The 63,166-nt window shown below is 44.9% G+C and overlaps 1 protein-coding gene across 3 annotated transcripts; it reads left to right on the forward strand.

Annotated features, from left to right (window-relative positions):
* Positions 1 to 20,714: 20,714 nt before the first annotated feature.
* LOC141108721 (protein Shroom4-like) lies at positions 20,715 to 60,392 on the forward strand (the record flags this gene model as incomplete). 3 transcript variants are annotated; one of them, XM_073600606.1, is given in 5 exon segments in its annotated part: positions 20,715 to 21,148; positions 45,084 to 45,215; positions 46,589 to 49,481; positions 51,548 to 51,612; positions 59,772 to 60,392. In XM_073600606.1, coding segments are annotated over 5 exon segments (3,920 nt in total), but the record flags the coding sequence as incomplete, so codon positions are not given.
* Between the last annotated feature and the right edge of the window lie 2,774 nt (positions 60,393 to 63,166).

Raw genomic sequence — 63,166 nt, forward strand, 5'->3', positions numbered from 1 at the left:
TACAAACCCAACCGCTAACATTTTAATTTGGACATGGAATTTTGAAACCAACGGTCAATATTTCTAAACCTCCATTCAAAGACTATCTGGTGATCCTGCCATTAAGGCACTTCCTGTTTTAGCGTGACAACGTTCTGTGCCTATTTCCCTATTGTGCTTCCTGGGTTGTCACCAGGTTGTCACATGAGCTTTCATGGAGACCTACAAACTGGTCATTTACACAGGCATGGTCCACTGCTGTCACCATCAGGAAGCCCACCCCGGGAAATATACAGTGCCTTGAAAAAGTATTCATACCCCTTTTACAGTTTTCCACTTTTTGTCATGTTACAACCAAAAACGTACATACAACACAAAGTGGCACATAATTGTGAAGTGGAAGGAAAATGATAAATGTTTTTCAAAAATGTTTACCACTAAATGTGAAAAGTGTGGCGTGCATTTGTATTCAGCCCCCTATACTCTGATAGCCCTAACTAAAATCTAGTGGGACCTATTGCCTTCAGAAGTCACCTAATTAGTAAATAGACTCCACCTGTGTGTCATTTAATCTCTGTATAAATACAGCTGTTCTGTGAAGCCCTCAGTGGTTTGTTAGACAACCTTAGTGAAGAAACAGCATCATGAAGGAACACACCAGACAGGTCAGGGATAAAGTTGTGGAGAAGTATAAAGCAGGGTTAGGTTATAAAAAAAAATATATCCCAAGCTTTGAACATCTCACAGAGCACTTTTCAATCCATCATCGGAAAATGGAAAGAGTATAGCACAACTGCAAACCTACCAAGACATGGCCGTCCACCTAAACTGACAGGCTGGGCAAGGAGAGCATTCATCAGAGAAGAAGCCAAGAGGTCCATGGTAACTCTGGAGGAGCTGCAGAGATCCACAGCACAGGTGGGAGAATCTGTTTCACAGGACAACTATTAGTCGTGCTCTCCACAAATCTGCCCTTTATGGAACAATGGCAAAAAGAAAACCATAAGAAGTCCCCTTTGCAGTTTGTGAGAAGCCATGTGGAGGACACAGCAAACATGTGGAAGAAGGTGCTCTGGTCAGATGAGACCAAAATTGAACTTTTTGGCCATAAAAGCAAAACGCTATGTGTGGCGGAAAACTAACACTGCACATCACCCTGAACACACATCCCCACTGTGAATCATGGTGGTGGCAGCATCATGTGGTGGGGATCCTTTTCTTCAGCAGGGACAGGGAAGCTGGTCAGAGTTGATGGGAAGATGGGTGGAGCCAAATACAGGACAATCTTAGAAGAAAACCTGTTGAGGTCTGCAAAAGACTTGAGACTGGGGCGGAGGTTCACCTTCCAGCAGGACAACGACCTAAACATACAGCCAGAGCTACAATGGAATGGTTTAGATAAGTGGTTCTCAACCTGGGGGTCGAATGATGAGTTGCCAGGGGTCACCGAATCCTGGGCTGTTCCTAAAGCCTGCACAGCTCTCCCAGCCTTTTTGCAGCCGCCCAGTGGGGCTGTTGCTGCCTAGCTGGGCTGTTCCTGGAGCCCACAGCCGCCCTCTCAGGCTCTTCGCAGTCGCCCATTCATGGGTGGGGGGCAGAGACTAGAGGTCAGCTGACTGGTGAGGAATATGAAGTGGGAGGGGCTGGAGGGACCCTATCTCCGGATTTTGGCATAGGTGTCACTGCTGCAAGACACCACAGATCTGGAGACACAGTGAAGCCAGAGACACAGTGAGTAACACTACCGGTGATTATAGTTGCCATTAAAAGTCCCCACTACAGTTCTCAGATCAGCAGATGACCTTCATCAAGAGCACCTAAGTTGGCCGATCCCAACTCCCCGCCAGCACTGCCGCCGATCCCAACTCCCCCGCCAGCACTGCCGCCGATCCCAACTCCCCCGCCAAGGAGTAAGAGGAGGAATAAAAATAGAGAATACGTGGAAGGGAGAGGAAAGGGGGGGGGGGGGACAAAGAAAAAGAGAGAAAATAAGAGAACAAGAAAGATGGCTAGAGAGAGGGAGGGGGGGAAAAACTAATTAGGATAGAGAGAGTAAAAGGGAAAGAAAGGAGAACAAAGAGAGAGAGTGATACATCCTAAAATGTACCATAAGGGGTTTTAATACTGTACGTGTGGAAGGGACTCGGGGAGCGCTAAATGTCCATGGGTTAAGGACGCAAATTACTTGTTTTGCCTTGGGTGCCGACAACCCACGCTACGAGAATAATTTTACTGTTAGGGGGTCCCCACAACCTTGGGAAATTTTATCCAGGGTCACGGCACTAGAAGGATTGAGAACCACTGTTATGGATCAAAGCATATTCATGTGTTAGAATGGCCCAGTCAAAGTCCAGACCTAAATCCCATTGAGAATCTGTGGCAAGACTTGAAAATTGCTGTTCACAGACGCTCTCCATCCAATCTGACAGAGCTTGAGATATTTTGCAAAGAAGAAGAATGGGCAGAAATGTCACTAAAACGCGCTGAGTTGCTGCTCCCCCCCCACCCCCACCCCACTCTTTGCTCATTGGATCACTGGCTGTGACTGACAGCAGTGGGAGCCAATAGCTCCATGTTGCTGTCTCAGCCAGTGAGGAGAGGGAGACCTGGCCAGCTGAGGCTCTTGTGCACATCGCTGGATCGAGAGGGGGGATCAGGTGAGTATTTGGGGGGGGGGGGGGAGAGCTGCACACAGAAGGTGTTTTATTTATTTATTTTTTACCTTTTATGCATAGAATGTAAAAAAAAAAAAACCTTCAGCCTTTACAACCACTTTAAATCTGACCTCCGGCCTCCCCTTCAGTCTTGCACAGTTGTATCAGCTCCTCTCCTGGACTGAAACGGCCTCCTCTGATTCACCGCACACCGTGAGCCTCTCACAATGTGCATTAAAAGCTGCAGCAAGTCAGATGGAGCCTGTCTCATTTTTTTTTTTTTAGACTGGAAGACATCCAGCATCAGCTAGCTCTTCCTCCCCAACATGACTATCCCTGGTCCATTCCTCATTCATTGGATCTCAGTTCTATAATTTTTATATAATATAAATATAAATATATATATATATATATATATATATATATATATATATATATATATATATATATATATTAAGCTCCGCATCCAATGTAAGCGTTATCCAGGGTGGTCTGCATGCAAATTGAGCCCACTCTTCCAGAAGGACTCCCTCCCATCACAGCATTTTAGGTCTTTGCATAACTCCTCCTTCGTTGCCCTGCATACATATCTATGTAAATGCCTTTTTTTTTTTTTTTTTTTGTATGTGGTCACATGACCACAAAGCCCCTCTGTGTAAAGGTGCAGTGGCTGCTGGGAGAGAACTCTTCCCCTGCCAGCAGTGAAGCCTGTTGATTACATCAAAGCTCTGTGTAATTCAGCCCCACTGCATAATTAAATGAACTGTCACGTTTATTAAAGTTTAACAAAAAAAAAGCGAGAAACCATGGAAGACATTGTGCAGTCCCTGTACAGCAGAGCTCAGCCTGTGAGGCATAAGAAGTAGCACAATCAGTTGTGCTGCAGTGCTCATGTGCTATGAAAGTGACATGCTGATAGGAGGAGAGAGCAGAGTGACAGATGACCTCATTAGCCTGCCGTTTCTCCTGTTTACTGTCCAATCACAGGCTGAGGGAGGGGAAAGACCTGTAAGCACTCAGCAGGCCATAGAGTAGAAAAACAAACAATCTCTCAAAACAAAAATTAAAGTTAACCTCATGTGTGACAGTCCCATCATTTTTTTTTTTTTTTTTTTTTTTTGGAATTTGTGCAGCGAAATTACAGTTTTTCTGATCCTTTTCAACACTGACTTTTTATTTATTTTTTTTTCTCTTGATCAATTTCTTTAGCTCATGCACATTGTATTTAATTTTATTTTTATTTTTTTATTTTTTTTAGTTATATTAATTTCATTATAATATTTTATTTTACATTTTATTATAATTTTATTAGATCTTTATATTATGTTTATTATAATTACATTTTTTTTAGTTATTATTATTTATTAGATTTTTATATTTATTATAATTACAATTTTTTTTCTTTTGAGTTTATTATAATTTCATTTTAATGTTTATTTTATTTGTTAGATTTTTATATTTAGTTTATTATAAATTTAATATTTAATTTTATTTATTAGATTTTTATATTTATTATAATTAAATTTTTTTGTTTTATTTTACATTTCATTATAATTGTATTTTATTTATTAGATTTTTATATTTAGTTTATTATAATTACATTTTTTTTAGTTTATTATTATTGTTATTTATTAGATTTTTATATTATAATTACAATTTTTTTCTTTTGAGTTTATTATAATTTCATTTTAATGTTTAATTTTATTTGTTAGATTTTTATATTTAGTTTGTTATAAATGTTTAATATTTAATTTTATTTATTAGATTTTTATATTTATTATAATTTACATTTTTTTTTTTTTTTTTTTTTTTATTTAATTTTTTTTTATTTTACATTTTATTATAATTGTATTTTCTTTATTAGATTTTTATATTTATTTTATTATAATTACATTTTAATTTTATTTATTTTTTTCCCTGGAAAAAGTCCCCTATTAGCAATCAGAAAATCCTTCGTTCTGGGGAAAAAAAAAAAAAAGAATTTGTTCAATCAGTTTTCATGACGGCACAAAAGCCGCCTGTCGCAAGGGCCAGACTAATTATGTGAAAAATTGAACGATCGCCTGAATTTTCTCTCACTCTTCTATGGCTTGCTTTACTTTTACTGAAGCTGATCTAATCAGTTTTCCTTCCCTGCCAGGCTGGGCAGTGCACTGTAGCAGAGCTGTTTGAATCCCAGGACTGGATAAACTGATGTAAACCGTTTTGGACCCCCCCCGTATTACGGATTCGGTCGCTGTGTCCGGGGCTTGGCGTTAATCTCTCACATACCCTTCAGCCTGCACTGTAAACACTCTCCTCCGTCTCCCTGGCTCTCATCCTGAACTCTTAGCCGGGTACACAAAAGATTTCTTGTCCCCTCCACGCATTTTGACGCTCGATGTGGGAGCCGTCCCCTCCCTTCTCTCCGGACACCCTCTCCAGTCTGCCACTTGGATGACTGTACAGGACAGGCAATTCTTTATTTTTTCTGGACGCAGTTTATTGAAGTAGAAGGTATCTCCTGAAGGTAAACGAGGGGCTTTAATATGATTGGGGGGAGGGGGTTTCGCAATCAGGCGACCTTCTTCTTCTTCTTTTTTTTTTTTTTTTTTTTTTTCCCATTTATTGGGTTTTTAAACTTCTGTATGGTGGGTGTGTGAATGGAGGGATTCATGGGGTGCGAGGCTAGAAGATCTGCTTTATTTATTTATTTTTTTGCAACAATGTTAAAAATGATAAATGTAACAACGTAACACTTTTACAAAAAAAGAAAAAAAACTGTTACGTTGTTACATTTATCGTTTTTAACATTGTTGCAAAAAAAAAAAAAAAAAAGTAGATACCAGATTGGGATACTTTCTGAAAACTGCAGATCTATAGAGTCGGCTGTAAAATCAGTTTTGGGAATGACATCAGGAACTTCAAGGAAAAGGGGCAAATGGTGCTGGAACCTCCCCGAGGGTTGGTTGTTTTATTGTTACCCAGCAGTATAATGATGGGGCATCCCATTGGGTCACACTGCTTGTGACGCCATTGTCGTGCGATTTTTCCAGTCTGACTTGCTCGCGATTTTAGCGTTTATGGGATTCTTAAGTCGTATTGAAGTTGCATTAAAGTAATGCAGGAACCTTATTAGAAGTCCCTGCGACCCTCGAAGTAAGAGGGTGCCTATGCTCGAAGCAAGAGGGTGCCTATGCTCGAAGCAAGAGGGTGCCTATGCTCGAAGCAAGAGGGTGCCTATGCTCGAAGCAAGAGGGTGCCTATGCTCGACGTAAGAGGGTGCCTATGCTCGACGTAAGAGGGTGCCTATGCTCGACGTAAGAGGGTGCCTATGCCCGACGCAAGAGGGTGCCTATGCCCGACGCAAGAGGGTGCCTATGCCCGACGCAAGAGGGTGCCTATGCCCGACGCAAGAGGGTGCCTATGCCCGACGCAAGAGGGTGCCTATGCCCGACGCAAGAGGGTGCCTATGCCCGACGCAAGGGGGTGCCTATGCCCGACGCAAGGGGGTGCCTATGCCCGACGCAAGGGGGTGCCTATGCCCGACGCAAGGGGGTGCCTATGCCCGACGTAAGGGGGTGCCTATGCCCGACGTAAGGGGGTGCCTATGCCCGACGTAAGGGGGTGCCTATGCCCTGAAGTAAGGGGGCGCCTATGCCTTGAAGTAAGGGGGCGCCTATGCCTTGAAGTAAGGGGGCGCCTATGCCTTGAAGTAAGGGGGCGCCTATGCCTTGAAGTAAGGGGGCGCCTATGCCTTGAAGTAAGGGGGCGCCTATGCCTTGAAGTAAGGGGGCGCCTATGCCTTGAAGTAAGGGGGCGCCTATGCCTTGAAGTAAGGGGGCGCCTATGCCTTGAAGTAAGGGGGCGCCTATGCCTTGAAGTAAGGGGGCGCCTATGCCTTGAAGTAAGGGGGCGCCTATGCCTCGAAGTAAGGGGGCGCCTATGCCTCGAAGTAAGGGGGCGCCTATGCCTCGAAGTAAGGGGGCGCCTATGCCTCGAAGTAAGGGGGCGCCTATGCCTCGAAGTAAGGGGGCGCCTATGCCTCGAAGTAAGGGGGCGCCTATGCCTCGAAGTAAGGGGGCGCCTATGCCTCGAAGTAAGGGGGCGCCTATGCCTCGAAGTAAGGGGGCGCCTATGCCTCGAAGTAAGGGGGCGCCTATGCCTCGAAGTAAGGGGGCGCCTATGCCTCGAAGTAAGGGGGCGCCTATGCCTCGAAGTAAGGGGGCGCCTATGCCTCGAAGTAAGGGGGCGCCTATGCCTCGAAGTAAGGGGGCGCCTATGCCTCGAAGTAAGGGGGCGCCTATGCCTCGAAGTAAGGGGGCGCCTATGCCTCGAAGTAAGGGGGCGCCTATGCCTCGAAGTAAGGGGGCGCCTTGCCTCGACGTAAGTAGGAGGGGCGCCTTGCCTCGACGTAAGTAGGAGGGGCGCCTTGCCTCGACGTAAGTAGGAGGGGCGCCTTGCCTCGACGTAAGTAGGAGGGGCGCCTTGCCTCGACGTAAGTAGGAGGGGCGCCTTGCCTCGACGTAAGTAGGAGGGGCGCCTTGCCTCGACGTAAGTAGGAGGGGCGCCTTGCCTCGACGTAAGTAGGAGGGGCGCCTTGCCTCGACGTAAGTAGGAGGGGCGCCTTGCCTCGACGTAAGTAGGAGGGGCGCCTTGCCTCGACGTAAGTAGGAGGGGCGCCTTGCCTCGACGTAAGTAGGAGGGGCGCCTTGCCTCGACGTAAGTAGGAGGGGCGCCTTGCCTCGACGTAAGTAGGAGGGGCGCCTTGCCTCGACGTAAGTAGGAGGGGCACCTACCCACATGTCGCCAGTAAGGCGGTAAGAATAGGCAGCTGAGCTGAGCCACCCTCGGCTGCCCAGATGATGACCATGTTAAGTCACACTGCTGCAGTCATGGTGTAAAAGATGTACCATAGGTCAATTTTGGTGGGCAGTACCACCGCCAAACACGGCCTATTTAGGTGAATGGAGCCGTGCCGCAACTGTTCTGCAGCCGTGCGTAATGCCTTTCAAGGGTTACAACAAGTAGTGTCGAGATAAGAAACCCAAGCCGCCAACACACCAACCCAGCCCTAAGTGTAGAGTCAACGAACAAACACAGCTCCATCCAGGTCACGCCGTCCGATGTGTTTCGCCATTAAGGACCTCCATGACGAATACCTGTGGTTGGGGCGAAATGCCTCGGTAAGCATGGCCTGGTTGGGGCCAGGCTGAAGCGGTTTTTGTTCGTTGCCGTTGCACTTCGGGCTGGGTTGGTGTGCGGTGGCTTTGGTTTCTCCCCCCCCCCCCAATGTGTGTTTACCGAGCCAGGACGGGCTTTGCATTCACCTGCATCCATATCCTATGTAGAAGTCACCGGAGCTGTGGATGGTGATCTGGAGCGGCACCCCACCTTCCTCCAGTCAGCTTTTCAGGCCTCGGGCACACAGGGCGCTTACCCAGCTCTTTTAAGCGCCCTTTCACCTGGCATTTTTCAAATGCGTTTTAGACATTTGAGATTTCATTCGCCCGAATATAAATTAAAAATATATTAAAAACATATGTATATAGAAATACAAATTTAACAAATAAGAATTATATATTGAGGTAAAAATGCAAAAATGGCCACAAAAAAATGGTAAAAAGAGCACATGGCACCCATCCAATGTTATGGGAGGTCACATGAAACCCCTTTTTTTTAAGGTGATGGCAAGGGGACAGACGTCACAATTATGGACATCCTGTCCGTCCATAACCTTTGGCAGGAGTCACAGCTTCCAAATTTTCCCTTCACGTCTTACAGATTTTCTGTTGCTGTAGGAATGGTTTTTTTTTTTTTTTGGCCAACACTTCTGCTTCGGGAATATTCTTTTGGTTGTCTGGCATGTTTGCGATCTGCTCTCAGATTTTCAATAACATTCAAGACCGGGGACTGCCAAGACCTTTCCAAAACCTTAATCTTCAGGTTCTTGAAGCGGTTAACTGTTTTGAGATTTTTTTTTGGATCCCATCTTGCTTGGAATATTCCTCCCTCTTTTTTGAGGTTCTTCACTTTCCATGGGAATTGAGAATTTAGAATTTGTTGTTTCTTAGTAGAATATATTCCTCCCTCTACCCACACAATATTTCTTCTACCACCGCCGGCCACAAAGGGCCCTAAGCAGAATGAGTCCACCCGCATTCTTGAAGAAGGGGTCCATCAGAAGCTTTACATGTCTGCTTAAAGCCTTGATTTAAAAGCTGGACCTGCCAACTTGGTGAAGAAAAAAGTTGGGTCCTTGTGGCTTTATGTGAACGCCCCTCCACATTAGAGTTCAGCTTTAACAGCACCGTGCAATGGAAAAACATGAACTCCAGGCATAAAGTGAAACACTTGGATCCAGGTTTCTCTGCTAGGGTTCCTCCAGAGGTTGCTATTGGTTTCATGGAACTTTTAGGGTTCCTCCAGAGGTTGCTTTGGGTTTCATTGAACTCTAGGGTTCCTCCAGAGGTTGCTATGGGTTTCATGGAACTCTAGGGTTCCTCCAGAGGTTGCTCTGGGTTTCATGTAACTCTAGGGTTCCTCCAGAGGTGGCTCTGGGTTTCATGGAACTCTAGGGTTCCTCCAGAGGTGGCTCTGGGTTTCATGGAACTCTAGGGTTCCTCCAGAGGTGGCTCTGGGTTTCATGGAACTCTAGGGTTCCTCCAGAGGTGGCTCTGGGTTTCATGGAACTCTAGGGTTCCTCCAGAGGTGGCTCTGGGTTTCATGGAACTCTAGGGTTCCTCCAGAGGTTGCTATGGGTTTCATGGAACTCTAGGGTTCCTCCAGAGGCTGCTAGGGGTTCCTTGAGCAATTAGCAATTTCTGCCTCTCAGGAATTTTCCCATTGACACCATTGATCTGTTTAGCTATCTGTAAGGGGGATGCTTCCCACTGACCATCACACTAATGCATAATGAGTTGTAGATATAGTCCTTTTTAGCAGGGGTTCCCTGAGACTGAAAAGTTATTTCAAGCTTTCCTGTGTTGAAAAGGTTGAAAAAGGCTGAGATGGATGAAAAGTACAGTATATATGGGTGCTGTTTTACCTACAAAAGGATTGGTATTTCTTTTCATCCATTCCTGAGATTTATGTAGCTCTACCACACAGCTCAGCTGTGTCTTGTAAGACAGAATTCATGAGGTTTTTTTTTTTTGCTGAAGTTGCACCTAAGCCTCGGTTCACACCAGAGGCGGCATGACTTGCAGGTCGCCTCACCGAGGCGACCTGCACACGACTGCCCGGGCGACTTGCAAAACGACTTCTGTATAGAAGTCTATGCAAGTCGCCCCAAGTCGCCCCCAAAGTCGTACAGGAACCTTTTTCTAAGTCGGAGCGACTTGCGTCGCTCCCCTTAGAACGGTTCCATAGCACAGAACGGGAGGCGACTTGTCAGGCGACTAGGTCGCCTGACAAGTCGTCCCTGTGTGAACCGAGTGTAAGGGTCTTTTCCCTCCTCTAGCCTGTGACTGGACAGTAAAGGTGAATTGGCAAACTGATGATCTTATCCCTTTGTCACTGAGTGCTCTCCTCCTATCAGCATGTTCCTTATGATCACATAAGCACTGCAGCACCTTGTTCTGTTTCCCCATGTCCAAGTCTAAGCTCTGCTAAAGTCTGATACCAGGTAAAATCACTGCTTGTACTGGAGACCAACTCAGTGCTGTTTGACCAAAAGTGTGAGGACATTCTCCTAAGTTCAGATCATTTCAGTGAGGGGTACTGAGAATACAAAGACATTTTAGACAATTGCACGCTTCCAACCATCTGATGACCATTTAGGAAAGACCAGAATTCAGTTCCAGAATAATTGTACCCCTGTGCACGACATGGTTTGACCAGTTTGGTGCGGAGGAACTCTAGTGGCCTGCACAGAATCCTGACCTCCACTCTACTGAACACGTCTAGGGTGAATTGGAATGCCAGTGGCAAGCCAGGTCTTCTGATCCAACGCCAATACCTGACCTCAAAATTATTGAACACCATTGGGAATTGGGTCTACTCCTTCAACATCAAGACCTGACCTCGACCCCACTGAACCGCTTTGGAATGAGTTGGAACATTGAGTGCAACCCAGGTCTTCTCTTTCAACATAAATACTTGATCTCAACCCTATTTAACACTTTTGAGATAAATGCCAATGGTGAACCCGGACTTCTCATCCAATATCTGGACCGGATCTCACCCCTTCTGAACACCTTTTGGATCAGGTCTTCTCAGACATCAGTACCTGACCTCAACCCTACTGAAAGTGGTAGTAAACCCTCCTATTGTTTTCAGCCAAGAAAGCTGCCATCTTGGCCTATGTTTTAATCTACAACTGCCATGATGCTCCACATGTGATCAGTTATGACACCAGCCATTGGCCGGTTTTACAGTTTGGTTGAGAGCACAACCAATTGGGAGTATTACATTTCTGGCACGTGCCTGTTTTTTGAAACGGTTCAATGGATGGGTTTTCTTCCGCTTGAACACCACCTTTTGGGATCAGGCCTTCTGATCCAACATCTGTACCTGACCTTAACCCTACTGAACACCTTTGGCATCAGGTCTTCTCATTTATCATCAGTACCTGACCTCAACCCTACTGAACACCTTTTAGGATCAGGTCTTCTCATCCAACATCTGTAGCTGACCTCACAAATGGCCACAGATTCCCACGGACAAGCCTCCCCTAAAGGCTGGAGGATGTTAACCAGCAAAATGGGGGCAACTTCATAATAACGTGCATGATTTTAGGAATGGATGTCCACCAAGCTCCTTTTTTTTAGAGGTGATGGTCAGTTGTCCACTATTTTTAGCGTATCTTTCGGTCTGTTGACTTCCATTACTGTTCGGCTTGCTCTTTTGGTATGTTGTGGTGAATTATTACCATTGTGTGTTGTACTACATGTGAGTCAGGCTGTTATTATGGGCTAGGGGCTATGTTTGGTGGTCAGAGAATTGAAAATACTGGCTTATGCCAAACCATGCATCCCAAGTTAATATGCAGTTTGCCTTGGTGTAAATGGTGTGTGACACATGGTATACTAAATAAATTGTGGTTCAGTATTGAAGGATAAATTAGGACTTTATAGAATGATGACCCTCATTATTTATTGTAATATTTAGTGGAACGCCCCTCTGCTAAGTTCTGTCTCTTCTGTGTAGGTGAGTCTTCTAGGATAAAGGACTTTCCTGTGCCTGTCCTGTTCAAAGAGCAGCAGTTGGCTTCTGCAGCTCATAAAGAAACTCATCTTTTTACAATCCATTAAATCGCATCGCACAAATGATGAATATACGGCCTGACTTGTCTCTTCTGCAGCTAACTAACACCGACTGGTCACCTCCCCCACCGCTGGCCTGTGATTCGATGGATATGTAGCCCTGGATTTATGGCTGCTGAAGGGCTCATTTAGACACGCGGCAGCCCTGGCCTGTCCTCTGAAAAGCGATCAGTGATCACTTTTCAGAGGGTGGTTGACAGGTGGCTGGGAGGTGATATGTCGCCTTCGCCTCCTCGCCCCCTGTTTTAACCCTCAAAAAAGCCGAACAACCACATGTAATGCACATGGTTTCAGGGTGGTTTTGGCTTGACTTGAACGTGTTGCGTTTGGAGGGCGCAGTACTTTTTAATTTGACCTGAGTTTAGCTTCTTGCAGTTCTTTTACAGCAGAGCTTGGATTTGGAGCAGGAGAAGCAGCACAGGGCGCCAGTCAGTTGTGCTGCAGTGCTCATATGCTAACTAGAGCTGCTCACTAGTTGGCATATGTTGGTGTGCTCCAGTGCAGCTCCACACACCAACATGCCTTGTGGGGTGCTGCCAGAAAATGGTGCATGCATTCCTTTGCAGCACAACATGAGGCAACACATTAATATGAATTGCAGTGTGGTGTGCTGCCAAAAAATGGTGCATGCATCCCAGTGCAGCTCAGCACGCCGCAATACACAAACGCGCCTTGTAGTGTGGTGGCAAAGATTGGTGCATGTCTTCCAGCGCAACACACTAACATAACATGCATTGCATTGTGGCGTGTTACCAAAAAATGGTGCATGCATTTCAGTACAGCATGACTCTTGGCAATACACTAATATGCTTTGCAGTGTGCTGTGCTGCCAAAAAATGGTGCATGCATTCCTGTCCAGTATAAAGCGCGGAAACTCGCTAACATGCATTGCAGTGTGGTGTGCTGCCAAAAAATGGTGCATGCATTCTTGTGCAGAACAACGCAAGGCAACACTAATGTGCATTACAGTGTGGTGTGCATGCATCCCAGTACAGGGCAGCATGCTGCAATACATGAACGCGCCTTGCAGTGGTGTGCTGACCAAAATCGCGCATGCTTTCCTGGGCATCACAACGTGAGGCAACACACGAACATGCATTGCAGAGTGGTGTGTTGCCAAAAAATGGTGCATGCATTCCAGTCCAGTTCAATGCGAAGTAACTCACTAACCTGCACTGCAGTGTGATGTACTGCCAAAAATCATGCATGCCTTCCTGTGCAGCACAGCATGAGGCAACTCGCTAATATGCATTGCAGTGTGGTGTGCTGCCAAAAAATGATGCATGCAATTCCTGTGCAGCACAACGCGATGCAACACATTAAAGTGGAGTTCCACTCACTTTTACAACTCTTCAGCATCCCTCACTAAACTGTGCACTGTAAACAAATTGGATATTTAAATTTTTTTTCTCAGCACCTACTGTATATCTGCTGTATTCATTTTTCACTTCCTCCTCCCTGGCCGCGGCCCATCGCATCATTTCCTGTTTGCAATGCCTTCTGGGAAGGGGCGGCAGCTTCCTCTGAAACTGCCATTGCTATGGAAACTAGACCTGAAACCTATTACACTGCTTGTGCTGCACTGAGCATGTGCGAGATCTGCAAGGATGAGATCCAGGAAGAAATACAGTCTGGCTTCAGATGCCCACACTTAAGATGGCCACGGCCTGCTGTAAGTTTATAAAATAACAAACTACTGCTATAAACTAACAAAACAGACCTTAGTTTACAGACTAACTTTACTAGAATACATTAAGCTTGTGTATTATAGGGGTATTTTTATTTAAAAAGTATAATTTCGGCCGGAACACCACTTTAATTTGCATTGCAGTGTGGTGTGCTGCCAAAAAAAGGTGCATGCATCCCAGTGCAGTGCAGTGCAGCACGCCGCAATACACGAACACGCCTTGCAGTGTGGCGGCAATAATTGGTGCATGTATTTCAGTGCAACACACTAACATGCATTGCATTGTGGCGTGTTGCCCAAAAATGGTGCATGCATTCCTGTCCAGTATAAAGCGAGGAAACTCACGAACATGCACTGCAGTGTGGTGTGCTACCCAAAAAAAAAAGATGCATGCGTTCCTGTGCAGTATAATGCCAGGTAACTGGCTACTGTGCATTGCATTGTGGTGTGCTGCCAAAAAAATGATGCATGCAATCCAGTACAGCATGACTCGTGGCGATACACCTAACGTGCATTGCGGTGTGGTAGGCTACCAAAAAAATGGCGCATGCATCATTTTTCAGCAGCACACCTCATTGCTTGTTACTGCACCACAACGCACGTTCATCAGAAAGTGCATCGGGGTGCCATTTAGAATTCATGATGCTCCTTCACACCGATGCATTTAATGTGCGCAGTGCTGAAGCACATGCATTGCTACGATCGGTAGCGTGGATGAGCCCTGATCGTAATGTAATAAGTCTTAATTGTTCTTTAAACACGGTGAGCATTAAAAGTAGGACTAATTTTATATTTTCGTTTTTAGCTGTAGATAAAACATTTTGTTGCTGTAGAGTTTCAGGGCTGCAAGTCCCCGGCCGCTGTACTGTAAAAAGGGGTCCCGAAACCATCAGCCTGACATTCCTGCGTTAAGTAATGAGGCAGTGGGTTACTGAGAACAATCAGCCTTCTAATTTGTTTGCCAGAAAAAATAAACATACAATCGGGGCGGGGGAGACGAACTATAGATCGAAGCAGGAAATGCTCTTGGCTTCTGGGGCTTTTTGGGGAAAAAAAAAAAGTATCCTGTCGCACACACAACCCCCTTATGGTGCCTCAGAGATGCAACAGGGGAATTTCGGAATTTTTAGCAAGCAGAATTTCTGACCACACAGAAAATCCTTTTTGGCATACCATTCCTCCAAAAGTGCAAATTCACATTTTGTACAACTTGATTGTTCTTCTCCGAGTTCATGCAGCAGGAACCTTGGCAAATGTCTGTCGTCCGTGTTCAGGCTGTAAATGTTGAGTTACAATTTCAGGCTTAAAAGATCTGGTCTAAAGGATGTAAAAAGATCTATGAAAAGATCTTAATATCTCCTGGCCTACTAACAAAGCAGAATAAGAGGTGGCCGGGATCTCGACACATCTGTACGGGCAATAAACCGACCCCTGATGTTAGGAATGTGCTTGTACAGTATGAACTGTTGTCCTTGTTGAAATTTATCTTTGTGGCCTCAGCGTTTTATGGAGTGCCGTAAAACTATATTTAGAGGACTTCTACTGGGGACATGGAACACCCTAGTTGGTCCATGGGAGATATTTTATAAAACATTCAGGAGGACCATGGGCCATCAGATAGTCTCCATATTTAGAGGAACTCTTCTGGAAGGATGGCACCCCATAGAGAAGGCTTGTCACTTGGGACCTTCCATTACTTGCAATTCACTGCCACTTGGGTCCCACCTGCCACTTGGGTCCCACCTGCCACTTGGGTCCCACCTGCCACTTGGGTCCCACTACTAGGGAGCTGCCACCACTTGGGTCCCACCACTAGGGAGCTGCCACCACTTGGGTCCCACCACCAAGGAGCTGCCACCACTTGGGTCCCACCACCAGGGGGCTGCCACCACTTGGGGGCTGCCACCACTTGGGTCCCACCACCAGGGGGCTGCCACCACTTGGGTCCCACCACCAGGGGGCTGCCACCACTTGGGGGCTGCCACCAGGGGGCTGCCACCACTTGGGGGCTGCCACCACTTGGGTCCCACCACCAGGGGGCTGCCACCACTTGGGTCCCACCACCAGGGGGCTGCCACCACTTGGGTCCCACCACCAGGGGGCTGCCACCACTTGGGTCCCACCACCAGGGGGCTGCCACCACTTGGGTCCCACCACCAGGGGGCTGCCACCACTTGGGTCCCACCACCAGGGGGCTGCCACCACTTGGGTCCCACCATCACTTGTCTCTGAACCTACATGTAGAGCTACTGAGAAAATCATCAAGGCACCAGAGCTTGACAGACTAGTGCAGTGGTTCACAACCTCATTGAGACCAAGAACCAGTAGATCCTTCAAAAAGCTTCCATGCCCCAACAATAAAAAAAAGTTGATACTCGCACATTAAAAATACGGGAATGCTACATATGTATTGAAATGCTGAATGGCTCTGGATGGGGCTGGGTGTCAGAGTGTGTGTGTGTGTGGGGGGGGGGGGGGGGGGGGAGGTTCTTGCGAAATTTGGGGGATGCTGCAGTACATCTGATGGCTTTATAGGGCATGAGGTTTCTGGAGGGCCTAAGGTCTATTCAGGAGGCTGGGAGGTTTACAGGAGCACTGTGTTGCACAATGAACCTCTGAGGGTTTGTGATCGCTCATAAAAAGATCAAATTGAGGCATATTGCCAGCATTAAGAGTATCCTTGGGGAGACTCCTAACTGGGACCTGTCCAGCATTGTGTGGCCTTTACAGGCTCAGCCAAGCTATGTAGGAGGGCAGCCAGCGTTTTGTTATCTGTCGTATTTCCTTTATTTGTTATTTTGTTTCAGTTTAATTATTTAGCATGTTTTGATTTCTAAACAAGAATTACTTTGTTGCACGTCTTTGATTTTTACCGACCAAACGTGCAATTTTAGAATCGCCAGCAGGTGGCGCTGTAATCCAAGTCTTTTCTTCCCATAAATATTGAAAATTCCCGCATTCGTCAACCTTGACGATGGACCGATCTGCAGATTGGTCTAAAAACATTCCATATTCATTTTTGCTGACTATTTAATATGTCAGAATGTCACTTGTAACAATTGGGCTGCCTTAACGCAACCAACGATAATGCATTTCGGAATGCACATTAATGCACTAGTGCAAAATGCAATGCTTAACCCCTTCCCGCCGACCAACTCCTGGCACCTTTAAGCGTTCTAAAAAGCTGGGAGGTGGAGGCGGGCGTTCAGGTCATGTGGCCGCTGTGATAGGCTGTCAAAGCAGTCACATGACCGGAAAGTTTCCGCTCGCAAGTATGCAGGGCTGCTGATAAGGCAGTACAGCCAGCCCTCCTGTACTGGGTCCGGGCCCCATCAGTTCAAAAGGGGGGGGGGGGCAGTACAGCAGGTGCCGGTCTTATTGCAGCCACCGTTCCTCTTCTGCTCCCACAGCAGTGCTGCCAGCTTCTCCTCCTACCTCCTGGCTGCTCTGCAGGGTGGGGGTTGGTCCTAGCACATGTGCCCTTTCCATTTGTTGTCCCAGCCCCCCCGTTTGCCCCTTTTCCCCCCACAGCACTTCCAGCTTCCCCTCTCTCCTCTCCTGCCGGAAGCTACTGCAGGGACAAAGGGAGATGTTCCAGGATAGAGAATGGGGAAAAGGGGCTGGTAAATATGTAATTTACTGGCCCCTTCATTTCCTGAATGAACACAGTGAGCAATCGGTACCGATCACTCATGTGTCCATTCCTCACTGAAGCATAGTAAGCTGTGTTTTTACTATGCTTCAGTTTGTAAATGAGCAGAAAGCCTTAGAGCGCTTTTCTTTTCCATTCATCTGTGCTGCAGAGAAGGGGATTGATAAATCTATGTCCTTAGTCACTTTTGGGCGGGGGGGTCGGTGGCGGTGGGTCACCCTGTCAGGTAGGCTGTACGGGGCCCCCGTGAGTTCTAACAGCAGCCCTGGGTACAACTGTGCAACGCTGACAGAAAGCCTGGAGTTCAGCTTTTAGACTTTCTTGGTGTTTTACCAATAGGCCGGTTTCACGCTGCTGCAATGCTGTTTGGTCACGGTGCGGACAACCCGTGGTTTCACTTAATAAAAAGTCCATGTCCTGCGTTTGTGGCGCGTTTTCTGTAAGCGCACCAAAGATGCAGCATGCAGGACTTTTTTGGTGAACTTTTAGAAAACGCTGCACAAAAGGCACGACCTAATAGGAAGTCTATGGGAAACTGCAGGTTACCCGCGTGAAAACCGCGGGTACACAGCGGCCAATCACAGGGCATCAAATAAAGTCTATTTGTGTCGAAAAAAAAAAAAAATGTCATACAAGTACAGTGTTGCATGACCGCACAATTGTCATTCAAAGTGTGACAGCGCTGAAAGCCGACAATCGTCCAGGGGGGGGGGGGTGTGTTAAAGTGCCCAGTACTGAAGGGGTTAATCCATCATGGCGGGTCAGGGAAGGCGAATATAAGCAGAAATAAATTCAGCTAACGTTTAGAATGTGAATGTTATAGCTGACTGTTTATTCTCTATAAAGGCTCTTCTACGTGAATTTAGTGCATTAAAGGACTATTTTTAACATTTTGTATGTGATGTTGAAACGCGTAAGTGAGGCGGACGGAGAGATGCAGATTATTTGGGTGGCAGAGTTTGCTTCGACTGCTAAATAAAAATAAAATCCTACAAATGGCGGACTGATAGGAAACCACACCGAATAAACGGGACACACTATAAAGAATTTTTTTTTTTTTTTTTTTTTATACTTGGCATTAGTTTATCATACTCAGTCTAGACAAACCAAACAAGTTTATCTGAAGTCTTCTGAAACGATCGTCTTGGTATTGTACTGAATGTTCCATGGACACCATCCAATGGATGTCTCATCTCTTACATTGTAGCTCTCTGCTTGTATTTCACACGGTTGTGTAATAATCTGGCAAATCTCTCTAAGTGGTTAAAGTTTATATAAAGGCAGAAATTTTTTTTTTTTTTTTTTATTTGTTTGTAGTGTGAAAGGGTCGGACCCCCTGTAATCTTTTAATTTCTCAACGCTAGTGGTGCACCGAAATGAAAATTCTGGATGTACTTGGCCAAAAACCCAAAACCAAAATGAACAGTTTACATTTTATTTATTTATTTATTTTTTTGTAATGTAGCTGGCATTTTTGCATTGAAGTCGCTAGGGGTCTTTTTTTTGCATTGGGAAAAATTAAATATATATATATATATATATATATATATATATATATATATATATATATATATATATATATATATATATATATATATATATATATATATATATATATATTATGTAAAATTTATTTTTCCCAATGCAAAAAAAAGATATTATTATATTTTTTAATAAATGTATATATATATTACACAGATAAGGTTTAATTTGATGAGTCACAAGCTCATCCTTATCAGGGCGGAGGGAAAAAATAAATGTACACAGTATCTCACAAAAGTGAGTACACCCCTCACATTTTTGTAAATATTTTCTTCTATCTTTTCATGTGACAACACTGAAGAAATGACACTTTGCTACAATGTAAAGTAGTGAGTGTACAGCTTGTATAACAGTGTAAATTTGCTGTCCCCTCAAAATAACTCAACACACAGCCATTAATGTCTAAACCGCTGGCAACAAAAGTGAGTACACCCCTAAGTGAAAGTGTCCAAATTGGGCCCAAAGTGTCAATATTTTGTGTGGCCGCCATTATTTTCCAGCACTGCCTTAACCCTCTTGGGCATGGAGGTCACCAGAGCTTCACAGGTTGTCACTGGAGTCCTCTTCCCCTCCTCCATGACGACATCACAGAGCTGGTGGATGTTAGAGACCTTGCGCTCCTCCACCTTCCAGGATGCCCCACAGATGCTCAATAGGGTTTAGGTCTGGAGACATGCTTGGCCAGTCCATCACCTTTACCCTCAGCTTCTTTAGCAAGGCAGTGGTGGTCTTGGAGGTGTGTTTAGGGTGGTGGTTATGTTGGAATACTGCCCTGCGGCCCAGTCTCTGAAGGGAGGGGATCATGCTCTGCTTCAGTATATCACAGTACATGTTGGCATTCATGGTTCCCTCAATGGACTGTAGTTCCCCAGTGCCGGCAGCACTCATGCAGCCCCAGACCATGACACTCCCACCACCATGCTTGACTGTAGGTAAGACACACTTGTCTTTGTACTCCTCACCTGGTTCCCCCCACACACGCTTGTCACCATCTGAACCAAATAAGTTTATCTTGGTCTCCATCAGACCACAGAACATGGTTCCGGTAATCCATGTCCTTAGTCTGCTTGTCTTCAGCAAACTGTTTGTGGGTTTTCTTGTGCATCATCTTTAGAAGAGGCTTCCTTCTGGGACGACAGCCATGCAGACCAATTTGATGCAGTATGCAGCGTATGGTCTGAGCACTGACAGGCTGACCCCTCACCCCTTCAACCTCTGCAGCAATGCTGGCAGCACTCATACGTCTATTTCCCAAAGACAACCTCTGGATATGACGCTGAGCACGTGACCTCAACTACTTTGGTGGGCCATGGCGAGGCCTGTTCTGAGTGGAACCTGTCCTGTTAAAATGCTGTATGGTCTTGGCCACCCTGCTGCAGCTCAGTTTCAGGGTCTTGGCAATCTTCTTATAGCCTAGGCCATCTTTATGTAGAGCAACAATTCTTTTTTTCAGATCCTCAGATAGTTCTTTGCCATGAGGGGCCATGTTGAACTTCCAGTGACCAGTATGAGAGAGTGAGAGCGATAACACCAAATTTAACACACCTGCTCCCCATTCACACCTGAGACCTTGTAACACTAATGAGTCACATGACACCGGGGAGGGAAAATGGCTAATTGGGCCCAATTTGGACATTTTCACTTAGGGGTGTACTCGCTTTTGTTGCCATCGGTTTAGACATTAATGGCTGTGTGTTGAGTTATTTTGAGGGGACAGCAAATTGACACTGTTATACAAGCTGTACACTCACTACTTTACATTGTAGCAAAGTGTCATTTCTTCAGTGTTTACAAAAATGTGAGGGGTGTACTCACTTTTGTGAGATATTGTAAATATGTATGTATGTATGAAAATATATGAAAATATATATATATTACACACACACACGCACTCCAAAGACATGCTGGTAGGTTAATTGGATCCTGTCTAAATTGGCCCTAGTATGTATGAATGTGAGTTAGGGACCTTAGATTGTAAGCTCCTTGAGGGTAGGGACTGATGTGAATGTATAATATATATGTAAAGCGTTGCGTAAATTCACGGCGCTATAGAAGTACCTAAAATAAATAAAATAAATTCATTATTATTCAAAAGAACAAAAAAAAGAATATAAAATAATATATTATAAATGATATGTGTCAGCTGTGAAATATTACATAGTGATTAGGGAACAAAAATTATGATTTTAGAATTTGTTTTTCCAAACATTTATTTTATTTTTTTCCATCTCCGGCAGATTGAAGATGGCGGCAAAGCAGCGAAAAGCGAGAAGATGGAAGTGGGGGATGAACTGGTGAATATTAATGGTACTCCCTTATATGGATCGCGTCAAGAAGCTTTAATCTTGATCAAAGGTTCCTACAAGATTCTCAAGATGATTGTCCGGAGGTAACTGATCTTTTCATTTTTGGGTTTTCTGTTCCCCACGCTTATTATTGGGGGGGGGGGGGGGGGGGGTTGAGAAAGTTTGTCACTGTGTGAGTTTTTTTTTCTTTCTGTTAACTGCTATTATGCAGCTGCCTCTGAATTTGGGAGTGGTGTGCAGAAACGTTTTGGCTCATCTGGGAATATCACAAAGGGCGTAATTTAATTAGTTCAGCTCTCACTCCTGTACACCCCCTATGAGCTGCTTAGTCACTGATAAAAAAAAGAAGCAGGGGGAGCTGAGCTGCTGAATCTCTGCTGGGAGGGGGGAGCTGAGCTGCTGAGTCACTGCTAGAAATGGGGAGCAGGGAGAGCTGAGCTGCTGAGTCACTGCTAGAAATGGGGAGCTGAGCTGCTGAGTCACTGCTAGAAATGGGGAGCTGAGCTGCTGAGTCACTGCTAGAAATGGGGAGCAGGGGGAACTGAGCTGCAGAGTTACTGCTGGGAGGAGCAGCAGGGGGTCTAAGCTGCTCGGAGAGAGGGCTTTTTTTTTTTTTTAGCTCATTTTACTCTTTGTTGTAAATACTTGACACCTCTACAGAGAGACTGTGGAGCTTGTCATTCCTGATATCCTGAGACTTAGTCTCCTCTGCTTTTCGCAGTTTTGCTAGTTAGTCAGATCCCCCCCCTGACCTGGAGACCTCTCCAGGTCTTGTTTTTGTCCTCTGCACCCATGGGCTCCTGTAAACAGCTAAGTAAGGAAATTAAATAATTGGCTCGTACAAAGCGGGGACTATAAAAAGATCTCCGGACACTTCCTGCAAGCAATTTCCTCTATCTGGAATGCCATTAACACATGGAATTTAGGGGGGCGTTAAAGTCAAAACAAGGTCCGGAAGACCAAGAGAGCCTCTGATAGAACTGTTCATGGACTGGTTAAGTATGTAAAGCAAAAGCCCAGCAAGACTGTAATGTACCTCTGGGGGGGGGATACAGAAGGTGGAAGAGCTTGGGGGGTGGGGGGGGGGGGGGGATACAGAAGGGGTGGAAGGATACGGAAGGTGTAAGAGCTTTGTGGGGGAGATGCAGAAGTTGGAGGAGCTTGGCGTGGGGGATACAGAAGGTGTAAGAGCTTGTTGGGGAAGATGCAGAAGGTGGAGGAGCTTGGGGTGGGGGATACAGAAGGTGGAGGATCTTGCAAGGATCTTGCAAGTGTGGGCACAGAAGGTGGAAGAGCTTTGGGGGGGGATACAGAAGGTGGAGGAGCTTGGCGGGGTGGATACAGAAGATGGAAGAGCTTGGGGTGGGGGGAGCTGCAGAACATGGAAGATCTTGGCGGTATGGGCACAGAAGATGAAAGCTTTGGTGGGGGGGAGGGGATACAGAAGGTGGAAGAGCTTGGTGGGGTGGATACAGAAGGTGGAAGAGCTTGGAGCGGGGGAAGATACCGAACGTGAAGGATCTTGCCGGTGTGGGCCCAGAAGGTGGAAGAGCTGGGGCCAGGGGGGGGGATACAGAAGGTGGAGGTGCTTGGCGTGGGAGATACAGAAGGTGGAGGAGCTTGGCGTGGGAGATACAGAAGGTGGAGGAGCTTGGCGTGGGAGATACAGAAGGTGGAGGAGCTTGGCGTGGGAGATACAGAAGGTGGAGGAGCTTGGCGTGGGAGATACAGAAGGTGGAGGAGCTTGGCGTGGGAGATACAGAAGGTGGAGGAGCTTGGCGTGGGAGATACAGAAGGTGGAGGAGCTTGGCGTGGGAGATACAGAAGGTGGAGGAGCTTGGCGTGGGAGATACAGAAGGTGGAGGAGCTTGTCGTGGGAGATACAGAAGGTGGAGGAGCTTGTCGTGGGAGATACAGAAGGTGGAGGAGCTTGTCGTGGGAGATACAGAAGGTGGAGGAGCTTGTCGTGGGAGATACAGAAGGTGGAGGAGCTTGGCGTGGGAGATACAGAAGGTGGAGGAGCTTGGCGTGGGAGATACAGAAGGTGGAGGAGCTTGGCGTGGGAGATACAGAAGGTGGAGGAGCTTGGCGTGGGAGATACAGAAGGTGGAAGAGCCTGGCGGGGTGGATACAGAAGGTGGAAGAGCTTGGGGTGAGGGAGATACTGAAGGTGGAGGATCTTGGCGGTGTGGGCACAGAAGGTGGAAGAACCTGGGTGGGGATACAGAAGGTGGAAGAGCTTAGGGCGGTGGGAGATGCTGAAGGTGGAGGAGCTTGGCGTGGGAGATGCAGAAGGTGGAGGAGCTTGGCGTGGGAGATGCAGAAGGTGGAGGAGCTTGGCGTGGGAGATACAGAAGGTGGAGGAGCTTGGCGTGGGAGATACAGAAGGTGGAGGAGCTTGGCGTGGGAGATACAGAAGGTGGAGGAGCTTGGCGTGGGAGATACAGAAGGTGGAGGAGCTTGGCGTGGGAGATACAGAAGGTGGAGGAGCTTGGCGTGGGGGATACAGAAGGTGGAAGAGCTTGGCGGGGTGGATACAGAAGATGGAAGATCTTGGCAGGGTGGGCACAGAAGGTAGAAGAGCTTTGGGGGGGGGGGATACAGAAGGTGGAAGAGCTCGGCGGGGTGGATGCAGAAGGTGGAAGAGCCTGGCGGGGTGGATACAGAAGGTGGAAGAGCTTGGGGTGAGGGAGATACTGAAGGTGGAGGATCTTGGCGGTGTGGGCACAGAAGGTGGAAGAACCTGGGTGGGGATACAGAAGGTGGAAGAGCTTAGGGCGGTGGGAGATGCTGAAGGTGGAGGAGCTTGGCGTGGGAGATACAGAAGGTGGAGGAGCTTGGCGTGGGAGATACAGAAGGTGGAGGAGCTTGGCGTGGGAGATACAGAAGGTGGAGGAGCTTGGCGTGGGAGATACAGAAGGTGGAGGAGCTTGGCGTGGGGGATACAGAAGGTGGAAGAGCTTGGCGGGGTGGATACAGAAGATGGAAGATCTTGGCGGGGTGGGCACAGAAGGTGGAAGAACCTGGGTGGGGATACAGAAGGTGGAAGAGCTTGGGGCGGTGGGAGATGCTGAAGGTGGAGGATCTTGGCAGTGTGGGTACAGAAGGTGGAAGAGCTGGGGGGGGGGGGGGGGAGAGATACAGAAGGTGAATAATCTATACCTAATCTATTGTAATCTGTTATCTACCCTATACACCCTTACGCTGTAATAGGTTGCAAGCTCTTCAGTCTTCTGTATTCTTTCTTTACAACATGATAGATTGAAGCTTTCCACCTTCTGTATACCCTAACCGATTGTAAGCTCTGCTATCTACTGTATCCTCCCTTATACCCTAATCGATTGTAAGCGCTGCTATCTACTGTATTCTACCTTATACCCTGATAGATTGTAAGCATTTCTATCCCATTTACCTTCTCTTATTCCCTAACAGACTGTAAGCTCTTCTACCTTCTGTATACTCCATTACTTCCTAATAGATTGTAAGCTCTGTTATCCACCCTTACACTCCTAATAAATTGCAAGCTCTTCAGTCTTCTGTATTCTTTACTTACAACCTTATAGATTGAAGCTCTCCCACTTTCTGTGTACCCCATCAGGTTGTAAGGTAAGCAGACTGAAGAGCTTGCAATCTATTAGGGCATAAGGGTGGAAAGACTGTAAGCTCTGCTGTTTAGTGTATCGGGGTATACGGGAGTATGCAGAAGAAGGTAGAGCTTCAATCTATCAGGTTGTAAGGATAAGATACAGAAGACTGAAGAACTTAGGGCATAAGGGTGGAAACCCCAAATAATGGCGCTTACAGTCTGTTGGGGGTATGAGGGAGAACGCACAAGGTAGAAGAGCTTACAATCTATCATGGTATAAGGTTAGCTGCATTAGATAGCAGAGCTTGCCGTCTCTTTAGGGTATACAGAAGGAGAGAGAGGTTACAATCTATCAAGGTGTGAGGAAAAGGATACAGAAGGCTAAAGAGCTTACACTTTATTAGGGCATAAGGATGGATAATGGAGCCTGGAATCTATTGGGGTATAAAGAAAGATACTGAAGGTGGAAGAGCTTACAATCTATTAACCTCTTGGCACTGGCACCTCCCAGCTCTTTACGAGGTTTATGACACTGGGGGGGCGGGGCTTAGGACCACATGACCACTGTGATTGGCGGTCACGTGGTTCAAAAACTTTCTGTTAGGCGATAGTAACTGTGCCGTGAGCATAAGGAAGATACTGGTATAAGGGGGATACAATCTCCTGGAGTTATCAGGGAGAGATACAAGAGGCAGAAGAGCTCACAATCTATAAGGACTTTTTATATCGACCAATTTATAGATGGTGGACAAATAGAATATGGAGAAAACCTAGTTTGAGTTCTTTTGTCATACTAATACTCTGTAATACTAATGAAGAAATCTTATGGCAGTTGAAAGCTGCCACACCTTTTAAAATGTCCTTCTTGTTATAAAAAAAACACATGAAGAACAAAGCATGGTATGTATACATGATGGAATAAATGGCTCTTTATGTTCTGTAGAACAAATTCCAAAAGGAACTACCCGAGACCTGACTTAATAAAGGGTACCCACAGAACAACGTGAACCTGTAGACCTCCCAAATGGTCTTCACGGGTGACTTCATGGAGCAGCGACTTCAACCCTACCCAAGACCTAACCTAATAAAGGGTACCCACAGAACACGGTGAACCTGTAGACCTCCCAAATGGTCTTCACAGGTGACTTCATGGAGCAGGGAATGTACCCTACCCAAGACCTAACCTAATAAAGGGTACCCACAGAACACGGTGAACCTGTAGACCTCCCAAATGGTCTTCACAGGTGACTTCATGGAGCAGGGAATCTACCCTACCCAAGACCTAACCTAGTAAAGGGTACCCACAGAACACTGTGAATCTGTAGACCTCCTGGTCGGACATCTTCACAGCTGACTTTATAGAGCAGGACATGTATTCTACCCAAGGCTTGACCTGGTAATGCGTGTCCACAAATAGTAGCCACCACAGATGAGGTAATTTTGTGTTTCACCAATATGTGGAGATCCACAACACATGGACTGTCTTGGGACAGGTTTAGGAAGGACGTTCTAATCTGCTTTTGGGTTTAGAGATGCTTAGATGTGTACTGCTTTAGTTTTTGGTATATCACCCTGGAGCTGGCATTGAGCACACGTGAGTGGGTGGAAGAGTCCCAGGTGGACCTGGTTTCTCATAACTGGGCATGTAGGTATACCTTCATGATGCTACATACATGTGAGGAGTTGTTGCGTTTTTATTACCTTGGTAAAGGAGACCAGAGTGTCTTTGAGTCTTTGGATCTTATGGGATTACAGTAAAAATATCCTAAGTTTGCACATAGGTGTGCCCGCTTTTTTAAAATGTGGCGCCCTGTCACAAATCCCATGTTTGGCCAAGCTCCCTGTCCTTTATTTTGGTGGCACTGATTGTTGGTTTAACGATATAGGAACCACTGACCTTGTCTAATATATGAATACGGTAACCAACAATCAACTTTGTAATTGATTGCACGTTGTACATGGTACAGCAATTTATGGTATTCTGGGTGCTCTTACAATGGCAGTAAGTGGAAAGTGAGGCATTCAGTTGGCACAGTCAGAGCTGAAGTGCCCTCGTACCGTGGCAGTCGGTGAAGAAGTGTGCTGATGCAGTAAAGGGTAATGGACCCTGGTATCGGGGGTGGACCATATAGTGCCTTTGGTTTCAATGTTGATGAGTGTAGTGCCTCTGGTGTTATTGGTGATCACTGTAGTTTCACTGGTGTCTGTGTAGCGTCCCTGGTGTCGGCGGGGGTCTGTGTAGCGTCCCTGGTGTCGGCGGGGGTCTGTGTAGCGTCCCTGGTGTCGGCGGGGGTCTGTGTAGCGTCCCTGGTGTCGGCGGGGGTCTGTGTAGCGTCCCTGGTGTCTGCGGGGGGGGTCTGTGTAGCATCCCTGGTGTCGGCGTGGGGCAGTGTAGCGTCCCTGGTGTCGGTGTGGGGCAGTGTAGCGTCCCTGGGGGGGGGTCTGTGTAGCGTCCCTGGTGTCGGTGGGGCGAGGGGGGAGTGTAGCGTCCCTGGTGTCGGTAGGGCGAGGGGGGAGTGTAGCGTCCCTGGTGTCGGTGGGGCGAGGGGGGAGCGTAGCGTCCCTGGTGTCAGTGGGGCGAGGGGGGAGTGTAGCGTCCCTGGTGTCAGTGGGGCGAGGGGGGAGTGTAGCGTCCCAGGTGTCAGTGGGGCGAGGGGGGAGTGTAGCGTCCCTGGTGTCGGTGGGGCGAGGGGGGAGTGTAGCGTCCCTGGTGTCAGTGGGGCGGGGGGGGGGGTGTAGTGTCCCTGGTGTCGGTGGGGGGGGCAGTGTATTGTCCCTATTTAAGCAAATGAATAACAGGCCACCAGGTTGGCTGTGCTTTGTGGCAGAGCTGTGAAAATTTGAAGACTGGCTGGACAGAACTATAAATCCTTGACAGGCAAAACCACTTCCCATTTATATTTCATTGGGTGTTTACTGTAGGTGTTAGCCTGACTTTTTCAGATCTTGTTGCTTCTCTTTAACTTACACCCCAACCCCCCTATTAGTGACATAACATAGTATACATTTTTCCCAAAAAAATGTCCCGAGTCCTGTAGGTGTCAGAGTCCGGTGTATTGTTCCCTGGGTTCTTCTCCTGAGAGCTCGTCCTGTATAAATAAACATTGTATTGTTTGTAGCACCGTCACACTTCCTGCCAGCCGGGATAATTGGCCAAAGATTTCCTAGGCCGGGGCAGAGGAGGAGGGGGGGGGGGGGGGCGGAGGAATGCGCCCCTCATAATAATATACATAGAGAGGGGAAATAAACAGAATTAATGGCTCACGTTGGCGGCCCGTCACGAAAATCCCCCAGGAGGGGAATGTTTGGGATTGTTGATTGCAGAGATGGGGTTAGCTTGGAACAGTGAGACCTGACATGTTGGGGGGACGGATGTCACCGGAGGCTTTGAAGGTAAGTAGGAGGTAGGTGAGCAGATTTTACTGAAGATCCTTCCCAAAGGTCTCCCTGGAAAGGCCAGGGGGTTCTACATCTGGAAATTGGGAGCCGAGATCAGATTTGGGTCATTTTAAGCAGAATTTCTGGCTCTTCAGGGTGGTTGCAGTGAAATCGATGTCCGCTCGCCGCCTGATTGTCATGGCTGTTTGACAATTTAATTTAGGATTTGACTTTTATACTTTTTACTTTACATATATAGTTGTGTATTTTTATAATTATTATTACTATATTATTTATATTTTAATTATTTGTATTAATACATATGTAAACATAGATTTTACTTAATAATTATTATTTCCATTAGCAATTTTTTAATTAATTTGAAATGCTTTCTTTACTTTAAAATGTTTATTAATAATAAACACATATACAGTGTGTTTTTTATTATTCTATTATTCAATGATATATTTTTATTTTATAATAGATCGACACACACCACAGCGTGTCTCTCTCTCTCTCTCTCTATATCTATATCTATATATATCTATATCTATCTATCTATCTATCTATCTATCTATCTATCTATCTATCTATCTATATATATTGTGTTCTTCTTCTTTTTTTTTTTTTTTTTTTTTTTTGTGCAATTAGGCTTTCCCACAGCCATATACTGTATATACAATAAATGGTCCAGGATTGCTGCACTTAAAATTTATTTGTTATTTCCCCCCAAAAAAGGAAGTGCAGCAATCCTGGATGGAAAATATATATATATATATATATATATATATATATATATATATATATATATATATATATATATATATATATATTCATTCATCTGTCATAATATTTTTTATTTTGTGTATTTTATTTTTACTTAATTTTATGTATTCTCTGATTGTAAGCTCTCATTCACAGGGCCTTTTTAACCCTCTTGTATTGTATTGTACTGGCTCCCTTTTATTTTGTAAACTGTTGCCATTACATAAATCCTGTATAATAATAATTATATAGTAGACAGTTATAGATTAGCCACTAGAGGGCGCTATTGGTAACTGTGCTGTATGATCAAAGTAGAAGGGGGGGTGGAGACTGAGGAAATGCTTCTCCTGCCTGCAGCCGACTGGTGACATCTCATCCTAGGTCGAGTCTGATGTCTATAAAGTTGCAATCTGATCCTTGGAGAAGAGGGGACTGGTGCGTGCGTTTACTGATGTGTGGTGATTCCATTAACCACTTAAGGCCCAGGCCTTTTTTTCAAACTTTGTGGTTAAAATTTATTTTTTTTAGCTATGAAATTACTTAGAACCCCTAAATATAAATATATATATATTTTTTTTCAGACACCCTAGAGAATAAAATGGCGGTCGTTGCAATACTTTGTCACACCGTATTTGCGCAGCGGTCTTACAAACGCAATTTTTTTGGGAAAAAATACACTTTTTTCATGGAATGGTGACAAACTTTTGACACGTAAAAAAAAAAATCTCCATAGGCGACGTTTAATAAATTCTACAGGTTACCAGTTTTGAGGGAGGTGGGGGGGGGGGTCAGCAGGGGATTGAAGGGTAGGAGGGAAAGAGGGGGTTCAACTTCAGCTGTAAGTTACCATCATTAGGCATTGTGTGTGGTTCTACCTATCAATGATCTGTACTACCTTATTCCAAGTCCTATCCCACAGGCAACCGTCGTTCATGGACCCAGGCCCGCCCATAGCTTGTCCAACTTTTTTTGGGCAATTACGTCCCATGTATGTCAGTTTATACAGTGACAGTGCCAGATCAATCAGGGATTGCCACCGTTGGACCGTGGGGGGGGGGGGGCCTATTCCATTGTATCAGGATCGTCTTCCTAGCATAAAAAGCCGCATAAAATACAAATAGCTTTTTAGATTGAGGAGCCTCTAATGTGTCGCAGATACCCAGCAGTAAGGGTATTGGGTCACAGGGGGACCCTTAGTTTACCTATGGAGTTTATCACCTCCACTACCCCGTCCAGAAGGGCCTCAGCTGCGGGCACGACCACACTACATGAAAGAAGGATCCAACCTCTGCACTGCATCTATGGCAGGCCGGTTGTCTATCTGGGTATATTCTAGCCAGTCTTTCCGGGGAGTAGTAGACCCGATGGATGAACTTCAGTTGTGTGAGGCGGTCCCTGGCCGAGATCATTAATGGGATGTACTGCTGGATACCTTCCTCCCAGTCATCGTCAGCCAGCGCGGGGATATCCGATTGCCATGCCGAAAACAGCTGGGAGACCTTTGAAGTATCAAGTCCCGCTAGAATGGAGTATATGGCGGACAAAGTCCCGCCCGTCTCCGAGGCCTTCAGCAAGGCCTCTACAGTGTTTGCCTCTAACCTAATGGATTGCAGAAATTGGGCATGAAAGTTGTAGGTAGCTAAACAACATGCGGCTGGGGAGGTTCCGGGCCCTTTTGAGGTCATCAAAGCTAAGCAGTCTACCATTGGTCATTATGTCTCCCAGTGTCTTGATTTCAAACCTTGCTCATAGCACTGGATCAGGTATGGGTTTCAAAAGTGAGGCAATCGAGGGTTACCCCAAAGTGGGGTGCGTGGGGACCAAGTGTCCACTTCCTCCACCTTAGACCAGACAGTATCCCATACCTTCAACGTAGTTTTCATTGAGGTGGTGATTCTGGTATTGGACCGGGGTCCTTGGTGGATCAGATTTCTCAGTTCAGCCTAGGAGCCCAGCAGATCCGCTTCAAGAGAGGCAGCTGGGTTGACCGGTTCACCCGAGAACCACCAACGAACCGTAACCGTATTTAATAAAACGGGGTAGGGCCAGGACCCCTAGGTAAGTCGGGGGTTGTAACGTCGCTTTCGCTATCCTGGGCGTACCCCCAAGCCAGAGAAATTAGGTGATTATGCTATCTATTTTTCTAAAAGGGATTTCGGTATGGGGATCGGGGTCTTCCTAAAGAGGTACAAGTATTTTAGGGAGAATTGACATCTTAATTAGATTGACCCTGCCAGTGCCAACTAGGGTAAGGGGCAGTGTTTTCCAAATGGCGCATCTCCCAGACAGAGAAGAGACCACCGCGTCCTCCGTGAGTGTGATCGCGGGGTCCCGCGGACCCGATGTCCACGGGGATACCCGCGATTGTCTCATGGAGAGGAAGAACGTGGAAATGCTTGTGTAAACAAGCATTTCCCCGTTCTGCCTAGTAACAGGACACTGATCACCGCTCCCTGTAATCGGGAGCGGTGATCAGTGTCGTGTCACATATAGCCACGCCCCCCCCCACAGTTAGAATCACTCCCTAGGACACACTTAACCCCGTTACTGCCCCCTAGTGGTTAACCCCTTCACTGCCAGTGACATTTACACAGTAAACAATGCATTTTTAATTGCACTGATCGCTGTATAAATGTGGTCCCAAAATCGCGCCAAAAGTGTCCAATCTGTCTGCCATAATGTCGCAGTCATGATAAAAATCGCTGATCGCTGCCATTACTAGTAAAAAAAAAAAAAAAAAATATTTATTAAAAATGCCTTAAAACCAACCCCTATTTTGTAGACGCTATAACTTTTGCGCAAACCAATCAACCGCTTATTGCGATTTTTTTTATTTTTTTTTTTATTTTATTTTTTTTTTATCAAAAATATGTAGAAGAATACGTATCGGCCTAAAAAGAGGGAAAAAAATTTTTTTTTTGTATAATTTTTTTGGGGATATTGTAGTAAAAAATAATGCGTTTTTTAAAAAATTGTTGCTATTTTTTTTATTTATAGCGCAAATAATAAAAACCGCAGAGGTGATCAAATACCACCAAAAGAAAGCTCTGTTTGTGGGGAAAAAAGGACCTCAATTTTGTTTGGGATCCACGTCGCACGACCGCGCAATTGTCAGTTAAAGCAATGCAGTGCCGAATCGCAAAAAGTGCTCTGGTCTTTGGGCAGCCAAATGGTCCGGGGCTTAAGTGGTTAATGTGAGGTCTGGGGTCGAAAAGACCTCAGATCTCACATTTACACTTAAATGCAATAACAATAAAAAAAGTCCTTTTTTTTTTTTTTTTTTTTTTTTAATAAAAAAAATGTCTAAGGCCGCTGGGCGGAAGTAACGTTTGACATCGCTCCCATCATCCTACGTCATTGAGTTGAGTTGGGGGCCATCGTTCCCTCACTCGACTTAGTGCCTCTGAGGGGAAAGGATCGGATCGTCTCCGCCGCTACCGACGGCTCCGGTAAGCGGCGGAGACCACTGTAACGCAGCGGGGGTGTGGGGGGGGGGCGGTGGCCACCTCTCCCGCCGCCGATTAAAAGTGATCTTGCAGCGAATCCGCCACTGAGACCACTTTTAGCTTAAAGCGGACCGCCCGCCATTGTAGAAAATACCGGGGTTACGGCAGTTATCTGCTGCCGTGACACCGGTATTCAACATCAAATTACCGACGTAGAACGGCGGAGGGCGGTCCGTAAGTGGTTAACAATTACTTCTGGACCGCCCCATAGCAGATATATCCACATGTGATTCTGCACTTTTCCATGTAGGGGGGGTGGGCGCCGCTTCTGCTGTGTTGTATTTGTATTAATGTATGAAAATTCCAAACAAGGTTATTGTTAATCCATTATTACAAAAAAAACTCACAGCCTCAGCAGGCAGGGAACAGTGTTGACGCGTTTCACGCTACAGGTGCCTGTAGCGCGAAACGCGTCAATGCTTTTCCCTGTCTGCTGAGGCTGTGATGTATTAATGGATTGCCAATAAACCTGTTTGGAGTTTTCGTACATCTGAGTGCGGCTTTTCTGTTTTTTTTTTTTTTTTTTTTAAGCGTCTTGCAGCTGCGAAGCGGACCGGAACCACTTTGTATGGAATGCGCCAAGCCAGTGCGGTGTTTTCACTTTGATTCGGTTGGACGCCGGCACACTTGTATAGTGTGAACCGAGCAAAGAAAGAACAATCGTTGATGTTGCATAAAACGTGTTGATCTGATCGCTGTTGGGTTTTTTATTTTTTGCTAAATAAAACAAAAAGGGACCGACATTTTGAAAAAAAAAACAAAAAAAAACTGTTTCATAGTTTGTTATAAAATAAGCAGGTAATTTTTTCTCCTTCACCGATGTGCGCTGATGAGGCTGCACTGATAAGGCAGCACTAATGGGCAATGGTAGGTGGCACTGATGGGTGGCACTGAAGGGCACTGGGCGGCACTGAGGGGCACTGTTGAGCAGTGATGGGCCGCACTGATGAGCAGTGATGGGCACTAATAAAGCAGCACTGATGGGTGGCTCTGATGAGGCGACACCTGATGGGTGGCTCTGATGAGGCGACACCTGATGGGTGGCTCTGATGAGGCGACACCTGATGGGCGGCTCTGATGAGGCGACACCTGATGGGCGGCTCTGATGAGGCGACACCTGATGGGTGGCACTGATGGGCACTAATAAGGCAGCACTAATGGGCACTGATAGGTGGCATGAAGGGCGGCAGTGATGGGCACTGATAGGTGGCATGAAGGGCGGCAGTGATGGGCACTGATGGGCACTAATAAGGCAGCACTAATGGGCACTGGTAAGTGGCACTGATTGTTGGCACTGATGGGTGGCACTGATTATTAGACAATGATGGGCATTGATTGGCAGCACTGGTGGGCATTGATTGGTGGCAATGTGGGCACTGGTAGGTGGCACTGTGGGCACTGGTAGGTGGCACTTGCAGGTGACATTGGTGGGCACAGCCGCGGCTTTCTGAGTGAGGGACCGATGTCCCTCTGACAGAAGCTGGTGATCAGCGCGAGGGGGAAAAAAATACCGATTACCGAGCTTCTGTTTACATCACGTGATCAGCCGTCATTGGCTGACAGCTGATTATGTGGTAAGGGGCCGGGATCGACCCCTTACTCCAATCTGTGATCAGCTGAGTCTCATAGACTCGGTGATCACAGAGCGGGTCGCGCAGACTGCGCTTGCTCGGGAGGACGTCCTCCCGGCAATTAGGGCCCACGCTGCAGCCGTCTTTCGGCTGTAGTGCGGGTGCCAAGTAGTTAATAATAATAAATAACCCTAAGACCCCTTTCACACTGAGGGCGTTTTGCAGGCGCTATAGCGTTAAAAATAGCGCCTGCAATCCGCCCTCAAACAGCTGCAGCATTGTCTCCAGCGCTGCAATGGCAGGACGGGAAAAAAAGTCCTGCCAGCAGCTTCTTTGGAGCGGTGAAGGAGCGGTGTGTTTACCGCTCCTCCACCGCTGCTCCCCATTGAAATCAATTGGGCAGCACTGGGATACCGCCGGCAAAACGCCACTATTGCGGCGCATTGCGGGCGGTTTTAACCCTTTCTCGGCCGCTAGCGGGGGGTAAAAGCGCCCCGCTAGCGGCTGAAATGCTAATCAGACGGTAAAACGCAGCTAAAAATATCGGCGTTTTACCGCCGACGCTATGGGCGGCCTGGTGTGAAAGGGCTCTTACCCTCAACTCCTAACCTTACCTCTAACCCCTTACCCTAACAAAAAATAATATAATAATAATAATAATAATTTTATTATTATTTTTCATTAGGGTAAGGAGTTAGAGGTAAGGTTAGGATTAGGGGTTAGGCCCCTTTCACATTTGTGCCACTTGTCCTGCGACTTGGAACTGCAAAGTTGCATGACAAGTTGTACCCCATGATTTCCAATTAGTGACGTTCATATCTGTGCGACTTCAAAGTAGTACCTGTGCTACCGTGGTCCGACTTTGATGTGAATTGAGGTCCATAGACCTCAAGCTTACACAGGCATTCCCTGAAATCGTGGCAAAATCACGGCCGCGAAATCACAATAAAATCGCTGCAAAATCGTGTGACTTTGAAGTCGCTGTAGTGTGAAAGGGGCCTTAGGGTTATTTAATTATTATTATTATTTATTATTATTATTATTATTATTATTTAATTATTATTATTATTATATATATATATATATATATATATATATATATATATATATATATATATATATATATACATATATATATATTTTTTTTTTTTTTTTGCTAGGGTGTTAATACTACTACTAATATTATTAATAATGAATAAATACATGTAAAATACACAAGTAAAAAATCATAAAAAAATAAATAAATTCAATAAATTAATACTAAATAAATAATTAACCTCTAACCCTTAAAGGAGTTCTAAAGTCTCAAGGTTTGCATTCTATGCATTAAGGTGAAAAGCCCCCCCCCCCCCACCAGACCACCCTCCCCACCTTTTTTGTTTTTTTCTTACCTGAACCCGATCGTTCCAGCGACGGGAATGAGCCCAACAGCTCCTGCTGCTGTCTCGGATCCTCATTAGATAGTTTGATAGCAGCAGGGGGGGGGGGCCCCCGAGTCCTGCTGTCTGTGTCATTGGAGGCAGCAGCAGGACTCGGGAGAGTGCCCCCATGCAAAGCGGCTCTCCGGGGGGGGCACCCAATGAAGAGGAGGAGCCAGGAGCGACGCCGGGGGGATCCCACAATCACTTTTAGGATGGACTTGTCTTTTTTTCACCCTCACCTACTATGTAACTATATATTATTTATTTATGTATTATTACATAGTAGGTGAGGTTGCAAAAAGACACAAGTCCATCAAGTCCAACCTATGTGTGTAATTATATGTCAGTATTACATTGTATATCCCTGTATGTTGCGGTCATTCGGGTTCTTATCTAATAGTTTCTTGAAACTATCAATGCTCTCCGCTGAGACCACCACCTGTGGAAGGGAATTCCACATCCTTGCCGCTCTTACAGTAAAGAACCCTCTACGTAGTTTAAGGTTAAACCCATTTTCTTCTAATTTTAATGAGTGGCCACGAGTCTTGTTAAACTCCCTTCTGCGAAAAAGTCTTCTCCCTATTGTGGGGTCACCAGTACAGTATTTGTAAATTGAAATCATATCCCCTCTCAAGCGTCTCTTCTCCAGAGAGAATAAGTTCAGTGCTCGCAACCTTTCCTCATAACTAAGATCCTCCAGATCCTTTATTAGCTTTGTTGCCCTTCTCTGGACTCGCTCCATTTCCAGTACATCCTTCCTGAGGACTGGTGCCCAGAACTGGACAGCATACTCCAGGTGCGGCCGGACCAGAGTCTTGTAGAGCGGGAGAATTATCGTTTTATCTCTGGAGTTGATCCCCTTTTTAATGCTAATATTCTGTTTGCTTTGTTAGTAGCAGCTTAGCATTGCATGCCATCGCTGAGCCGATCATCTACTAGGACCCCCAGGTCCTTCTCCATCCTAGATTCCCCCAGAGTTTCTCCCCCAGTCTATAGATTGCATTCATATTTTTGCCACCCAAATGCATTATTTTACATTTGTCTACATTAACCACTTGCTTACTGGGCACTTAAACCCCCCACCTATCCAGACCAATTTTCAGCTTTTAGCGCTGACGCACTTTGAATGACAAGTGCTCGGTCATACAACACTGTACCCAAATGAAATTTTTATCATTTTTTTTCCCCACAAATAGAGCTTTCTTTTGGTGGTATTTGATCACCTCTGCGGTTTTTATTTTTTGTTAAAAAAATGTAAAAAGGCCAAATTTAAAAAATTTTTTTTTTTTTTTTTTTTATATTTTGTTATAAAAATGTAAAAAAAGGTAATTTTTCTCCTTCATTGATGTATGCTGATGAGGCGGCACTGATGGGTGGCAATAATGGGCACTGATCTGGTACACTGATAGGCAACACTGCTAGGTGGCACTGATTGGCACCACTGGTGGGCATTGATAGATGGCACTCATGGGCATTGATAGGTGGCACTGGTGGGCACTGAGAGGTGGCACTGGTAGGGGGTACTGGTGGCATATGACGGCATATGACGGCCTCCCACGAATTCAGGTCTGCGCTGTAGCTGTCATTCGTCTATAGCACGTACATCAACTGGTTAAACCTCATTTGCCATGTAGTTGCCCACCCCATTCATTTGTTCAGATCTTCTTACAAGGCTTCCACATCCTGCGGAGAAGTTATTGCCCTGCTTAGCTTAGTATCGTCCTCAAATACAGAGATTGAACTGTTTATCCCATCCTCCAGGTCGTTTATGAACAAATTAAATAGGATTGGTCCCAGCACAGAACCCTGGGGGACCCCACTACCCACCCCTGACCATTCCGAGTACTCCCTATTTATCACCACCCTCTGAACGCTCCCTTGTAGCCAGTTTTCAATCCATGTACTCACCCTATGGTCCATGCCAACGGACCTTATTCTGTACAGTAAACCTTTATGGGGAACTGTGTCAAATGCTTTTGCAAAATCCAGATCCACCACGTCTACGGGCCTTCCTTTATCTAGATGGCAACCTCCTCATAGAAGGTTAGTAGATTGGTTTGGCAAGAACGATTCTTCATGAATCCATGCTGATTACTGCTAATGATACAGTTCTCATTACTAAAATCTTGTATATAGTCCCTTATCATCCCCTCCAAGAGCTTGCATACTAGTGATGTTAGGCTAACTGGTGTGTAATTCCCAGGGATGTATTTTGGGCCCTTTTTAAATATTGGTGCTACATTGGCTTTTCTCCAATCACCTGGTACCATTCCAGTCAGTAGACTGTCAGTAAAAATTAGGAACAATGGTCTGGCAATTACTTGACTGAGTTCCCCAAGTACCCTCGGGTGAAAACCATCTGGTCCCGGTAATTTATTAATGTTAAGTTTAAGTCTAATTTTAATTCTGTCCTCTGTTAACCATGGAGGTGCTTCCTGTGATGTCTCATGAGGATAAACACTGGAGTTTTGGTTATTGAAGCCCCCCCGATTCCCTTGTGAAGACTGAGCAGAATAAATCCCCCCATCCTCTGTAACCAGATGTCCTTCTTTATGGGGCCAATATGGTTAAAGAATTTCTTGGGATCTTCTTTGCTCTCCTCCACTATGTGTCTTTCGTGTTCAATCTTAGCCGCCCTAATTGCACCCTTACATTTCTTGTTGCATTCTTTGTAAAGTCTGAATGTTGATGATAATCCCTCAACCTTGTATTTTTTGAAGGCCTTCTCCTTTGCTTTTATATGCATTTTTACATTGGAGTTAAGCCATCCAGGACTTTTGTTCGCTCTTTTAAATGTATTACCCAATGGGATGCACTGGCTAATGCCCTTATTTAATATTCCTCCATGTTCTTTGTTCCTAAGATTTTATCCCAATTTATGCCTTCTAGCAAGGTTCGTAGTTTAGGGAAGTTGGCTCTTTTGAAATTCAGTGTCTTTGTGTTCCCCTTATGTTTCCTATTTGTGTGATTTATACTGAAGCCAATTGACCTGTGATCGCTGTTTCCTAAATTGCCCCGTATTTCCACATCCGTGATCAGGTCTGTATTGTTGGTAATCAGTAGATCCAGTAACGCTTTATTTCTAGCATTACATATTTTATTTTTTTACGATACATTTTTGGTTATTTATGTATTTATTTTACATTTTATTTCTTCATATATTACTGTTTTATTTATTTTAAATTTAATTTGAGCAGAAAATTGCGGTGCAAATGGTGCGTTTCCATTGATTTCTATGAGAATAAAAATGCGCCAAAAAAACGCTTAAATCTGCCCGTTTCGAGCTACAAATAAAAAGCTCCAGAACTTTTTTGATCTTCAGGCGTTTGGCTTCAGGTGACTTGTAGTAGAGAAGTGAACCTTCTCCATAGAGAATAAAAGATTCCAGCGTTGGAGCTTCGAGCTACAAAAAACGCGGAGGTGTGAATGAGCCCCACCTATGACCTCTGCAGTAATTAGCAGCCTCTCTGGGTCCTCGGCACCCCCAGCACACAACCTGCCGCTCGCTCAGCCTCCCCTCTCTCTCTCTGTCCTTATCTCGGCTTCTCCTTTTGTTTCCTCTGCCTTTCCTGAAAGGTTGAGGAATGTCGGGGAGGGATTCGCCCGCAGCGTCACCGTGTATTCGGGGAGCCACCTTTTCAGCGAGGTCACATCTTCAGCATCCCTCTCTGTGCGGCACGGGCCGCCGCTGCCGCGCACCTCGCTCTTCCTCTCTCCCTCCCTGAAATAACTGGAAAAAATCCTCTCATTTTCCTCTTGTAAAAATTCTTCTGTTCCGTCAGCCGCAGATGTCGCTCGCGCTCGTTATTAAGTCCTATGGGGAGTCCAGTCGCTTGCAGCTGATCTCACGTCTGGTTGGGATTGCTCGCCTCCGGATCGGGTTTTTGTAGCTGCTGATTGCTCCGGGTGAGTGGAACGCGTCCGTCCTGTGAGCTTTTTGCTTTGCCGGGGAGGGGGGTGTTTGGTAGCGAGCAGAATAGACACCTGCTCCCCATTAACGATCGCTATATATCAGATCAACATCTGTAATCCGGACTGTGTGTAGATGGGATGCAGACTTCAGCTGGATTGTCATAAAACCCCTCATTTCTGATTGGATGGTTCCTGAGAAGACTGGGTTTTTTGGGGGTTTTTTTTTTTTTTTTTTTTTTTTCTATTCTGGTTGTTTTGTTTTTTTTCTATTTTTCTTTTTTTTTTCTTTTTTTTTATGTTCTTTTTCTTAGTTTTTTTTTTCTTTTAATAATTGCATTCAATGTTTAATGAGGAGCAGATCCCATCCACTGCCTGCAACAATTCATCTAAGCATCCTGCTACTTATTAACCATGTGCCTGTTGCAGGTGCTCTTCCTTTAGACGTGTAGACTTTACCTGTTGATTTATTAATAACTGGCTTTTGTTTTGTCCTCCTTTTTAATGTTTAAACCTAATTCCAATTTTTGCTTGAGCTTTATTGACCCTTCATCCAGCCACTTGTCATTTTGCTACGCCAGTTGTTTTGTCTGCTGCCTCCCAAGCAGATGCTGTTCCTTTAGACGTGTAGATTTTACCTGTTGATTTTATTATTAGCTGGCTTTTGTGTTAACCTTTTTAATATTAAATAGAATTCTGTTTCTGCTTTCTTGACCCTATATCACGCCACTTGTCATTTTGCTACCCAAATTTCACCTGTTGATTTATATGGGGAGTCCAGTCGCTTGCAGCTGATCTCACGTCTGGTTGGGATTGCTCGCCTCCGGATTGGGTTTTGTAGTAATTGGTTATTTATTTTTTAATAACTGTTTTTTGACGTATCCATAATATTTAGGAATTCTGATTTTTGCATGAGATTTTTGACCTTACATCCAACCACTTATCATTTTGCTACCCAGTTGTTTACCTGTTGCCTCCAAGCAGATGCTGTTCCCTTAGACATGTAGACTTTACTTGTTGATTTAATTAATTGCTGGCTTTTGTTTTATCCTTTAATATTTGGGAATTCCTATTTTACTTGATCTTTTTTGACATTACACCAGTTGTTTGTTGCCTCCAAGCAGATGCTGTTCCTTTTTTTTTTTTATACGTGTAGACTTTACCTGTTGACTTATTATTAGCTGGCTTTTGTATTATCCTTAATATTGTGTCTCTTGTCATTTTGCTACCCAAACTTTACCTGTTGGTTTTTTTTTTTTTTTTTTTTTTTTTAATAATTTGCTTTTTGTTTTTTCCCTTTAATTTTTTTGGAAATTGTAATTTTTCTTGAGCTGTTTTGACACTTTATCTCGCCATTTGTCATTTTGCTACTCAGTTGTTTACCTGCTGCCTCCAAGCAGATACTGTTACTTTTAGAGGTTTTAAGCTTTACCTGTTGATTTTTTTTTTCTTCCAATAACTGGCTTTTGTTTTATTCCTAATATTTAAGAAGTATTCTTATTTTGCTTAATCTGTTGTCAGGGGCGTTGCTAGGTCTACAAAAGATCTGGGGCTAGAGCCCATAGCAGAGTAGTAAAGAAAGTCATATGATTGGGCGGGTATATACAGTAATATACGTGTGTGTGTATATACCCAGAGAGCCCCCCCCTTGCGCCAGGGTCCCCAGAGAGCCCCCCCCTTGTGCCAGGGTCCCCAGAGAGCCCTCCCCTTGCGCCAGGGTCCCCAGAGAGCCCTCCCCTTGCGCCAGGGTCCCCAGAGAGCCCCCCCTTGCGCCAGGGTCCCCAGAGAGCCCCCCCCCTTGCGCCAGGGTCCCCAGAGAGCCCCCCCCTTGTGCCAGGGTCCCCAGAGAGCCCCCCCCTTGCGCCAGGGTCCCCAGAGAGCCCCCCCCTTGCGCCAGGGTCCCCAGAGAGCCCCCCCCTTGCGCCAGGGTCCCCAGAGAGCCCCCCCCTTGCGTCAGGGTCCCCAGGGAGCCCCCCCCTTGCGTCAGGGTCTCCAGGGAGCCCCCCCCTTGCGTCAGGGTCTCCAGGGAGCCCCCCCCTTGCGTCAGGGTCTCCAGGGAGCCCCCCCCTTGCGTCAGGGTCTCCAGGGAGCCCCCCCCTTGCGTCAGGGTCTCCAGGGAGCCCCCCTTGCGTCAGGGTCTCCAGGGAGCCTCCTCCTTGCGTCAGGGTCTCCAGGGAGCCTCCCCCTTGCGTCAGGGTCTCCAGGGAGCCTCCCCCTTGCGTCAGGGTCTCCAGGGAGCCTCCCCCTTGCGTCAGGGTCTCCAGGGAGCCTCCCCCTTGCGTCAGGGTCTCCAGGGAGCCTTCCCCCTTGCGTCAGGGTCTCCAGGGAGCCTTCCCCCTTGCATCAGGGTCTCCAGGGAGCCTCCCCCTTGCATCAGGGTCTCCAGGGAGCCTCCCCCTTGCATCAGGGTCTCCAGGGAGCCTCCCCCTTGCACGAGGGTCTCCAGGGAGCCTCCCCCTTGCACGAGGGTCTCCAGGGAGCCTCCCCCTTGCACGAGGGTCTCCAGGGAGCCTCCCCCTTGCATCAGGGTCTCCAGGGAGCCTCCCCCTTGCATCAGGGTCCTCAGAGTCTCCCCTCCTCTTGGGGACCCCTGCAGAGACTCTGGGCTATGGGCTCCAGATTCGGGGCTAGAGCCCCAAAAGCCACCCCCTAGCGACGCCACTGTCTGTTGTGATGCTGCAGGAATGAGCTCCATATATGTTGCGATGTCAGCTAATGGCATAGTTTAGAGTTTAAATATTAGGTAATTGACTTCATTCGCCTCCCATTTTATACATTTGTGTCCAATATTGACTTTAGCAGTAAGTCCCTATTCACATTTATGTGCCGTGGAAAGTCGCAGCAAAATCGGACCGCACAAAAGTGCATGTGCTTACTTGTAGGGTGTTCTTAATGGCACTCTAGCGCACCACAACGCTTGTCGGATTTTTAGCATGCGTTTTGGTGCCGTAAATGGACTGCAGTGCCTTTAGGAGGTGCATCTATGCCCGTGCATTGCCACATTACATAGATGTGAATGGGGACTTAAAGTGAAGCTTTACTTTTAAACTTTAAGTATACAGTGCCTTGAAAAAGTATTCCTACCCCTTGACATTTTCAACATTTTGTCATGTTACAACCAAAAACGTAAATGCATTTTATTGGGATTTTATGTGATAAACCAACACAAAGTGGCACATAATTGTGAAGTGGAAGGAAAATGATAAATGGTTTTCAACATTTTTTACAAATAAATATGTGAAAAGTGTGGCGTGCATTTGTATTCAGCCCCCTTAACTCTGATACCGCTAACTAAAATCTAGTTGAACCAATTGCCTTCCAAAGTCAGCTCATTAGTAAATAGATTCCACCTGTGTGTAATTTTAATCTCAGTATAAATACGGCTGTTCTGTGAAGCCCTCAGAGGTTTGTTAGAGAACCTTGGTGAACAAACCGCATTATGAAGACCATGGAACACGCCAAACAGGTCAGGGATAAAGTTGTGGAGAAGTATAAAGCAGGGTTAGGTTATAAAAAAAATCTCCCAAGCTTTGAACATCTCACGGAGCTCTGTTCAATCCATCATCCGAAAATGAAAAGAGCATGGCACAACTGCAAACCTACCAAGACATGGCCGTCCACCTAAACTGACCGGCCGGGCAAGGAGAGCATTCATCAGAGAAGAGCCAAGAGGACCATGATAACTCTGGAGGAGCTGCAGAGATCCACAGCTCAGGTGGGAGAATCTGTCCACAGGACAACTATTAGTCGTGTTCTCCACAAATCTGACCTTTATGGAAGAGTAGCAAGAAGAAAGACATTGTTGAAAGAAAGCCATAAGAAGTCCAATTTGTGAGAAGCCATGTGGGGGACACAGCAAACATGTGGAAGAAGCAAAACGCTATGTGTGGTGGAAAACTAACACAGCACATCACCCTGAACACACCATCCCCACCGTGAAACATGGTGATGGCAGCATCATGTTGTGGGGATGCTTTTCTTCAGCAGGGACAGGGAAGCTGGTCAGAGTTGATAGGAAGATGGATGGAGCCAAATACAGGACAATCTTAGAAGAAAACCCGTTCGAGTCTCCAAAAAACTTGAGACTGGGGCTGAAGATCACCTTCCAGCAGGACAACAACCCTAAACATACAGCCAGAGCTACAGTGGAATGGTTTAGAGGGGTCTCAAACTGGTGGCCCTCCAGCTGTTTCATCTACAAGTCCCATGAGGCATTGCAAGGCTGACAGTTACAAGCATGACTCCCACAGGCAGAGGCATGATGGGACTTGTAGTTTCGCAACAGCTGGTGTACCGCTAGTTTGAGACCCCCTGGTTTAGATCAAAGCAAATTCGTGTATTAGAATGGTCTAGTTAAATTCCAGACCTAAATCCATTTGAGAATCTGTGGCAAGACTTGAAAATTGCTGTTCAGATGCTCTCCATCCAATCTTACATGGTTACATAGTCAGGTTGAAAAAAGACACAAGTCCATCCAGTTCAAACTTAAATCTGACAGAGCTTGAGATATTTTGCAAAGAAGAATGGGCAAAAAGGTCCCTCTCTAGATGTGCAAAGCTGGTAGAGACATCCCCAAAAAGACTTGCAGCTGTAATTGCAGCGAAAGGGGGTTCTACAAAGTATTGACTCAGGGAGGAGCTATACAAATGTACCCCACACTTTTCACATATTTATTTGTAAAACATTTATCATTTTCCTTCCACTTCACAATTATGTGCCACTTTGTGTTGGTCTATCACATACAATCCCAATAAAATACATTTGTTTTTGGTTGTAACATGGCAAAATTTCAAGGGGTACGAATACTTTTTCAAGGCACTGTAAGCAAAAAAAGTTGACGAAGTCCAATGTCACACTTGCTATGCAGGATATGTCAAGGCAGAGACATACTTTGTTGCCGAGTGAGGGACTCAGCATGGTTTTCATCAGCAATGGATTCGATGCCTCACTTGTCCAGCCAGCAGCGGTGCAAGCTCTGGAAACCGGCCATTTTGAAGAACTTTATAGTGATCTTGCCACAAGCCAGTTGTCACCAGCTGCATCAGCCTAAGAGCAGGCCTCTGCTTTTATTAGCCTCCGTCTTTGCCCCTTCCAGTTTTAATTTTAGTTTGCTTGACATTCTCTGGCTTCAAAGCGAAGTTCTCCAACTGCCATCCCCCTTTTCCAAAGGGAGTGCCCTTACAGGTGAAACTACATCAGAGAGGGGCATACAATTAAAGTGGTGTTCCGGCCAAAATTATACTTTCTAAATAAAAACACCCCTATAATACACAAGCTTAATGTATTCTAGTAAAGTTAGTCTGTAAACTAAGGTCTGTTTTGTTAGTTTATAGCAGTAGTTTGTTATTTTATAAACTTATAGCAGGCCGTGGCCATCTTAGGTGTGGGCATCTGAAGCCAGACTGTATTTCTTCCTGGATCTCATCCTTGCAGATCTCGCACATGCTCAGTGCAGCACAAGCAGTGTAATAGGTTTCAGGTCAGGTTTCCATAGCAACGGCAGTGTCAGAGGAAGTTGCCGCCCCTTCCCAGAAGGCATTGCAAACGGGAAATGATGCGATGGGCCGCGGCCAGGGAGGAGGAAGTGAAAAATGAATACAGCAGATATACAGTAGGTGCTGAGAAAAAAAATTTAAAAATATCCAATTCGTTTACAGTGCGCAGTTTAGTGAGGGATGCTGAAGAGTTGTAAAAGTGGGTGGAACTCCACTTTAAGCTTTTCTGGCTAATAAAGGTAAAAGCCAATAAAATGTGGTATCTGTACTTTGGTGGGACTTTTGCTTGGAGAGCTTTAAAAAGTGCAAGTTGACTTGAACTGTGTGTGTCAGTGTAATCTTAGCTCTTTGCACCTCTGATCAGTTTGTTCATTTCGATTTTGCCAGGAGGAATGTTTCGGTTGTCCGACCCCACTCATGGCACCTTGCCAAGCTGTCCGAAGTCCATCCTGATGTAGCAAGTATGCAGTATCCCACAGATGCCTTCAGTTTGTCCTGGCATTCTGGCTGTGAAACTAGGTGGGTATGTTTTTTTTTTATGGTGACTTTGCAGATAAATATACCTGATTCGTCTAATAACTTGTAGAAGACACTATATGTGGGCACTTCTCCAAATGGTTGAGTTCAGGTGTTTCAAATGAAGGGTACTGTTGATAAAGACACATTATACAACTGTGCTCTTCCAGCCCTACTGGTAACAGTTCAGTGAAGGCCCTTTTCTGTTCCAGCGTGACTGTAGCCCATGTACAAATCCAGCTCCACAAAGGCTTGATTTGACCGGTTTAGGTTGGAGGAACTGAAGTGGCCTTCACAGAGCCCCTGACCTCAATGCTACTGAACACCTTTGGGATAAGGCCTTCTCATCCAACATCAATACCTGACCTCAACCCTACACCGTGTCTGTCGGATGCTGGGATCTGTGGCTGGCTAAAACTTTAAAACACTCAACTACAGGTTTGCCTTCTTCCCTGTTTTTGCTCCAGTGTACCGCTGCGGCCGGCACACATCCAGGACGGACAGGGTAGGTGTAAGGTTAACTTTGCATATCCACAATTTGAGGGATTGAAACATATTGATGAACTATCCAGAGAACAGCACTTCATATATATAAAAATTATAACCATCTGTTATCATATTTTCAAATACTTCCGTTCTCCCTTTTTACCATTGGTTCTAAAACAAGCAACGTCAACATCACAGATGAATTCCTCTTTCCAATTAAGCCCCTGAAGGAGGACTGAATTTTAATATATCCCGAAACGCGTTGGGCTGGCAAAGAGTTTCCATCGTTTAAATACCACCGTGCAGTGGAATACAATTAATGGGCCTAAAAAGCCCCGACTGTAGGAATATCATTGTCTAGTTGAATATAATCAGTACTGTTTTTGAATTATATGTATTATATATGTTTCCGTTGCTTGGAATGTCTTGTTTTTATAATCTTTAAATAAAAATATTGTTTTTACTCTTATATGAGATCACAATCTATACAATTTCTTGTGCAAGTGCCGGAAAAATCCAGTTAGGGGAATTTCCTTTTTTAGACCTCAACCCTACCGAACACTTTTGGGATCAGGTCTTCTCATCAGTACCTGACCTCAACCCTACTGAACACTTTTGGGATCAGGTCTTCTTATCCAAGAGGAGGCCATAAAGTAGGGAAACTCTGTATTAATAGCCATGGTTTTGAAATGGTATATCCAGTAAGCCTATATAGGTGTGATGGTCAGGTGTGCACAAACATTTGGCCATATAGTGCGTATGTGGAGTATGCAGAAAAATGTTTGTTTTTCTTTACTTTTCAAATAACTTTTCAAAATTTCTTATTGTGGATGTTGACATATATGTATGGTTTATGAAGCCATCTAATGTTGCTTTTCCTTGCTTTGCAGTGAACTTCCTATGCAGTGGAATCCTTTGTCGAGACACTGCAGCACAGACAAAAGCAGCTCCATTGGTAGCATGGAAAGTCTTGACCAGCCAGGACAAAATTATTATGAAGGAACACTTTCCCCTATTGACCCAAGCATGTACCAGAATAAAAGAGACTCTGCCTATAGCTCGTTTTCTGCAAGCTCCAACACTTCTGATTATACTGTGTCTGCTAGAACGGAAGAGTCTTCTCCAATTAACTGTGTGCTCAGGTCAACCAAACAGGAAGATGGTCGATATCTCCAGACAGGACAAAGTGCTCTTGACCCACAGGATGATGTACCTAGCCAGACATTAGGCGATCATCCTCAACAGCCTGCACTCTGTTACGACGCCAACCATTTGGATATCATAAAATCACCACCACAGCCTCCTGTGCGAAGAGATAGCTTACGAGGGTCTAAAAACCAGTTGTGCCACAGTGAGAAAAGGAGAGCCTCTGCTCCAGGGGAAACCTTTTATATACCTGGAAAGTGGTCCAAAGACTTCCACCAACTGAACTCTAGCTGTGCCCAGTGCCAGCGTGCCAAAGATTTCTGTACTCTACATCAAAAGACGAACTTGTCTTCAGATCAGTATTACATGTTGAGTTCTCAGGCGGATGGCGCTGTACCAAACCAGCCTCCCGGTGCTGACACAGGGGAAAAAAATTATTGCACTGAACCAAGAAAGAGATGTTCTGCCAATGAGGGGGACGTTGAAAGTAATGAGGTTGTTGCCTGTTACACAGTTCAAAAAATCAGGGAGACGTTTCTTAAAAATTCATCTTGTGACCCTCACAAGCCTGAACATAATCGTTCTTCTCAAAGAGAAGGCTCCAGCTCGCAGACTGTTTTTAGAAACGATGCAAAAATGGCCGCATCAAACTACTGTTATGACACAGACCATTGCAACGGAGATGATGGAATAGATAAAAAGTGCAATCGTAGTCCTTTAGAAACCGTTCAGGCTGCTATACATCAAAACGCAGGAGTCAACAACTGTGACCTAAAAGCACACCATGGACGTTCTTTTAGTAGGTCAGATGGTGATCCAAAAGAAGCCCCAACTTTCCAATCAAGTGAATCAACAGGAGGGCAGGGATCACCAAAGTCGCTTCAGGTATCAGAGACCGGGCAAGTAGAAAACGCAGTACCAACCAAAAAACCCGGCTCATCACGTCATCGCTCGGCACAGATGCGAAGAAGAAGTGACCGATTCGCCACCAACTTGAGAAACGAGATACAGAATCGAAAGGCTCAGCTCCAAAAGAGCATGGGCTCTTCAATTCTCCTTTGTGGTGAGGCTGTTGAAGAAAGAGATGAGCCAGTTGACTGTCAGCCTCGACCAGCTCCTCCACCTCCACCACCCAAAAACAAAGCACGTCTTTTGGAAATCAAAAAAGCCAACACCGAGCTGTTCAGCCATTCTGATGGTTTAAGTCAAGAAAGAACTGAAAGCCACAGCCTTGAAAAAATTAAACCCTTTAATTGCGTGAGGGAAGGTATAAATACACTGAGAAATGAAACTGTTCCTGAGGATGAAGAAGTGTGTGTTGCTTTCAGAAATAAAGCCTCCAATGACTGGTGGAAGAGGAGCTCCTCATGTGCACCACACCAAGAGGCACCACTCTATGAGGAAAGTTATGGAGGCAATCAAAAGCCGATTGAACATTCCTTTGATCACTCAAGTAGAATTGTACAGCAGCCGTCAAATATGTCTCTCCAATCTGACACCAATGAGTGGAGGACAACACCATCTAGTAGGCCTTCCAGCCCAGACATATGGGAGAGAGATAAAGGAAACCTCGTTGACAGTTCAAAAAGCAACGACGAACCCAGGGATCCATCGATCCGAGAGACAAATAATTTTGATAAGTTATGGAGGACAGGCTCGAGTCAGAATATATCTCACAATGAACCACCAGTTGAAGCTTTTAAAAAAACCAGGCCAGAGGATACAAACTGTTTTAATAGTCGCAACTCTTTTGGTGCTCGTGCCAACAGTGCACATCATGGTAAAGATCATCATGGTGGAGAAAGGTGCATTGGTGACCAAAGAAAGGCAAATCGTGTAGAGGACATAGGTCTAGAGCAGAAGGCTTGTGAACTAAGGCTTCGTGAGTTGGAAAAAATAGAGGCTAAACCGTCCAAGGCTTCCCATCAACCTTCTGGTTTTGAAGAGCAGGTATCTCGCCATAAACCTCCCGGTGGCAGATGGACATTGTCTCCGGATCCCAAACCTCAGCCTCCTTATTTCATGAAAGGGAGCCCTCCGGAAGTTGACATGAACGCGGAAGAGGTGGTTCCCCCCATCACTCGCGTGACTGAGACCAGTGTCCTAATGCCTTTTGCGGATCGAAGGAGGTTTTTCGAAGATAGTAGCAAGGGGCCTCCATCGTCCCACATCTCCATGCACATGAAAATGAATAAAAATACGTTTTGCTCAAGTCTTTCCGACAATTCTTACCCTCAGACTGTGGCTCCCGATGTAAGAAGGCTTTCTGTGGATCATACGTGTCATCCTTTATCTCCCGGTAGGCAAGAGAGCGGTGTGCCGTGTTCCGAGTACTGCATGAGTCATGCAGTGGAGCCACCACTGTGTTGTAATCCAAATGGTCATTTGGCGGACTACCTGCACTCTGTGTCCTGCGGATATCGATCATGCGTGTTCTGCTCCAGTGATGTGTGTCCGGCTTTGCTTAAAAGGAATATATCGATGACCCATCACACTTGCCACTGTCAACACCACCATCATCGCCATCATCCATGGACAAGATGTAATGAATGTTTGTGTCCTAACCAACATCCTTCCTTGGAGGAAGCCACAGCCATGCATGGTGACCCATGGCACTTAAGGCAATCCATGTTACAGGTGAGAAATTTACTATGGCGTGGGCAGCTATATTTAGGAAAAAGTTTGTATGTCCAGCCAAACTATTGTTATTTTTGGATACGGGGAAACAAGCAGAACCCTTGTTGCTGTTGGGTTATTGCCACCTTCCAGGGCTCTCTTAAAAAAAAAAAAACAAAAAAAAACATTTCCCCTTTGCTTAAAGCTGAACTCCAGACAAACGGCTAAATACACTGATCAAATGCATATACCGGTGTATATACGTCTGACATTTCTTATTTGGTTAAGGGGCGGGGCCACCTGGCTGCGTCACCTGGTGGTTCCCGCCCCTTGTGACGTCTCCAACCCAGCATGCATGGGTTCGTGACGTCACAGAGGGCAAGAAGCACCAGGTGACGTTGCCAGGTGGCCCCGCCCCCTACCTATATAAGACATGTCAGACGGCGGAGCCTGCAGTAGGCAGCCAGCCTTCATTGACGGCAGGAGCGGCGTTGGTTTTTTTTTTTTGTTTGTTTTTTCGGGTGTGGCCGGTGGCGGGACACTGTTTTTGACAATTCCTTTATTGGGAAAAAAAAAAAAGTCTGTGTGTTCTTTATTACTTTGAGACACTTTTTTGGTGAAATGGTAGGGGTACGATGTACACGATACTCATTCACATGGGGAGGGGGGAGATCTGGGGACCCCCTTTAAGATTCCAGATTCCGATTAGCCCCCTCCCGCAGACCCCCACAACCACCGGCACGCATGGTGACGTGCTCAATACTTATTTTACCCGCTACGTGTGTATAGGTATAGAGATATAGATAGATAGAGATATAATATATATATATATATATATATATATATATATATATAGATATAGATATGTATGTGGATATATATATATATATATATATATATATATATATATATATATATATTTTTTATATATATATATATTTTATATATATATATATTTTTATCTCTATCTCTGTATGTGTGTGTGTATGTAGATATATAGATATAGATATAGATATAGATATAGATATATATATATATATATATATATATATATATATATATATATAAATAAAATATAATATAATATAATATTTTGGTTGTCTTAGTCCATTAATTATGTAATAAAATATTCTGGACTCTTTTGAGTGTATTTAAAAAGTGTTTATTCTTTTTAAGACTAATTATCCAGCAAAGCTGGCGCATTAGTTCGGTGTGAAATAGGGTAAAATCAAACATTCATCATATTTCCTCTACAAGTAGAATGTTATTTATTTATTCATTAAAAACAAAGGCTTTGGAAAATACCACAATATGGCCACTATATGGAGCTGAGGATCACTACTTATAATCTATGATCCTCAGCTCCATCTAGTGGCAATAATGCAGTATTTTCAGTATTTTCCTGGAATCACGCTTTTTTTTTTTTTTTTTTTTTTATAATTGAATGAATAACCTTCAACCTGTAGCGGGAATAGACAGAGAACATATGATTTTGCCGCACAAATTGAATGCACCCGCAATTTAACAGGACCTCATGCATTTTTTTTTTTTTTTAAACAAGTACATCCCAAATGGCTATTGGTGTGGCGCTCTTCTTGCTTTTTAGTTCTCTCAGGTCCCCCCCCCTTATTGGGGGTGCTGTGGTGGTACCATGTGAGCTTCACCAGTGGGTCAGCTTGATCAATGAAACGATGATTGAAAACGGTGGGTGTTATGGGATCTAGAGCCTCTTATACATGTACCCAGCAATAAAACCCCGACAGAGGTCCTAACCCCTCCAAATTTTATCCAAAATAATAACAAAAAAAGTTTTAACTTTACAAAATAGTTTTTTAATTTTTAGACTCTGTAGTTTCCACCAGACTTCAGTGGTCATGTAAGTAGACCTTGGCAGACGCCGGAGTCCCATAGAATGAGCCTTTATGACTTCCACCCAACAATCAGGGCCTGGAATGCAGACATTCAGGGCCGTCTTCCGTGTTTAGAATTGGGGTCGGGTCTCGCACATTGCCATTGCCAATCTCTGTTTTGGCTCACGCTCTCTTTTTTTTATATTCTTTTCCCGTCCCGTGGAATGTTGGTCGCAGGAAGCATCGCTGAAAGAATGGAACCAGCAACTGAAGATCAACAGGAAGTGCAGCCAGTCTGTGAGGTGAGATGCTCGTTTCCTTGAGGGACGTTCATGGGAATGGGTCATAAGAAATGCCATTGCTTTGTGGGTAATGTCTGTCTGGGGACCGGTCTGGGCTGATTGTGTGAAACTAAACAATTTGTGCAAGTATGTGGCCAAGGTACTTGAGTATGACTTGGTATCGGCCTCTTCCACTGTACAGCAGAGCTCAGACTGGGAAAGGTATGACATCGTAAGAAGGTAGTCGGTTGTGCTTCAGTGCAAAGAAGATGCTGATAGGAAGAGACAGCAGGATGATAGAAATTAACTCTTCAAATCTGCTGCTTCTGTACTGTCCAGCAGCAGGCTGGAGGAATGGTACGGAGAGTATCCTCCAGCCTTTCTCAGCCAGGGTTCCTCCGGTGGTAGCTAGGGGGGTTCCTTGTGCATTCAGTAATTTTTTTTTTTTCTTCTCGGATACCGTAGGGAAAAAAATTATTATATCCCCTGCAGATTTTGTAAGTTTGCCCACTTACAGAGAAATGAAGGGTCTATCATTTTTATCATACGTGTATTTTATATGATGGAGACAGAATATCAACCAAAAATCCAGAAAAAAAACACACATGATACAAATGTTATACATTGAGTTGCAGTTCAGTGAGTAAAATAAGTATTTGATCCCCAAGCTAAACATGACTTGGTACTTGGTGGAGAAACCCTTGTTGGCGATCACAGAGGTCAGACGTTTCTTGTAGTTGGTGACCAGGTTTGCACACATCTCAGGAGGGATTTTGGTCCACTCTTCTTTACAGATCTTCTCTAAATCCTTAAGGTTTCTTGGCAACTCGAAGTTTCAGCTCCCTCTAAAAAATTTTCTTTAAGGTCAAGGTCTGGAGACTGGCTAGGCCACTCCATGACCTTAATGTGCTTCTGCTTGAGCCACTCCTTTGTTGCCTTGGCGGTATGTTTTGGGTCATTATCATGCTGGAAGACCCATCTTCAGTGTTCTGGCTGACGGTAGAAGGTTCTCTTCCAAGATTTTACAATACATGGCCTCGTCCATTGGCCCCTTAATGCGGCAAAGTTGGCCTGTACCTTTAGCAGAGAAATCGCTTCCAAGCATCATGTTTCCACCTCCCTGTTTGACTGTAGGGATGGTGTTCTTGGGGTCATAGTCAGCATTTCTCTTCCGCCAAACATGGCGAGTTGAGTTAATGCCAAAGAGCTCAATTGTGGTCTCATCTGACCACAGCACTTTCTCCCAATCCTTCTCTGAATCATTTAGAGGTTCATTGGGATGACTGTACATGTGCCTTCCTGAGGAGGGGGACTCGTCGTGTTTGGAGAAAGAAAAATGCTGACTATGACGATAAGAACACCATCCCTACAGTCAAGCACGGAGGTGGAAACATGATGCTTTTGGGCTGTTTCTCTGCTAAAGTTACAGGCCGACTTTTTCGCATTGAAGGGCCAATGGACGGGGCCATGTAGTGTAAGATCTTGGATGAGAACCTTCTTCCCTCAGCCAGAACACTGAAGATTAGTCATGGATGGGTCTTCCAGCATGACAATGACCCAAAACATACCACCAAGGCAACAAAGGAGAGGCTCAAGAAGAAGCACATTAAGGTCATGGAGTGGTCTAGTCAGTCTCCAGACCTTAATCCTAAAGAAAATTTATGGTGGGAGTTGAAACTTCAAGTTGCCAAGTGACGGCCAAGAAACCTTAAGGATTTAGAGAAGATCTGTAAAGAAGAGTGGACCAAAATCCCTCCTGAGATGTGGGCAAACCTGGACACCAACTACAAGAAATGTCTGACCTCTGTGCTTGCCAACAAGGGTTTCTCCACCAAGTACTAAGTCATGTTTTGCTTGGAGATCAAATACTTATTTTATTCAATGTATAACATTTGTATCATGTGTTTTTTTTTTTTTTCTGGATTTTTGGTTGATATTCTGTGTCTATCATATAAAATACACCTGTGATAAAAATGATAGACCCTTCATTTCTTTATAAGTGGGCAAACTTACAAAGTCTGCAGGTGATCAAATCATTATTTTCTCCACTGTATGTATCCATGGACGTTTTTAGATATCTGTAAGCAGCATTCCCACTGACTGCCAACGTAAGGGGAGTTCTTCCCGCTGACCTCCAATGTGAGGAGCATTGTTCTTGCTGACCTCCAATGTGAGGAGCATTCTTTTTGCTGACCTCCAATGTAAGGGGCATTCTTTTTGCTGATCTCCAATGTAAGGAGCATTCTTTTTGCTGATCTCCAATGTAAGGAGCATTCTTTTTGCTGACCTCCAATGTAAGGAGCATTCTTTTTGCTGACCTCCAATGTAAGGAGCATTCTTTTTGCTGATCTCCAATGTAAGGAGCATTCTTTTTGCTGATCTCCAATGTAAGGAGCATTCTTTTTGCTGACCTCCAGTGCAAGGAGCATTCTTCCACTTGACCACCAATTGGTTGCAATTTGCCAAGCTTGCCATATGCTTCCATTCAAATCGCTGGAAATGCTCAGCAAAACCTGTTGTAAATGCTCTTAAAGGTGTGTGGCACACATTTGCAGGGCACTATAACCAGGCTCTTTCATTAGAGAATTATATACACTTTAAACAGATTTCTCTCTCACTCTGCAGTCTCCTGCTATCATCGTGCTCCTTGCACTGCAGCTCACCTGATCAGCTCCTTGTGCTCTTTCTCCCTCTCCCAGTCTGAACTCTGCTGTACATGGAGCGCAAGAAGATGACACCAAGTCAAATTCAGGTTTCTTTGCTTGCTTCAAGTATAAAATGTAATGATGTCATAATGAATACAGAGTTTGTGTTAATTTGTATCTTTTGATCTCTTCCTGGAGTTCAGCTTTAATGTTCAGTCTTCTTGGAAAACGTTGACAATATCCTCATTTCCCAATATGGATTTCTTTGTGGTAGAAGAATAAGGAAATGAGCTCAGGCCCACTTCCTCACCCGTCTTCATTCCTTACAGGGAAATGAGTGCTGGGAGATGTTCTTGCATCCAGTAAACAAGGTGTAGGTGGGTGGAGCTTAGGCTGCGAGATTTTCCCAGCAAGATTTACAGACTAGAAGAATCATTTCCTACCTTATTATCTGTGTTCACCCTTCATGGATAAAGGAGGAGGAGGAGGATTTGATTTGCAGGAATTCACATTTCCTAATACTCCTTTCCTGCCACCTAATACTCACTTCATACTGCCTAATGCTCCTTTCCTACTGTGTAATACTCCTTTGCTGCTGCCTAATATTCCTTTCCTACTATCTAATCATTTTTTTCCTATTGCCTGATACTCCTTTCCATCTGCCTAATATTAATTTCCTGTTGCCTAATGCTTCTTTCCTCCTACTTTATACTCCTTTGCTTCTGCCTGACAGCGCTTCCATACTGCCCAATACTAATTTCCTACCAACTAATACTTATTTTACAGTGTCTAATGCTCCTTTCCTACTCCCTAATGCTTCTTTCCTACTCCCTAATGCTCTTTTTCTAATGCTTCATTCCTACTCCCTAGTGATCCTTTCCTACTTCCCAATGCTCCATCCTACTGCCTAGTGCTCCTTTCCTACTACCTAATGCTCCTTTCCTACCAATTAATACTTTTTTCACAGTGTCTGTCTAATGCTCCTTTCCTACTCCCTAATGCTCCTTTCCTACTCCCTAATGCTCCTTTCCTACTCCTTAATGCTCAATTCCTACCAACTAATACTTTTTTCACAGTGTCTAATGCTCCTTTCCTACTCCCTAATGATCCTTTCCTACTACCTAATACTTTTTTCACAATGTCTGTCTAATGCTCTCTTCCTACTCCCTAATGCTCCTTTCCTACCAACGAATACTTTTTTCACAGTGTCTAATGCTCCATTCCTACTCCCTGATGCTCCTTTCCTACCAGCTAATATTTTTTTCAGTGTCTGTCTAATGCTCTATTCCTACTCCCTATTGCTCAATTCCTACCAACTAATAGTTTTTTTTCACATTGTCTAATGCTCCTTTCCTACTCCCTAATGCTTATTTCCTACTACCTAATACTTTTTTCACAGTGTCTGTCTAATGCTCCTTTCTTACCAACTAATACTTTTTTCACAGTGTCTAATGCTCCTTTCCTACTCCCTGATGCACCTTTCCTACTCTCCGATGCTCCTTTCCTACTCTCTAATGCTCCATCCCTGCTGCTTAATACTTCTTTCCTAATTCCTAATAATCCTATCCTGTTACTTAATACTCCTTCACGGTACCCAATACTATTTTTCTCCTGCTTAATACTCCTTTCCTGCTACCTACTACTCCTCTCCTACAACCTAATACTCATTTCGTGCTGCCAGATACTTCTTTCTCGTTTCTGAGCTTGTTTCAAGTTTATCTTAGTAGAAAAGTTGATCAGAATTTTAGGGAGAGAAATGAAAAGAAAAGAACACGTTCTTTGTCTAGTTTGGGTTCCTTATTTAAAGCTAAAAGTTTAATCTTGCCTTTCCTCCCTCCTCATCAACCTACTAATGACTTTTTTTTTTTTTTTTTTTCTTTAAATCCTTTTCTGTTTTTAATTCCTTTTTTTTTTTTTTTTTTTGGCCCAGTCCTAATGCAAGCACGGAGATGTTAGGATAAAAAAAAATATATATATATATATATATATATATATATATATATATATATATATATATATATATATTTTTTAATATATATATAATTTATATTTTATTTATATATAATATATATTTTTTTCATATATAATATATATTTTTTATATATATATATATATATATATATATATATATATATATATATATATATAAATTAATTTTTTTAATATAATATAGATTTAATATTTTATCTACATACATAAAATAACATGAGGAGTTTCTATTATGATGACAGCAGGCTGTGCGTAATCTGGTGTATATCCAAAGAGAAGCCTCTGTGTTGGCTTCTGATTCTACATGCCGGCCCGTAACGGTTGAAATCCTTGGCGAAGGAGGATGCGTTCAGCCCTCGAAAAATGTTCGCCCCTCATTGTCTCAGCGCTCGATGTAACTGTCTGCATTTCCCATAAATGTTTCCACTCCGCAATGCCGTTCTTTTGATTTTGGAGTTCCTGTGAGAGGGTGTGACCGGCTCAGACACCCTCCACCTCCCTTTCCCAGCCGGTGACAGGAAAAGAACGTTTCCATGAGTCACATCGCTGAGAATAAGTCAGGAGAGAACATGACGCTGAGAACTGGCCACTTGTGAAGCCCACATTTCCTTAACACCTACAGGCACCATGAATCAGTTAATGACGTTAAATCTGAACTCCGGGATGAGATTCTAATAAAACATAAAACACTTGAACGTTTTTTTCTTTTAAAAATAAGGGAAAATTCCAAGAACATGGCCTGTTGGGGGGGGGGGTAACTTGAGGACTGAGCTTGGGAACCACTGTTATAGAACATTAATTGTGCCCATGCAGCACCCTCACAAACTACCTTTTTTTGTCTGGAATGCCTCCTGGAAAGTTGCAGTGTACTTCTGGTGCCTAGGCACTCCTGTGCTTTGAGCCTCATAGGTGTTTGCTGCTCACTGTTCTCCTTGCTGGAGAGAAAGCTGTACCTGAGGAGTTGCAGTGCAAGAATCTCCCTGCTTCTGTGCTTTGAGCTTCCTAGTTGTATATCTGCATTATGGGATCATCTCAGGAGATTTGAGGATGTCATTACAGTGCTGCTCACTGTTCGTCCTGCTCCAGAGCCCACCATGTCAATGAACTCCCAAAAGTCCTCATGTTCTAGGGATCTTCAAGACATGGTATTGATGGGGCTGATAGATGGACATTTGGGCAGACCTCTAAACTATTAGAGCTGCCCACACTGTCACTAAATACCCAAGAGTCTTCATGTTCTAGGGTTCTTCGAGACATCGCGTTGGTGGGGCTGATGGACATGTGGGCAGACCTCCTTGCTATCAGACCTGCTCACACTATATCAAACGCCAAAAGTTCTACTACTCTTAAGACAAACAGGGGAATTTATTAAAACCGGGTCAGCCAGAATCTGGAGCAGCTGTTAATGGCCACTAATCAGCTTTTAGCTTTCATTTTCAAAGCTTAGCTGAACAAGCTGAAGATAGAAGTTGCTTGGTTGCCATGCACAGCTGTTCCAGATTCTGGCTGCTCCAGTTTGGATAAAATCCTCCCTTAGTATTGGAGGATGAACATATGGGAAGACCTCCCTGCTATCAAATCTGCTCACTGCATGTCAAGAAACTCCCAAGAGTCCTCCGTGTTTTAAGGGTTTTTAAGACATGACGGACATGTAGGCAGACTTCTCTGCTATCAGACCTGCCCATGTTATGTGGAGAAACTCCCTAGAGTCCTCATGTTCTAGAGATCTTCAAGACCTAGTGGTGGCGGGGATGATGGGGGGCGTGTGAGCAGACTTCCCTGCTATCAGACGTGCCCCACGATGTCAAAAAACTGCCAAGATTCCTCATTTTCTAGGGATCTTCAAGACCTGGTGTTGGCAGGGATGATGGTGGACATGTGGGCAGACCGTCCCACTTTCAGACCTGCCCACACCATATCAAATTCCCATGAGTTATGTTCTTGGGATCTTCAATACCTAGTGTTGGCAAGGATGGTGATGGACATGTGGGCAGACCTCCTTACTTTCAAACCTTTTTTTTTTTTAGCGTTAATACTGCGCTAATGTTCAATCATATACAAATTGAAATTAAAAAAGCTGCAGCTCAACTGTGAGATACACACAAGGAACAAACAATTAAAACAAACAGAGCGGCGCTAAAAATTATGATTTAGAAACATACGAGGTTGCCTCAAATAAAATAAATTGCAAAGTCTTTGAGGAAGAAGCGTTGTTCTCATGAAACCGCCAGTTTTCACAAAGGTGAATGTCTCTTGAAGTTCATATACCGACAGCACCACAGTGATTCACACCACCCTAGTGTACACCACCACCTTACGAAAGACACGCTTACCAGATGGCAAGCTATACAAGCTTGTGGCTATTGCCCAGCCAAGGCCTTGTAAGCTCAGACGTCTCCTCATAGATGGGGCTTGACCTTGGGGTGGATCAACTAAACCAAACGCTCCCACCACTCGGATCCAGTCGAATGGAGTCAAGCGATGTCCCATTCAACAAAGATGACCCAAAAAAGAGAATCAAACAGCGCGGTGACATTGACACATCCCTCCTCCCAACGCGTTTTGTCATAATGACGACGACGTCCTGGGCATCAGGAGGGGGGATGTGCCCACCTCGGAGAAGGGTGTTTGATGCTAGCCGGCTGGCTATATACCTATATCTATGCAAGTTCTTAACTTACCAAGTGTAAGTGCAATACTTTTTAAATTTTATTAAAATTTAAGGCAGTCTTACACTATGGCGAGATTCTCTTTTTGGGTCATCTCTGTTGAATGGGACGTCGTTTGACTCCATTTGACTGGATACAAGTGGTGGGTACTTTTGGTTTAATTGATGAATCCTAAGATAAAGCCCCATCTACGAGGAGACGTCTGAGCTTACAAGGCCTTGACTGGGCAATAGCCACAAGCTTGTATAGCTTGCCATCTGCTAAGTGTGTCTTTCGTAAGGTGGGTGGTGTGATTCACTCTGGTGCTGTCGGTATATGAACTTAAAGAGATGTTCACCTTTGTCAAAACTGGTGTTTTCATGAGAACAACGCTTCTTCCTCACAGACTTTGCAATTTATTTTATTATTTGAGGCAACCTCATATGTTTCTAAATCATATATTTTTTTAGCGCAGCTCTGTTTGTTTTTATTACTTTCAAACCTGCCCACACCATACCAAGAAAGTCCCAAGAGTCCTCTTGTTCTTGGGATCTTCAAGACATGATGTTGGCGGGCTGATGGTGGACATGTGGGTATATTTCCCCCATGCAACACTGCTGCCTTTGTGATTTGGGCACCTTGTGAACTTATTCACTGGTGACCAGAATCGGGGTATCTGATTGAACCCCATGATGACATCATAGGGTCTGATAACTTCAAATAACATGAGTGTGCTGCACAGTACATTTAAAGATTATCTTGAGCCATTACTGTGAGATAAGGGTGGTATGGTGGGTGCAATGCCTGGAGTTGGCCTTCAATGGTGATAATAAAAACAAGTGTAGACCTTGTCCACAAGACCTGAAAACACAAATATTAACTGTATTTTGTCTTGCAGTGAACTATGTCAGTTTAATTCTGGCTTTCATTATCCGGGCCCACACAAGTCGTGCTGCGAGGGCAGTGACCAGGAACGGCCTCAGTGCTACAAGGCTGCATCTACGTATGACCTCTCCTGTGATCCTCCCTTCAGGCCTGTGGATTTGCCATCAGCCCAGGATGGGCCACCACAATGGGGACTTTCAAGAGATAGGTCTTACTCTGTAAACCACCTGAACTTGGAACATCTTAAAGTGCGGGAAAGGCAAGAGCCGCCTGTAGTAAAGCTTGAACAAACTGAGCCATCAGCCCGACCGAAGAAACAAGTTCCTCCTCGTCCTCCACCTCCTAACTGGGAGAAGTACAAAGAGCGGAGGTCATCCCATGAGTCAACCAAGTCTGTTTCTGGACTCGCATGCGCTCAAGATGTGCCCAGTGTACCTGGATATAGTAAAAATCTGGACGAGGCGAGGCAGCGATCTCAGAGTCTGCCCATGGAAAAGACCTTTTCCCACGTAGCACCTTCCCCTCCACCAATGCAAGCAATGGATTATAGCACAGAAACATCAGAGATGAGGAGTTCTTTAAATGGATCTCCAGATCGATCTATAACTGCTTCTCCAAGCCAAGACACTTCTAAGTAAGTTTACTTCTCATTTTACATATTTTCATTAACCTGTATCTAAACCCAAGAGCAGAAATTTAATTTGTGGTTTTACCAATCCTTGGATATGGTAGCTGCATTAACTTTCTTTTTTTTTCCCCAAGGTTTTTTCCTTTATTTAGATCCGGTTAGTAATATATACACTTCCTGTCCTTGGTTGACAACATTCACTTACTGTACTTGTATACATGGACTACAGAAAATCTCCCCTTTTTTCCTCTCAATACCATAGGAGGCAAGTGCACAGGCACAGAAGTTTGTCAGAGACCTCAACAGAGTCCCCTTAGGTCAGAGACCCCAACAGAGCCCCCATTAGAGCTCCTTCTTACATCATGGTCCTCCATCAGAGCTCCTTCTTGCATCACGGTCCTCCATCAGAGCCCCTACTTGCATCACGGTCCTCCATTAGAGCCCCTACTTGCATCGTGGTCCTCCATCAGAGCCCCTTCTTGCACTGTGGTCCTCCATCAGAGAACCCTCTTGCACCGTGGTCCTCCATCAGAGAACCCTCTTGCACCGTGGTCCTCCATCAGAGAACCCTCTTGCACCGTGGTCCTCCATCAGAGAACCCTCTTGCACCGTGGTCCTCCATCAGAGAACCCTCTTGCACCGTGGTCCTCCATCAGAGAACCCTCTTGCACGGTGGTCCTCCATCAGAGAACCCTCTTGCACGGTGGTCCTCCATCAGAGAACATTCTTGCACCGTGGTCCCCCATCAGAGAACCTTCTTGCACCGTGGTCCCCCATCAGAGAACCTTCTTGCACCGTGGTCCCCCATCAGAGAACCTTCTTGCACCGTGGTCCCCCATCAGAGAACCTTCTTGCACCGTGATCCCCCATCAGAGAACCTTCTTGCACCGTGATCCCCCATCAGAGAACCTTCTTGCACCGTGGTCCCCCATCAGAGAACCTTCTTGCACCGTGGTCCCCCATCAGAGAACCTTCTTGCACCGTGGTCCCCCATCAGAGAACCTTCTTGCACCGTGGTCCCCCATCAGAGAACCTTCTTGCACCGTGGTCCCCCATCAGAGAACCTTCTTGCACCGTGGTCCCCCATCAGAGAACCTTCTTGCACCGTGGTCCCCCATCAGAGAACCTTCTTGCACCGTGGTCCCCCATCAGAGAACCTTCTTGCACCGTGGTCCCCCATCAGAGAACCTTCTTGCACCGTGGTCCCCCATCAGAGAACCTTCTTACACCGTGGTCCCCCATCAGAGCCCCTTCTTGCATCATGGTCCTCCATCAGAGAACCTTCTTGCATCATGGTCCTCCATCAGAGAACCTTCTTGCACCATGGTCCTCCATCAGAGAACCCTCTTGCTCCATGGTCCCCCATCAGAGAACCTTCTTGCACCATGGTCCCCCATCAGAGCCCCTTCTTGCATCATGGTCCTCCATCAGAGAACCTTCTTGCATCATGGTCCTCCATCAGAGAACCTTCTTGCATCATGGTCCTCCATCAGAGAACCTTCTTGCACCATGGTCCTCCATCAGAGAACCCTCTTGCTCCATGGTCCCCCATCAGAGAACCCTCTTGCTCCATGGTCCCCCATCAGAGAACCCTCTTGCTCCATGGTCCCCCATCAGAGAACCTTCTTGCACCATGGTCCCCCATCAGAGAACCTTCTTGCACCATGGTCCCCCATCTTGCATTAGAGGGCCAAATAAAATCTTGTATTGGGCCGGATTTGACCCACAAGCTGTAGTTTGAAGACCACTGCTGTACACCAGTATCAATTTTTGCTTTATAATTTGACCGGTTTAAATTGACTTTAAAATTGTTACTCTGTTGCAAAGTAATTTACAAATGAAATGGGCTTTTATTTATTGCTTATTTTTGTGACGCTAAAAAAAATATTTATTAATATTGGGAAATAACAGAAAAAGAGGAAGGAGGAATTGATTTAGGGTAGATTGGGGTAAACCAAGGATTAATAAAGGATAAAAAGGAACAAGGTTTTTTCCTTTTTCAGGTTGCTTGAAGTGACCTCACATACAGGTGGAAGTTCCTCCTTTTGATCTGCAGATGAATGCATAACAAATAAATGCAACAGTAACAATGTTACGTCATATCACTTTATCACCCATTTGATTAATGTTTATAAACAATGTTACTATGTAACCACTTGACCTCCGGAAGGTTTACCCCCCCCCCCCCCCCCCTTCATGACCAGGCCATTTTTTTGCGATACGGCACTGCGTTATTTTTACTGGCAATTGCGCTGTCATGCAATGCTGTACCCAATTAAAATTTAAAAAATTCTTTTTTCCCCACAAATAGAGCTTTCTTTTGGTGGTATTTAATCACCACTGGGAGTTTTTATTTTTTGTGCTATAAACGAATAATTAAAAAAAAAATTTTTTTTTACTTTCTGCTATAAAAGATATTCAATAAAAAAATCGAATTTCTTCATAAATTTAAGTCAATATGAATTCTGCTACATATTTTTGGTACAAAGAATCCCAATAAGCATATATTGATTGGTTTGCGCAAAAGTTATAGCGTCTACAAATTATGGAATATATACGGGTATTTTTATTTATTTCTTTTTTAAAAAGAGTAATGGTGGTGATCAGTAACTTATAGCGGGACTGTGATAGTATGGCGGTCAATCTGACACTAACTGACACTTTGTGGGAACCAGTGACACTAATAAAGTGACCACTGCTAAAAATATGCACTGTCACTGTACTAATGACTGGCTGGGAAGGGTGTTAACATCAGGGGTGATCAAAGGGTTAAATGTGTG

This window comes from Aquarana catesbeiana, linkage group LG09 (genome assembly GCF_042186555.1).
Source record: "Aquarana catesbeiana isolate 2022-GZ linkage group LG09, ASM4218655v1, whole genome shotgun sequence".
Lineage (NCBI taxonomy): Eukaryota > Metazoa > Chordata > Amphibia > Anura > Ranidae > Aquarana > Aquarana catesbeiana.